General features: G+C 39.7%; 5 protein-coding genes across 9 annotated transcripts; all 5 read right to left on the bottom strand.

Moving 5' to 3' along the window:
- Positions 1-11,022: 11,022 nt before the first annotated feature.
- sgk2a (serum/glucocorticoid regulated kinase 2a) lies at positions 11,023-27,308 on the bottom strand. 2 transcript variants are annotated; one of them, XM_056383976.1, is made up of 13 exons: positions 27,171-27,308; positions 25,486-25,523; positions 24,884-24,945; positions 24,445-24,502; positions 23,670-23,753; positions 19,495-19,626; positions 18,127-18,239; positions 17,970-18,006; positions 17,779-17,865; positions 16,322-16,417; positions 15,356-15,511; positions 13,661-13,750; positions 11,033-12,555 (listed from the first exon to the last, which is right to left on the bottom strand). In XM_056383976.1, the coding sequence occupies exons 2-13, from the start codon at positions 25,498-25,500 to the stop codon at positions 12,388-12,390; spliced, it is 1,098 nt and encodes a 365-aa protein (XP_056239951.1). In that variant the 5' UTR covers positions 25,501-25,523; positions 27,171-27,308; the 3' UTR covers positions 11,033-12,387. The 2 variants fall into 2 exon arrangements, with proteins under 2 accessions (XP_056239952.1, XP_056239951.1); XM_056383977.1 differs by lacking the exon at positions 19,495-19,626 and having other exon boundaries at positions 11,023-12,555.
- A 1,106-nt stretch (positions 27,309-28,414) lies between these two features.
- Positions 28,415-49,202, bottom strand: l3mbtl1 (L3MBTL histone methyl-lysine binding protein 1). Of its 3 annotated transcripts, none has more exons than XM_056385079.1 (22): positions 48,919-49,164; positions 47,506-47,693; positions 46,005-46,192; positions 44,337-44,466; positions 43,529-43,691; positions 43,169-43,307; positions 42,889-42,937; positions 42,183-42,292; positions 41,727-41,831; positions 41,439-41,574; positions 40,993-41,084; positions 40,417-40,568; positions 38,902-38,978; positions 38,487-38,572; positions 37,375-37,485; positions 36,958-37,099; positions 35,890-35,992; positions 35,514-35,702; positions 35,321-35,370; positions 34,902-35,059; positions 34,741-34,803; positions 28,415-30,194 (listed from the first exon to the last, which is right to left on the bottom strand). In XM_056385079.1, the coding sequence occupies exons 1-22, from the start codon at positions 48,957-48,959 to the stop codon at positions 30,060-30,062; spliced, it is 2,607 nt and encodes an 868-aa protein (XP_056241054.1). In that variant the 5' UTR covers positions 48,960-49,164; the 3' UTR covers positions 28,415-30,059. The 3 variants fall into 3 exon arrangements, with proteins under 3 accessions (XP_056241054.1, XP_056241055.1, XP_056241056.1); XM_056385080.1 differs by having other exon boundaries at positions 42,183-42,271; positions 48,919-49,163; XM_056385081.1 differs by having other exon boundaries at positions 30,056-30,194; positions 34,902-35,007; positions 48,919-49,202.
- Positions 49,203-49,300: 98 nt separating this feature from the next.
- On the bottom strand, positions 49,301-54,176 carry LOC130174851 (serine/arginine-rich splicing factor 6-like). 2 transcript variants are annotated; one of them, XM_056385082.1, is made up of 6 exons: positions 53,952-54,176; positions 53,397-53,557; positions 51,574-51,692; positions 51,247-51,449; positions 51,037-51,123; positions 49,301-50,884 (listed from the first exon to the last, which is right to left on the bottom strand). In XM_056385082.1, the coding sequence occupies exons 1-6, from the start codon at positions 54,056-54,058 to the stop codon at positions 50,437-50,439; spliced, it is 1,125 nt and encodes a 374-aa protein (XP_056241057.1). In that variant the 5' UTR covers positions 54,059-54,176; the 3' UTR covers positions 49,301-50,436. The 2 variants fall into 2 exon arrangements, with proteins under 2 accessions (XP_056241057.1, XP_056241058.1); XM_056385083.1 differs by having other exon boundaries at positions 53,424-53,557.
- Positions 54,177-54,684: 508 nt separating this feature from the next.
- Positions 54,685-61,163, bottom strand: eif2s2 (eukaryotic translation initiation factor 2, subunit 2 beta). The gene is made up of 9 exons (XM_056385084.1): positions 61,019-61,163; positions 59,174-59,357; positions 58,931-59,031; positions 58,591-58,720; positions 58,408-58,508; positions 57,925-58,073; positions 56,651-56,707; positions 56,456-56,541; positions 54,685-56,001 (listed from the first exon to the last, which is right to left on the bottom strand). Exons 1-9 carry the CDS (start codon positions 61,031-61,033, stop codon positions 55,826-55,828), a joined length of 999 nt encoding a protein of 332 aa, XP_056241059.1. The 5' UTR covers positions 61,034-61,163; the 3' UTR covers positions 54,685-55,825.
- Positions 61,164-61,971: 808 nt separating this feature from the next.
- Positions 61,972-67,321, bottom strand: LOC130174854 (charged multivesicular body protein 4b-like). The gene is made up of 5 exons (XM_056385085.1): positions 66,982-67,321; positions 65,048-65,225; positions 64,453-64,567; positions 63,663-63,789; positions 61,972-63,368 (listed from the first exon to the last, which is right to left on the bottom strand). The coding sequence occupies exons 1-5, from the start codon at positions 67,163-67,165 to the stop codon at positions 63,304-63,306; spliced, it is 669 nt and encodes a 222-aa protein (XP_056241060.1). The 5' UTR covers positions 67,166-67,321; the 3' UTR covers positions 61,972-63,303.
- Positions 67,322-70,763: the final 3,442 nt, after the last annotated feature.

The following is a 70,763-nucleotide window of genomic DNA, read 5'->3' as shown; positions in this document are numbered from 1 at the left end:
AGGGTGGGCATATCACAGCCATCCATCAGCAATGCTCTCCTGTGAGTTGTGGATGGAATAAATCAACTAGCCACACGATACATAAAATTCCCATATACAGCTGAAGAACAAGTCCCAGTCAAGAGTGAATTTGATTCTATTGCAGGTCTACTTAACACAATCGGTGTAACAGACTGCATGCACATGTGCATTAAGGGACCCTCTCCAGATCCATTCCCATACCTCAACCGCAAGCAATATCACTCCATAATTGTCCAACTCATCTGCGACTCCCAGAACCTACTGAAAGTTGTCTCCCATTTCCCAGGAGGAGCACACAACTCCTTCATCTAACAGAACAGCTCCGTGGGCATACGCCTCGAACATGAGGCTGCTAGTGACACATGGCTCATTGGGACGTATCTTTGAATAATTTAAATTTTCTACAACAGTGGCCTTCTATTCCTATAACGACTTGTCTTTTTTAGGAAATCGAGGATATGCCCTCCCCCCAGTTAATAACCCCACTAACCAACCCACAGGTTTCATTCAATCAAATGCATATGTGTTACGCCCATGAAGTTCTGTACTCCAGGGGTGACACAATTTAAAGAAATAAGTGCCTGTGAGGACAAACAACAAAGGCACTGTGGGTGAGCTGGTCTTCAGTTGCTTTACTAAAACGTTAACTGCCAACTAAATCAATACAATCATCACAATAATCACTATAATTGACTATATCAAAATTACTCTATTTCAAAATACAATGAACCTATTCACCAAATATTTACAATGTTAATTCTATATCATTTTACTTTTGAATTAATCTCTCTCAATGTATCTGAGATTGTGGCAAGTGTTGAGGTAATCTATGTCAGCATTTCGGCAATTCCTTCTTGGTTGTCTAGAACCACTTCGAAGATCAGACGTGGGACAGAACGGGACCTGGGAGCACTGCTGCAGGAAGGTACTGACTGCGAGGTTCTGGGTTGCTCCTCAGAGGGTGGTTGGCTCAGCAGGCATTCATCTGTGAATAAATGATAAATTAAACCTTTGTTGTGACCTTTATTTGTGCGTGCTGGCCCAAATGTCTAAATTTCAAATACAAGCACATGGGTTCATCTTTTTAAAGATGATGTTGTGGACCTGCCTTTAGGACACACTCGTTATAAATGATATTATTCCAGAAAAAATGGCTCACCCTCTGATTCCCTGGGATAGGAGATGGACTAGGAGGACATGAACACGCTTGACTTGGAAGCCCAGGTCTGTGTCCAGATGTTCAGCTGATGGCACACCTGACAGTGCCATCTCTCCAATGATGGCCTTGATGCACTGGTTCAGCTCAGACAATTCTTTGGCTGCTGTCCCCCCTCCAGTGCTCTGCATCTCTTGTCTGAATTTTGCAATATTTTTTTTGGTGTCAGATTTTAAATCAAACCACTTCTTTTTAACCTCATCTGAAGTGCACCCTTCTCCAGATACTGCATTCACTGAATGTGTGATTGCAACCCATGCATCTTTCTTGTATGTGAATTTATATCCAGAGTTAACGCTACTAAATATTACAGCACATTTGCAGCTCACTTTCTGCAGCAGTACCCCCACTTCAGAACAAAATTCCTTTTGCACTTTGATTCCGGTGCTCCGTCTTTAGATTTTCGTTTTGGCATTTTCTCAACTTTGGTCTCTCTTTGTGACTTCATTGTGCACACAACCCTTCAGTCTCATGCCCTTTTAAGGGCATTTCAGGCATTTCCCTATGTTAATTAGGGCCAACTGGCACACGCTTTCAATTTACGAGGAGATTGGCATTTATCAATCGAAGAACACAGGTGCGCACAATTCTGCAGTTTAAGAACATTTTCATGAACCTGATGTACAGTTTTCCTAAAACAATTCTTCTTTCGTCTTCTTCTTTCTTCCCTGACCAATTTGGTGCCCTATGCATTGCAGTCAATTTCATTATCAATGGTCATACACTCACACAGAAACTGCATAGCTTTATCTTCAAGATTGTTTTCTTTTAAATATAAAATAACCCACAAAATAAAAAACGTATTAGAAACAAGTGACATAAATTCAATTATAAATACAATATAAATAAGGCTTTACACAAAATAAGATATTAAAGAAACCAATGAAGACATAAAATCATTGCACAAACTACAAATATTGACTGCAAATGCAATATGCATAATGTAGCTGCATAATGTGTTCCACAGCGCACATGGGCAAGTTTTGTCTGGTGCTGACAATCCAGTGCCTCGCTTTCATATTGAGTCAATCCAGCCGTCTGTGCTCATGTCTGCCAAGGGGGAAGGTCTGCATGGTGTCCCTACCAAAGCGATTAGGTAATTACATGTTTTTTGTCTCCATTTGGTAGGTGAATCTAGTACTCACACAGATTTACTAAACTCAGTGAAACAGCTGTATTCACAGCATATCTATTTGTATTTCATATATCAGAAATGTTTGAATTTTATTATTATGTGTGTGTTTAGAACTTTTTATTCAGGGTTGGGGTTGACAATTTGGAGATTTCACTTAGAAATGCCTCTAATAAAATCTCTCTAGTTTTGCTTACTATATCAATATCAATTTGAGACATGTAATGTTCAGATGTTGTAGTATGGTATAGTAAAGGTTTTGGGCTGGCCCTGCATAATTACAAATTCACTCTGAAAGTGTAATTTTTGTAAGGTGAAAATAAAAGTGTTGTGTGTGCCATCCTCATTTACTCATAGCCAGTAACAATCTAGGCTGATGCTTACACCTCTTGATGAATCTCATCTTTCTTTTGACAGATTAAGAAGATTGATATTAGCTTAGATTTTACTGGCTAGGAGTAAATGAAGATGGTACACAGCATAAATGAACAATTTCATTTCAGTTTAGTAACTTTTTGTGACTATTACACATTGGTTTTATTACAATAGATAAATAAAATTTCCATAAAATATAGGGATGAGGCAATAAGAAACGAACAATTCCGCTGATGGTTCAGTCAATTAGTTCTCTTCACAATAAGGGCGGGTCGGCTCTACACAGCAACAATAGTGGGAGACAGAAAAGGGAGACAACAGACCTACCACCACACAGATGCACTACACATTAAATAGCATTACACACTTAAACTCTATAGATTTATCGCAATGGAATACATGCAGTGTCACGACAACTATACACACCACTACAGAGTGTCACCCGTGCGGTCCCACCACAGGAAGGGGGCTGTGTGTTGATGCAGACCCGGCCTTTCACAAAGTCAAACTGTAGATACGAAGAGAACAAACATTAGCTTTCATCACCATCCAAAATGACTACCATACAATACAGCAATCATGCTAGAAAATACTAAATGCCTCAAGCCTACAAATCAAAATAAACAACAAAAAAAAGCAAATTAACAGTAGAAAACAGTGACTGGCCTGGTCCTTTAAAGAAAACACAGAAATGCATTAGTTGCCAGGCCAAGGTTCAATATATTGCTTATAAGTAAGACACTAAAAAAGTAATAAAAATATAAGCCTACTTTGCAAAGATACACAAACTCCCATAATTAAATAATGCAGGAGTGAGGAGAAATCCAGTGCATCACTATTAAAAAAGGGATAACACACTTATGAATACTACAATCTAAAAAATACATTACAATAAACACATGTATATTTGTTTACCAGTCTCTGTGCACCTCTGCCACAGTGGGCATCAATGGCCACGTCAATCCTGAACTGAAACATAAATAAAATATATTTAACATAACTCTCAGGTGACGTTACCATGTCCACACAGGTTAAAATACAACACAAAGAGCGCCGGAGCACACGGACATGTGGCCACACAGGTGAGACAGACAAAAGGCCAGCACAAGCCCGAGCCACAAATGATCAAAAATGCTAAAACTACTGAGCATTATCGTCAGCTTCGCTGCCTCACCCTGACGGACAGGACCCTCGTGTCTGCCTGTCACCCCGTATGAGAGGGAGAGCCAAGTCGGGAGGAAACGGGCTTTCCACTGAGGCAACCAGCGTTTTATCACTTCCTGATTGACACCCAGTCACATGACCAGTCATGTGACCAAGTGTCAATGACAAGTGTCACATTTTCCCACAAATACATAATCTTAAAACAAATATAAACACCAGCCATCCTATAAAAGGCCTTAACCAGGACCTGTCACTTATCTTACAACCGTTAACGTAGTGCACGTTACTTGTGGCCTATTATTGGGGAAAATAAAACAGCTGATAAAAGACTGTGTGCTCTTACTGTGAAAAGCTGAAATGGTGTCTACAGCAGGCGATCACAAGTTTTCTGAAAGTGGCTGAGCAATACAAAACGATTTTTCGTTCAGACTGGTGGAAAGTTTTGTTTCAAAATTCTGTGTGTGTAAAATGCAAATCCACAAGTGTAAAATTGAGATCCACAAATGTTTTTTCGCTTCGCACATAGAAAATTGGAATAGGGTTAGTGTTAGGGTTAGGTTTGAACATTTAGCACCTGAATTTCACATTAAAGCTGTTATCTTCATCCAAACTATAGATAGATAGATAGATAGATAGATACTTTATTTATCCCCTAGGGGAAATTCATGTCTATTAGCTCGTTGTTGACAATAATAATAATAATGATAACAGTTGAAAATAAATAAACAATAATAATTAGATTAGTCCACTTTTCTTTGGCTGAGGTGTTGTATAGCCTGATGGCAGTGGGAACAAAGGATCTCCTGAACCTCTCTTTTCTGCATTGCAGTGAGATGAGATGTTTTGCTGTACCTGTCCTACCAGAATGTTGTGAGGAGGGTGGTTGGTATTGTCCAAGATGGCCTCTATACGTCTCTTCACAAAAGTCCTGAGTGAGTCTAGACTCCTGCCAAGCACAGACCCAGTCTTCTTTACTAGCTTGTCCAGTCTCTTTGTGCTCGTGTCTGACATGCTGCTGCCCCAGCAGACTGCAGCATAAAAGAGTACACTGGCCACCACTGACTGATAAAACATGTGCAGCATTTCACTGCAGACGTCAAAGGACCTGAGCTTCCTGAGGAAAAAGAGCCAGCTCTGCCACTTCCTGTAGATGGGATCTGTGTTCAGGGACCAGTCCAGTTTACTGTCCAGGTGCACACCTAGGTATTTATAAGTGTGCACCACCTCAATGTCCTTCCCTTGAATGTTGACTGGCTGAAGGGTGGGCCTAGACCTCTGAAAGTCCATGACCATCTCCTTGGTCTTGGAGGTGTTCAGAAGGAGGCAGTTCTTGTTGCTTCATTCACCATCACCAGATCCTCAGTTTCCTGATACGCGCCACAATAGCTGTGTCATCTGAGTTACTGGATGTGGCAGGACTCAAAGTTGTATTTAAAGTCCACCGTATACAGGGTGAACAGGAACGGAGCCAGAACAGTCTGTGAAGCCCCAGTAATGCTCATCACTGTCCCTGAGACACAGTTACCCAGCCTGACATACTGTGGTGGTCTTGTCAGGTAATTAACAATCTACAACCTTTTACTTACCTTCTATCAACATTTACTTGCATAAGTAATTTTTTTGAACTTCAATTGTTTTTATTTTCTTTATCAAGTCTGTGGCAAATGTGCTGTACAGCGATTGATTGTTGATGCCTGTTCCGTGTTGAGCGGGAAGCAGCATGGCTGACTAAAGAGAATACACACTAAATGCTAACGTGTCGTGCTCGTGTAGTTTTTCCACCTTTTTACTTTATCATTTTCCCCGGCAATGGGGTGTAACACACTGTGTTACAGATCTGCCAAGTGTTGGTAGAGCTGATGCACTGTAGGCCTCCTTGACATTTGCATACAACAGATCCAGTGTCTTATTTTCCCTTGTGGGACAGCCAACATACTGAATGAAGCCAGTCAGGTGAGAGGTGAGAGTGACATGGTTAAAATCCCTCGATATTGCAATGAATGCATCAGGGTGCTGGGTCTGTACTCTCTCAACAGTCTCGTGAATGATGTCACAAGCAACAGTCTCTGCTCGTGGTTGAATGTCAACAACAATGGCGACGATGTGTGAGAGCTCCCTCAGTACTTAGTGCAGTCTAAGACCAACTGCCAACAGTTCAATATCCCGACAGCAGATCTTCTTAACTGTGGTGTGACTGGGGATGAACCATCTATTCAGTCAGAATACCTTACCTATACCTTTTATTCTTTTCACTTGCTCTGGTGTCTCTGTCTGCTCGTACTGCAGTGAAGCTGGTTAAATCCACACAACTGTCGGGAGTGTTGTCATTTAACCAGGTCTCTGTGAAACACATGATACTACATTCACAATATGCTCGCTGGTTCTTCACAAGTGCCTCCAGTTCATCACACTTGTTAGCCAGGGAGTTGACATTTCCCATGAGGATCGATGGTAGAAAAGGCTTATATCTCCATCTCCTAGCCTTTAGCTTAGCCCCGGCTCTGCATCCACAGAATGGCATCTTCAGCTCAGCTGATTTGGGATGTTTAAATCCATATCTGGTAAACTTTAAAGCCAGGAGTTCTTCTTTTGTGTACATTAATTTCTCCATCAGATGAAATGACGAAATATATACAAATATATATTGCAAAAAAATACGAGCTATGCGGACTTGCTGCCACTTGTTGCCAGCGCATCATTTGAATTACTGAATACTGTACTATAGTATAATGATGTTACCCAGATGGTAGTGGTGTAACTGAAAATGTGAGAAATTATGTTACACACAGTTCTGCATGTATGTATCACACAGCCTTGACTTCTGTCCAATCATATGTTGCATTTCATTTTTTTACCACAAAGTGGGGCAGTTCTACAGCAATGCAGATGGTGAGAAGATGGTAAGGTGTTTTTTTATTCATACAGGGGAACAAAAGAGACAATTGACCTGTTCATCACACCTGGAACATAAAAAATACCTCGATAATAAAAATAATGAGTCTGCTTGTAGTGCTGCACGGTGGTACAGTGGTTGGCGCTGTTGCCTCGCAGCAAGAAGGTTCCGGGTTCAAGTCCCGGCTCGGACGTGGGATCTTTCTGTGTGGAGTTTGCATGTTCTCCCCTGTGTGGGTTCTCTCCGGGTACTCCGGCTTCCTCCCCGCAGTCCAAAGACATGCAAATGGGGACTAGATACTCTAAAATTGACCATAGGTGTGGCTGTGAGTGTGAATGGTTGTTTGTCTCTATGTGTTTGCCCTGCGATGGACTGGCGACCTGTCCGGGGCGTACCCCGCCTCTTGCCCGAAAAGATGCTGGGATAGGCTCCAGCCCCCCTGTGACCCTACTAGAGGATAAGCGAAAGAAAATGGATGGATGGAGTCTGCTTGTTAAGGTGACCACCGTTTGAAACTGCATCTCAAATATATGTAATAATAATAAAATGTAATTTGAAAATCTAATTACCATCTCTTTTGGTTTTGTATCAGGTTAGACTTATTTTACATTGACTGTTAATTATGTAAATTTTGTTTGTATTCTATAATCCTCTTGTGACCTTTTTTTCTGTAATAACATTTTGATTCATGCATAGTGTAACGAAGACCTCGTCACTGATTATGGATGGCACATGGTAGGGGGACCCTTAGTACACTCAAATGGTAATCCAGACACATAATTCCCCTCTGTCCTTGTGGTTAGTGCCACATTAAAACCACAATCAAAATTTTACACACATCCCCTACAGTAAAATATATGACCCAAGAAACACACTACATAACAGTTTAGTCATTTCAGGTCAGTTTATTTATACTCATCTCATTCAACCAGTGTCACCATAATCAGATGCTCTTCTCTTAGCAGTTAGTCTGTGCAAGTTCTCATTCGTCCAGGTCATAGTTATCTCTTTCTCAGATTAAATCGAAGGCAACTGGACTTGTATTTGTCTGTGGAAGACGTTTCGCCTCTTATCCAAGCGGCTTCATCAGTTACAAGCCTCTGGCCAACAGCTCTCCAGTAGTAGTAGTGCAAAACTCTGAGGGGGGCTGTGAACCAGACAGGCAACTTTTTGCAAGTTGTATATAATTTTGGCTGTTTTGTTTTGCTGTGGAAAAACAGTGATAATAACTGAAGTGAGAAAAAACAGCTATAACAAAAAGATGGTGACAAACCAACAATATCATCTTTTATGCATTTCTTGAAAATCTGTTTTACATTAAATCTTTTCCAGGAATTATGCCTTTTGCTCTTCTACCTATTCACTGTTATCTCTGTTTTACCCAAGCTTTTATTGCTTTATTGTCACAGCCCCTCTGTGACCCCTAGTGTTTCCAGTGTTTATTTTCCCTGTCGCTTTCCCTGTGTCTCCTCCTCCTCTTTGTGTGAGTGTATGCGTGTGCTTCACAGCATGGTAGTGGCACAGCACTGACTACCTGACACACATGTTACTCATCAAGCTCTGTGTTAGAAGCCCAGCTCTTCACTCACTCATTGCCAGATTGTTCCGCTCTCAATGTAGTAACTCTTCAGGCTGCCTTTTTCTCCAGTGAAAGAAATCTTATTTGATTGCTTCTTTGGGAAAATACTCACCAGTGTCTCTCCTCACTTCAGTTGCTGCCAGAACCAGTGCTGTGCCTGCTCCTGCTGAAGATCCACCGCCATTACCTGCCACTATACTCACCTGCCATCTCCACACCAATTACCCACCTGCATGCTTTCCACCCAGATGCCAATAGTCTCCACCTGGCTCCCTTTTCATTCTGCACTTTCTTATACTTTTCACTTTCTGTTCCATTAGCCTTTTCACTGAAACACACGTGTAAATAATGAAGTCGACTGATTTTTATTAGTGTTCAGATGTTAAAATGGTTTTTTTTGTTGCTGAACCAGCACATGCTTGCATTACTCAGTGATATCAGGCATTATTAACATATGTACAGAGCAGAACAATGAAATGTCAGTGTGTTTGTGTAATGAAACAAGTTTGTTGCCAAAAGTCTAGTCTGCATGTTGCCTCCCACAAGTTGCCTGTTCAGTTGCATTATTCAAATCTCTCTAGAGTTAATGTTGCATTGAGTAGTGCTCAGACATTGTTTACTAGAAATGAGAGGCGTGTGTGCTTTTAAATTAAGGTGTGGGGAAAATATATCTGAAATGATGCAGTACTGATTTCACAAAGACCAGAAAAACATACAAATGATGTGCAACATGTTAAACTGTTGGTTTTTTCTACATGAAATAAACAACACTGTTACCTGCTGAGTGTTTCAATTGTTTCATATGCTATCAATTATCCAACCCGAGGCCTGTACTACGAAGCAGGATTAGACATTATCGAGGTAACTTCAGGTTTAACTCTGGTTTTTCAGTCCTATGACAGTGGTTCACTTGTTAACAAGGTAAATCACCGTGGTAACTTACACTGAACTCCTAAACTGCTCTGGCACAGGTTAACTTAGAGGATCAGATCAAAACTTGTCAACAGCCAATCTAGTGACCAATCAAATCACTGGAAAAACAGAGTCATCATTCCTACAGGATCCTGACAGGGTCAAAAGAGTTTACAATAAAGTGATCGATAATAAAGAGCAGCAGATATAAAATAGAAAAAATCACTGGAATAGTTTTCCTGTTTCAGTCTTTCCATTTGTCCACTCTGGTTTTAAAAAAAGGTTTCGAAAAATGCACAGAGAGTTTATCACGCTAAATAGCCTATATAATAACTATTATAGCTTCATTTTAATTGAACAAATATTCTTTAATCTGTCAGGATTCCTGACAGTGATGAAGTTTTAACTCTCTTCTTCATCCCTGCAGCTCAGAATAACACTCTGTGACCACAACTGGAAATAAAAACTAAACCTCTGATGTCATTGATTAGAAAAATTAGCCACACACTGTTATTATTTCCATGATTATCATCAGACATCAACTACTTCTCTCCTCTTTTATTTCTCTCCTCTCTGCAGCAGAAACAGTCTTACATTAACCTTAACTGTTTTATCTGCATCACATGTTCATAACAGTTTGTTTATCATCAGAATTAGGAGCAAAAATACTCAAACATAATGATAATTCATGCACTTATTTATCTTTATATAATATATATCTTTAGTCTGACTTTAATAGAAATTATATTTAGACATGGAAATAATATTGTCTATTCCAGTCATGTGATTATATTGTTTACATTTCACCTTGTTGAATATCACTTTTGGACATTGCTATAACCGAATTTACCAGCAAGTATCAGCATTTGTACTCCTATCGTATAAAGTACTTCATTCATGGTTCTGACGATGTTGCTTATAATTAACAACTCATAAATGGATAGGTGAACCCAGGGTTAACTGAGCCAGTTGATTTATGACATGTAAGTACAGGTTATCAGGACAGTTAATATCAGGTTCAGTCAAGCCAGATAACTAAAAGTTATCCTGAGTATGTTGAACTTGCCTCATAGTACAGGCCTGTTCTGTTGGCACCATTCATGGATGAATGCAGTTTGTTGACACCCTTGGTAACACACTCATCCAAGCATGCAAACACACTGTATATCAAACCATCAGTATGTCATGGCTGTGAAACTGCTGAGCGCCAATGGGATTGGCCATGATTGCCGCCAACAGAGTTGCAATAATATGATCAGGTTTTAGTCAAGTCCAGAATAATCAGTCTTTGAACACCTACTTGGAAGTGAAAAAGGAGGAAGTCGTTTTAATAAAACAATGGAGGAAGTATTCAGATCTACAACAATGTAAATATACTCCGTTATAAGTAAAAGTCCTGCATTCAGAATCATATGCAAAGTACAAAAGAAGCCTATTATCACCAGAATAAAAGCAAAGTAACTTTACATGATCGTTATCACTAATGCTATAATGTGTGAGCACAATTTTTGTTGGACTTGGTGGAGGTGGAACTGACTCGGCAAAAGACATTTTTGGTTATAACTGAGACCTAAAAATCCTTATTTTGTAATATAATAAGAATATTCAAACCTGTTTTGATTCAAAATTTGACAAATGTCCGTGTGTCTGTGTGTGTGCGTGTGCCTGTGTGTATATATATATATATACACATTTATATGCATCCTGTTTGAAAGCTGATTGTCTTTTATATACAAAATAATTAAAACACTGTGCTTATAGCTGGAAGAAGGAGGTAAAACAGAAGAAAATGGAAATACTCAAGTAAAGTCAAAGTACCTCACAACTGTACTTGTAAAATGCAAAACTACAAGCCTCACACTACTTAATTATCAAAAACATTGTTTCTGTTATGTACACATCATATTTAATGGTTCATTCAAAAGAACATGAAAATGTTTTGACAGCTGTTAGATTTATTAACAAGTTTTCTATGTACATACACACACACACACACACACACACACATGGATTTTTGCATCGCTATCATCAACCCACAATGATGCTGCTGCTGGCAGCGTGACCCGACAGTGTGTAACGTCAGTCTCTCTGTTTACATGATCAATCAGGGAATAACAAGTTTGCATGCAGGATTACAGTTTTAGTGCAGAGAGGCACTTCATGATTTACACTGATAAAATCACATTACTACAGTACATAATCTGATTGCAAAGCTGCTACTGTATATTTACAGATGTAAGACACAGTATTTTCATGATAACATGAACTGTTTTAGCCTGTTACATATCATAAAATAAAACTAATTAATGACAAATTAATGGCTGCTATCTATAAACTGAAATAATCTATCCTTTCTTCAATTACAATACAGACAACAAAACAATGATCCACATAATAAACCATGTTATCCACATCATGTGCACACTGAGGTGCAGTTAGCTGACGTTTAGGCATAAAGGTCTGCAACATGGAGTGTTTTTTTATCAGCAGTGCATCATCATGGTATATTAACAAATAGGTTAATTGTTGTGAGGACTAGTAGCCATTGTTTCACACCTTCTGCATGACTCACAGTGTTATATATCTGTTAGTAAGAATATTTTTTGATGTTTTTTCACCTCCATTGATATTTGGTCAAAGATACTTTAAGGAAGGGTTAGGGTTAGAAAACCATACTGGAATTGGTAAAAGTGTTGGAGAACTCACAGATTAGAATTAGTGTTCACATAGTGTCTGGATGTACACAGGAAGAGGATGTTGTGATTTTTTTCTCTCTTTTTAAACAGAGTATAAAAGAATTATAAAACATCTTTTGTGTAAATTCTGCTTCACTTCCTCTTCATCCATTTGCAAATGAATGGAATAAAAATAATTTGCACTGCATCTTAAAGATGCTCCCACTTCTTATGAGCCCTGTATATTTGGTAAGATTTCCTGCACCTCGAGGAACAATTTGGAAATCCCTGTAGTCAAACATGATAGATGCACTGTGGGACTTCTGCAATGGTTACCATAGTACATGAGGAGCTTTTATTCTCATGAGATCTAAACTCAAAAGAAGTGTGATCACTCTATTTGATCTGTTTGTCAGGATCTCACAGAAAACTGTCCTCACTGGCGACAAAGGAAAACCCATTGAAGGCGTTGTTGGAGCTGGAGCTGGAGCTGGTGCTGGCGTTGAGCTCCGGGGTCCGACTCACAGAGTTAGGAACCATTTCTCTGGTGAACTCTGGATCGATATGCTGAGTGTCGGATGGGCCTCTCTGAAAGAGGAAAAAATTAGGTCATGAGGTGAAGTTTCTTCTGGCAGGTCACTTACTCTATGAAGTAGGCTGCTGTTAAATGTTTAAATCATTATTAATGTTGCTGTGGTTTCTTGGAGGTACACATACTGTGTACACTCATTTAGGACAGTGGCTAAACTGTAACCTGCACAACGTTTCAAGTGTTCATTTGTACCTGTCAGGCCATCATAACAATACATTTCAGACAAATAAAAGTTACTATGCCTATAACCAGTTGCTTCCAAAGGAAGGCATTGGTGAAGGTTACCCTCAAGAAAAACCCTCTGGATGCACAATAAATGATGTTTCTAACATTTAAAGAAGAAGAAATAGGCTACATACATACAGTTTGTACACTCAATGATGATTTGAAGCCACTATGACTGAACTGACAAAAATAGATTTTTAGCTATAAAACTTAGAACATCGAACTGTAAATGTGCCTCTATTCGGCCTATTAGACAAATGTGAAGGATGAGTTGAGTTAAAAATAATATAATAAAAATTACATTAATCAAAGAAATTAGCTTGGATTGCAATCCAAGTAAAGAATATGAAGCCTCAGAGGATAAGGGATTTAAGAAAATATGGAAAATAACTTAGGTTTAGAGAAGAATAAAAGGGCGGGTTATGTTGGCTGATCCTACTGGAAAATGTGTTGTGGGTGAGAAAAACCCTGGAGGTAGGGTAAATGATTGTGATATTTGAGAAGGCACCAGTATGTCTAGACAGACACACACAGCTGACAGAGAGCAGAGTGCAGTGTGACGGCCTTCCCACTGTTTCGGAGGTTGTCCTGGCCGACCTCAGCAGGCAATGTGTTTGACATGGGACAGTCTTCATCTGATGAAGTTTTTGGGCCTTCCAGACTATAAAAGCTGGCCTATGTGCTCACTTGCTCTCTCATGTGATGCTTTCATGGCTAAACTTGCTGGTCTCCACACCCCATTGTTTATTTGTGTAACCTTTACATGTAATCATTTTTTGTATAACCTTTTTTTAATGTGGACTCCCTTCTTGTCACATTCCCTGAGCCCGTCTGTGACAGTTAAAGTTCACAAAGAAGAAGCCACACATAACTCACCACATTAGGGTTGTAAGGAGGAGTGATTCTCTTGTGGTAAAGGTCATCCCAGTTGATTGGAGAGAAGAATGTGTGGTTCTTTATTTCTAACTGTAAGTAAAAGAAAGAAAAGTTACACATGTACTGTGTAAATATACTTGCATTCTTCCCATTAGGAATTCAGACACATTCCCACACTCCCACAGAATAAGTATGAGAAATAAATAATGAACAAATCTTCAAAGCCAGGGATCAGCATGTCCAGGCCTCTGGCCTGGCCTGCACTGCCCCACCAAATCATCCCAGCTCATCCCAAAAATCCCAAAATAACTGAAAAGTATTTTATGTTGCTCTTGTTATATCTGATTAGTTGGTCTGGCCATAAAAAAACTGGATATAGCAGGTTGCGCAGTTACTTCGCTATCATTTTGATCGCAACCCCCAACCCAGTTGCACAAGCAGTGCACACCCAGTTTTAAAATTCAAAACAACAGAAAATACATTCCGGGGCTATTGGGTCCCTGTATAACCAAAGTGAGAGGGGTCTCTCCGTGAAAGTCAAACACGTTCCTGGTGTTAGCCTCAGCCGAAGTTGTCCCTTATCACTAATCCTCTTTGTGATTTTCATGGACAGGATTTCAAGGTGCAGCTGGGGGGGGCTAGTGTTTCCGGCTTGGGGGCCTCAGAATTCTAAATCTGCAAATTTTATTTGCAGATGATGTGGCTCTGGCCTTGTTGGACCAGGACCTTCAGCAAGCACTGGGGCAAGTTTGTATGAAGTGGGTGGGATGTGGGTTAGCACCTAAAAGTCTGAAGTCATGTTCTGTGCCAGGAAATGGTAGTGTCTTCAGGTTGGAATGGAGTTTCTCTCATCTCATCTTGGGGTCTTGTTCACAGTGAGGGTAGGATGGAGTGGGAGACTGACAGGCATTTCAGTGCAGCGTCAGCAGTGAAGCAGGTGTTGTACCAAAGTGTTGAGGTAAAGAGGGAGCTCAGCCAGCAGACAATGTCCTAGATTTACCAGTGGATCTTCAGTCTGACCTTCACCTGTGGTCATGAGCTCTGATAGAGACTGAAAGAATGAGATTTCAGATACAAGAGGCTGAAATGAGTTTCCTTCGCAGGATGGCTGGGCTCAGCCTTAGAGACAGGCTGAAGAGTTCTGACATCTGGAGGGAGCTCGGTTGAGTTGGTCTCAGCATTTGGTTAGGGTGCCTACTGGGTGCTTTCCATTGGAAGCTGGGTTCTGCCTGGAAGGCATGTCCAACCCAGAATATGCTGGAGAGATTATAAAACTGGGAACGCGTTGGGATCCCCAGGAAGGGTTGGAAAACGTTCACAGGGAGAGGGACATCTGGACTACTTTGCTTGACCTGCTGCCACCACGACCTGACCCCAGATAAGAGGCAGAAAATGGATGCATGGATGGAAGAAACTGTGAGGTCATTTTGGGTGTCTGATTATCTTTCAAATTTTGTCGGAGGGTGTGTCCTTTAGAAAAAGTTCAAACCACTTAAATAATGTTTTATATTTTTGAAAGAACTAAGCCTTGTTCAGTGAGGGTAGGATGGAGTGGGAGACTAACAGGCAGTCTTTAAAGCAAAATGTAATGCATTTCCTTTGAAAATATTCTCTGTCTAAGACTAGGCTTATGTCTTGTCTGGGAAACCATTTGTTTCAATCTACAGCTAAAGTTGAAAGACATAACACACTCACAAAGTCAGCAATGGCCCCGATGCGCCTGTGCTGGTCCTTCTGCAGGAGACCCAGTAGCAGGGAGCAGACAGCCTCAGACTTCCCTGGAGGCAGAGGTAGTGGCATGTGGAGGATCCCATCATACATTTCACCGACATCACGACTGTAAAAAGGAGGCTGAAGCAAAGGGACGAGTACAGATGTCATTTGTATGAAATGCAATTTAGCACACCTTTCCATAGAAAGTTTCCATAGATATGTAGACTTGTAAGGAAACAGAAAATTCATGTAAACTTTTCTTAGTACCACTATTTCCCTGTGTCATGCTTCACTTCATTACTCGTAGTTACTTGTAGGGATATACAGGTTTTAGCCTATGTCTTAATCACATGACTGAAAGGGAGATAAAGATTTCATGTACACATAAATGCAATATAGAGACATTTTTCAGAACTTTATCTTGTGCATCTCTTGTTGAGCTAACTTATGTTGTGATTTGGCGCTATATAAATAAAAATTAACTTGACCTGCATATGGTGTTGGCACAGGCATATACGTTTATTTGCTTTCTTGTCCAGAGTTTGATGAGAAGATCGATATCACTCTCATGTCTGGGAAATATTAAGTTACTGACAGCAGCTAGCTAACTTAGCTTAGCATAAAGACTGGAAACAGGATAGTTATGATTACACTTCAGTTTTTGTATTGAATGAATTAAATTTGTGAGGTTCAGAGATTCTGGTAGCTTCATATTTAGTGTATAGACACGAGAAAGGTATCGATTTTCTCATCGACTTCTCTTCAACTCTAGACAAAAAAGTGAATTAGCACATTTCCCAAAATACCATTACATTTTAAATGCCAACCAAAGATAAACTGTACCTGTATATTTCCAAAAGGCATAACCCATAAATCAACCACGCACGCACGCACACACGCACACACGCACACACGCACACCACACACACCACACACACGAACACGTACCAGGCTGTAGATCATCTCATAGAGTACTGCTCCCAGACACCACCAGTCCACTGTCCTGTCATATGGTTCTTTACGAAGAACCTCTGGAGCCAAGTACTGCCGACAGAGAGACGGACAGAAAAGAGGAAAAGAGAAAGAGTTAATATGATTTAGGAGGAGATAGACAAGACTTACTAAACCTGACCTTTATAATCTGACTGCAAGTTAGTAGGTTTGAGTCGATAAAAGATTTAGATTCTACTCATCAATTAGAGTAAGCTCACCTCACCTCCAATGATCTGTTCAAACCATTTCAATCTGGTTTTCACTCACAACACAGCACAGAAACCTCCTCTCCTCAGATTTTGGTCACCTCAACATCCTCATCCTCCTTGACTTCACTGCAGCTTTCGACATCATCAACCGCACCATTCTCCTCTCCTGCCTTGAATCCTCCCTCAACATCACTGGTACAGCCCTCTCCTAGCTAATGTCATATCTCACAAACAGATAACAGTTCATCAATATAACAATTGCACCTCCTCCACCGCTCCTCTGTCCCAAGGCATCCCCCAGGGTTCGGTGCTTGGTCCTCTCCTTTTCATCCTCTACATGCTCCCCCTTGGTAAGCTGATGACGTCCAACTCTACATCTCCACAAAATCCATCACGACTGCAATTTATTCCACTCTGACCAACTGCCTCACTGAAAAAAACTGAAAATAAACATGGATGCAAGCAGACTTCCTCAAACTAAACTGTGATAAATCAGACATGGTTATCACTGGTCCCAAATCGGTCACCAAAACCACTCACAACTTCTGCCTTTCTACAGACAACTCCCCCCTGTCTTCCTCCCCACACACCTCGGAGTCAGAATATCCATCCAGAATGGACTACTGCAACAGCATTCTCTATGGCTCATCATCCAAAGTCCTGAACAAACTCCAGTATATCCAGAACTCTGCTGCTCGCCTGCTTACCCACTCTCACTCCTATGATACCTTCTTCTCATTTACAAAGCCCTCCATTACCAGGTCCCCTCCAACCTCACTGGCCTTCTCCACCATCACACTCCCTAACCCTAACCCTGGGGTGAGAGAGCCTTTTCCATAGCTGCCCCCTCCCTCTGGAACTCTCTTCCCAAACACATCAGAGACTGCACCGATCTGTCCATGTTCAAATACCTAATCAAAACTCACTTCTTCAGAACTGCTTTTAATATGTAATAAGGTTGTATGCTGCATATTTTTAGTATGTTTCTGTGTTCATTTTAACTCATGTAAAGCGTCTTTGTGTACTGAAAAGGGCTATATAAATTAAATGTACTATTATTATTTATTATTAATATATATAAAATATTCTGACACTTGTAGGTGTCAGTCAAGTTTAAACATGAGTGATGTATGTTATATGACTTGATTTTTAGTATGTCTTTCTGATGTCCTTTTCCTAATTATATGTGTACTTTTTACTAACTTCTGGAGTCCCACAGAAAGTGGAGGTGGTTCCCTCTGGCTCTACACCCTCTTTGCACAGCCCAAAATCTGTTAGCACCACATGGCCCTGTACACAGAGAACACAAGCAGCCATTCTTCACACAATAGTGACAAATACAAATTAAGGAGTTAAAATTTACAATTTCAAAACACCTGACAAATCTGACTCACCTGAGAGTCTAAAAGAATATTCTCTGGTTTCAGATCTCTACAGTGAACACAAATGAGCATATTATCAGTGTAGATAGCAAAAATGAATCACTTGTGAATTTATCTCATATTTTAAGAAATACGTGAGCCTGTATGTGTGAGTCTGTCAGTCTGAGACCTGTAAACGATGTTGAGAGAGTGAAGGTAGCCTATAGCACTCGCTACCTCAGCGGTGTAGAACCTCGCTCTGGGCTCAGAGAAACATCTCTCTCTCTGCAGGTGGAAGAACAACTGCAGAGAGACAGAAAGAGATGGATGGATGGATGGATGGATGGATGGATGGATGGATGGATGGATGGATGGATAAAAAAGACATTTAAAAAGAGTTGATAGAAGAGGACAGAGAAATTACAGATAAGGAGACAGCCAAAATGACAGGGGAAGGGAGAGCAATGATTACACACATCATGCAAAACTAAATATTAATATAAACAAATAATAAATACTTTCAACTATTGTCTGGGCCAAAACACCTGACCAACAGCATAGCAGCACAAAGAAAAATTTGAGTGTTTGATAACAGTTCTGGTGGCTGCACGCCATTGAATTGTGTCTGCTTTTATTTGTTATTAGTGAATAAAGGATTACTTATTAAAACACTGTCATGGTGCAGCCTGGTGTGTCCCAGCTGAACACAGCAATAACATGATATGATGTTAAACCAGTTTTAGCTCCAGTTCATTCTAGGTTTGGACATTAACAGCTTTATAAACCTACACAGCAATGAATAATGTTATAGTTTTAATACAGTTGGCCCAGGAATTTATTTAAGAGGCTAGTTTAAGATGATAGCCTCAGTCATTTGTTTTGTTGTTTCTTTCTTATGGAGAATTCCATAAGGTAATGATACCATCTGCTGCTGGTAGCAGCTGTTTAGCCTAGCTTAGCAGAAAGACTGAAAGAAGGGGGAATCAACTAGCCTGCCTATGACCAAAGGTATTTTTTGGTTTTTGTACAATTTAACAAACAAAATAGAGGTGGTTCATTTGTCAGCGGATATATGGACAGATGCAGGTAACTGTTTGATGTGAGAGTTGTATTAATTTTCTACAACAAATCAAATAGGCATATTTCCCAAAGTTTTGAACTTTTCGGACTATATTGTCAAATAATTAGTGACAGTTTGGTAGTTTGGTACAATTATACAGACTGAGAAAATCATATATGTATATCTCACAATAAAGAAATCAATCCTGTTGCTTCCCGTCCAACTTGTTGTTACTGTGACATGGTAATCTGATGTTACTAGATGTCACAGGTAATCTGACTAACACACTATTAAGTCTACAAAGTGCTAATCTTACCGATAATTGCCTTGTTTATTATAGGAAACATTTAATGTCTGAAAGTGAGCATGATTGTGATTTATCTATATTGTACAAAGTGCTTTATATTCACAAAATACATGTGATGTAAAAACAAAGTCGATTGATGTTATTAATTTATTCATGTTCATGTATATACTTTTGCAGTTTAAGACATGTACCTCTCCCCCATTCACATAGTCGAGGACAAAGTAGAGTTTCTCTGGGGTTTGGAAGGAGTAGTGGAGCCGAACCAAAAACGGGTGTTTCAAACTCTTGAGCAGCACATTTCTCTCAGCCATAATGTTTTTTTGCTAAAGAGAGACAAGAGAAAAAGGAGAAACAGAATAAAGGTAGAGAAGGGAACAAACACACCTTTGCTAGCTTGCATTTTTTTGTGTTATGTGTAAGTTGCGTATGTTGTTAATACATATGAATCAGGGACCACGAGAGGAGCAGCTAATAGTGATTGAATGATTTCTTCCTTATCTGTGTGAAATCACTGGAGTTATATACCACGGTTGCTGTAATGCCTTTTTCAGTCAATGGTTTCACAACATCACCAGCTTGGCATCTGGGATGGCACACAACATTATAGATTAAAAATTCCAAGTCTATTTATGAAATAAGATGAATGCACAATCAGAAATATCAACAGTGTACCCAAGAGAAAGCTAACAAGATGAAGCTGCTAACTACAAGATTACAGTATTTGTGCCTGCAGAGAGAAGAAACTGAATGTGGAGAAGCAAAGAAGCTGAGGAAGAGGATGAGCAGGAGAGAAGGTAGTGAGGAGGAGGTGTGAAGATGTGTGAGAGGATAGAGTGGAGGCGTCAAAGAGAGGAGTTACAAGGGAAATGTGAGGAGAGGAGTAGGATCACAAGCATGAAGAGATGAGGAGGAGACAAAGCAATATTTAACTAGACGAACCAATAGGAAACTGTGTCTCTTCATGTTGGCATCACCTCCAGGCTGTGTGAGAAAAACTACAAAACTCTGATGTGCCAGTGAGATGGAGATGAGTATACGCCACAAATATCCCAGCCATAGAGAAAATACATATTTCCAAACAAATTGAAGTGTATTTGCTGTGGTGGTTTGTGGGACATAGTTCAATTTGAGAGCAACATGTATTGGTTTCTTGTCAGCAGCAGGTGGAAGCTACTGTCACTTGACAAGAGCTTCAGCCCTCTTTGTCTGTACAATACAAGAGGTTATAATATGTCCTGTGAGCAGTGCTATGTCTTCAGGACAGATTGGAGGCTAGTCAGTCACTATTGGAGAGGGTGAGACAGGCTGGAGTGGGCCAGGGCTAGCTAATTAGCATGCTAACTTCAGTAGAAGAAAAGAAGTTGAAGAAACAAGAAGAAACATGAGTTAACATTGGAGTAGCTTTCCACTGCTGGAAACAGCTGTTGGAGAGTAAAGGAATGAAGTTTGATGCTGAACTCATAATCTTTTCTCTAGAGTAGGTAAACAGCTGCTAATGCTAATGTTGGCTATGTAGCAATAGCAAAACATAGCCCCATTAAGCACTTTCCTACAGTGTTTTAGGTGACAAAATGCAATAGATACTCTCATTTGTTAAATCTTTGCATACTCTGCGTTCTAATATCTGTAGTTTGGATTTGTTTTTTCTATTTTTAAAAATTATTATTATGATTTAATATGTTTGAAACATACATTTTGATTTGAATTGTTTTTTATCATTTTCAGTACAAGCAAGGACATTTTGAGTTTCTTTTAAAAATGTCACATTTTCTATTTCAATATCTTAATATATATATACAGTATATATATATATATATATATATATATATATATATATTCCACACTATTTTAACACTGTCCTAAAAATAAACTGGATTTATCAAGTCGAGTTTTTTAATAATTCTTCATTTAAAGGCAGAAATGAATCACAAAAGCTTTCTAACCACTGAGGAGAAATGTCTGGGTTTTACAGGAGCTCTTTACTGTGTACGAGAAATGCTGAATCTATGTAATTATTTGGATAAAAACTGGAATTAAAATTAAGTAAATGACAGTTAATCAGCCTGTGAGTGACAAACAAATGCGCCATGCAGCTCAGTTAGGAGTCAGGACACATTAATGAGGGAAATGTCATTTAGATTTAGAGGACTGACGTTGTAATTTAAGTTTCAGAAAATTACAGGAGGAATGAAATGGATTAACCATCTCTGTTCATAAAGCCACATAACGCTTCAACTTGAGCAAGAAGTAAATGCTCCAAATGAAAGGACAACAAGCGTCTGGACAGAATCTCTTTCAGTTGTTGGATGAACACACAAGTGGCTCAGTTTGTTTTCCCAGAGTCATAAAATATGTCCTTTGTACAGAACAAGCTGTAGATAAGATAAGATTCAGATCATGTTGCTGGGTCAAAACACTGTTTACTAATAACACTCAAAGATACTTACACACACTACACATACTACACACATTTTCTTTTGGTTCAAGTTGGGAAATTTTCCACCATCATCTACTTTACCCTGGCACATCAGAGCACTGTGTAGTTCAAAATACATTCATTTATTCTCAAGGATTTCCTGGTTATGAACCCAATAAAAAATCATGTCTTAATCACTTGACGGTTTAGTTCATATGTTTAGAGGCAGCAGTATATTTATAATTTTCACATTATTTTGATCTGATGGGATTCAAATGAAAAGTTAATTTTTTAAGCCACAACAGTGCGTTTCTGAAAATCATATTCACGAAGCATCTTAAGGCTAAAAGTAGCTCCTAAGCCTAGGAGAAGTTAGAAATAGTGGAAAGGACTCCTAACCCACTGAGACCAAATCACAAAGAATCATAAAGGGCTGCTGTCATTCCACGTTGCAGTGTTTTGGAAACCTTAAACGATGCTGAATTACTTAAAAGATACAAACTCAATCACAAGGGAATAATGATCATTGAGGAGTTTGTGAGGGATTAAGTAACATCTCCAACTAACTGAAACTACCCGATAAATGCAGAAATTAAGTATTTGGCAATGTTGTGCTAGTTGGCAACCAAGCTTCAACCTCTGAGGTTGTTCTCTGAATGGCCGCTTGAAAGCTCCAAAAGCAAGTTAATCCCCCCAACTTTAATGCAGAAAGAAACATGTTTATAGTCTGGTACAAAAATCAGTTTTGGTCTCCATAGCTAATTTCCTCCTTCATGACAACTGTACACAGGGTGAATTTTTATATAACTCACTCATTTTAATTTTATTAAGGCTTAAAGTTCTGCACAATTAAGGGCATGCCACTTTGAGTGATAGGCGGGTGAGCATATGCCTGCCCCAAGCCAGCATGAACCCGAAGTCTCAGTTTGACACGCGTCTTCTTCCTTTCCTATTTTTGGATTAGCCAGGAGTTCGGCGGAGTCACGTAATGGCAAGATGGCGACGGCGGTACGGCCCCTCTGAGCTTCAAAACCACTCTTCAGAAACCTATGGGTGACATCATGGAGGCTACACCCATCTTTATTTACAGTCTATGTTGGCAACAGAAAAAAACCAATCTATTCACCTAACAATAAATGCGCTCTGACCTGACATCATAGGACAATTTCTTTTAGATGTTCAACAATTACAGAGAAATAAAGCAGCTTCATGGTCAGTCTACCCACTGTGATCGGTGCCAGAGATAGAACGCATGTAAAATTATTGCACCATCGCAAGACAAGGAGGGATTTGTAAACAGGAAAACAAAATCAAACCATCAACACACAAGGATGTGTGTCCAGGATCTACACGCGAGTCATGGATCTTAATGAAGAGTGACCTGAGGCAGCTGTTTGAAAGGATTATATTCCACCTGGATGTCACCTGGTGGGAGACAGGGGAAATCTTCACACACCTCAACCCACAGCCGGGACTACAACTACATTACAGTGAATATATAGTAAAATTAAATTCTCCTGGGTTGACACAAACCTCATCATACGGATGCATTTTGGACAACGCACTACTAAATAGCACCTAATTCGTCATTATTTAATTTGTATTTGTTTATTTCTCAGTGGTCTTTTTATTATCACTGCAGGATGTTGCACATTCATTTTCACTGGTACAGACGGTCTTTCATCAACCAATCGCTATGGTTCCTGCAAGCAGAATAGCAATGGAGTCGCACTCTGAGCTTGGGAGTTTTTGCTTTTTCTTAGTAAAAGTTGGTCTCAGCAGCTTTGTGAATAGGACTTAGAGAAAACTTTTAGGTAAAAACTTTTAGCATGACTAATGCTTTGTGAATATGGGCCCTGAGCATTTGTGTTGTTTGGTTGGTGTTCATAAAGAAATAATAAATTCAGAAAGGAACAGCTGAGTTGAGATTGGAAATGTCCAAAAGCCCACCTCTTTCTTCTTCAGGATGACTTTCTTCTGCAGCACTTTGATAGCGTAGAATTTGTTGTCGGCTTTGAGCTTGGCGAGCAGGACCTGCATGAAGGTTTGTTTGTGAGTGATTTGTTTGGTAAACAGTCTCTGCCACCATCTCCACACACGCATCAAACCTCTGAGAACAGCACATACAACACAGATATGTGATCTGTGCAAACAGATGATACTGAGAAATCTGAGAAGTGTTTAAAACAAAGACTTCACCCTAAACAGGATTAACATAATTTTCATGTTTAAATACAAACCTGCCAACAAAGCAAAGAATTCATATTAAGAGTTTATTGTATTCTTTATGTGAAACACTCCTTTGGTGCCATTTTACTGGCATTGTATTAGTAATTTGCTGTTCCATTGACTGGGTGATGTTCAGGTAACCTTAAAAGGCCTAAATGGATTGTAAAGTTAATAATTCATGAAGCAGACAGTACATTTTGATCAGACAGAAGTCAGCACGTAGACTCTCTTTGACCCTGTCACCAATCTCTCTCCCTCTTTCTACTACAATAAAATCGCTGCTGCAAACTGGATCCACAGAGAGGAACTCTTAATCTATATGGCCCACCATTAATACCTGTTAAAGGGTTTATCATTTTATGTAACGTAACCCCATGCCAGATTGAGAAGTTTCTCTGGCGCATATGTGAAGTGAATCAGTTACAATAAGGAAGCCTCTGAGAGAAAAATATTTTCAGTGGAGAGACAGATGAATAAGTAATTGTTTCAGTGTTACCTTTCCAAAGGTCCCTTTGCCAATGACAGCCAAGAAGTCAAAGTCAGTGGGCCTGGCACTGACACAAGAGAGAGAGAGTAATCTATGAAATGCATTATACAATATTAGCACTGTATTTGCAGTAACTTACAAATGCTGGAAAAGTCACCAGCAAGTCATTTGTTAAAACTGGCCCTTCTCACAAAAGTGGTGTTTTCTTCAAGAATGTTCTGATGCATAAAACACAGAATATAAACACAGAATATAAACAGTCATTAATGATGGTGTTTGTTGGAGTTTTACTAAATTGAGTCACAGAATTTTCTCAGAAGGATCAATAGCAAAGAAACGCCACCAGCAAAGACAGTAACATTCTGTTTTTGCTGGACTGGTATCTGTATAGTTGTGTGTTACAATAAAAACAGTTACATGCTGGTGCCATGAGAGCAGAGCTACTGACTGTGGGTTTGCTGAAGGTCCCAGATTGATGTCATCATGAGGAGAGGAGGACGGTGAGCGCAACTGGAAGAAGATAAAACACAAGTCAACAAAATTAAAGAAATCTGCACTTTGCATTGATTTGTCTAATTAAAGATACATAACCAATAAATAAGTGGTATTTAAAGACAACCACTTCTATTCACATGCACCATTGAGCAGCAGCAGTGACAGTGACAATGTTGATATAAATATTGAGCCTAAAGATAAAACATGAAAATCTGAGTCACATCACAGCATACGACTGTGCAGCTACAGACCCCCTGATGAAAACCTCTCACTGCTGGAGATCATCTGTTTGATATATTTCATGCATTCCACACAGTTGTCACCCAATTCAATTATAACAGTGTTGGTTTAGAGAATAACCCAAAACCGGATACCGGGGATGTAGTTTGTTAACATTCGGACATTTGTTAAACAAACAACCTCTTTGAAATCTGGAGTTAGGCATCAGACGTTTCCTCTGTCACATGGTTAAACCGCCCAGAGTCAAACAAAGTCAAATCTAGGAACAAGTAACATAAAAGAGACAGTGTCAAAACTCAGCTCAAAGATACTCACATTACTGTGTGCCATAGCTATTATCCATTCCACTGTCACTGAGAGAACAGAGAGGAGAGGAGATGAAGAGAGAGGAGAGGAGGTCAGCAACTGTTGAAGTTTGTTATTCTAACCTACAACCCTCTTCTCACGAGAGTCATAAAAAGCTTGGCGTGTGTGTGTGTGTGTGTGTGTGTGTGTGTGTGTGTGTGTGTGTGTGTGTGTGTGTGTGTGTGTGTGTGTGTGTGTGTGTGTGTGTTTCTGAGTCATCAGCTGCTGACCTCAGTGTGACAACCTGAGGATCTAGAGGAGCTGGTAGTTCTGGTTTGTAAAGAACAAGATGCTGGAACAACAGAAGCACAATGAAGGATATTGTGTGTGTGTGTGTGTGTGTGTGTGTGTGTGTGTGTGTGTGTGTGTGTGTGTGTGTGTGTGTGTGTGTGTGTGTAAAAATGAAATAAAGGTCCTGATTACTTGAGCTGAAGCTCCATACTTTGGATCTACAGTATATTAGTCAATCCTGGTGCAGCCACAAAAATATGATGAAAATAAGATTTTATCCTGAATATTCAAAATCCCTGACACTCATGGAGATCACTATATGGAGAACTTGCATCATTAGTTTTAATGTCTGTGCAACATCTGGGCATTATCTAAATCTATTTGGTATATGTTCCTGTCACTAAGACTTTTTTGAATTACAGTGCTGTTTAAATCGTTTGAAATGGTCCAAATTGTTCTCATGTTTATGGCAGTCTGTCCACATTTACCTTTATACATCTACCTAAAGAAAACATCTTACTGACATGTAATCCAAAAAGGTGAATACATAAGATATATTCTGAAGTAAAAGCATGTTCATTGTTGACTTTGGAGTTTTGATAAAGACACTGCAAGTCAAAAATAAAATGCAACTCCTGAATAGGCTTTCAAGTCATAGTGAATTAATCTGAGACCTCAAAGCAAAGGTTTCTTAATAAATAAGGGGGAATGCCAGCAAGTTAAAACCATCACCCACTCCACAGTAATAAATTATGATAACATAACAATGATCTTCCACAGGCAAGTAAAGCTGCTTATCATTTGCCAGTAACATTAAGGTAAAACCTCCTGAGGCAAACAGCTGTTCTCTGTCCAAAGGTTTATTCCTCAGAGTGAGCACGAGACTCTGAATCACAAAATCACGCCAAACTCCAAAAACCAGCTGCAGTGCAATCAGACAAGAAAAGCTTTCTTTCACAGCCTTGAACCCCAAACAGAAAAGATCCATAATCTGCACATTTTTTTCAGGAATAATCTGTATAAAAGTATCAGTGCCACAAGTCAAATTTAAATATTTATTTACTACAGCGCCTTTTTAATAATATTAAGACTTTTCATTAAAAAAGAATTCATGTGGTTTCTCAGTACAGATTGGATAACCTACAAAAATATGACTATGAATCCAATATAAACCTATATCAGCCTAAAAGTGATATCACAGGGAGCTCAATATCCTGAGGTCATTATAAACACTATAAGTATCTCAGATGTCTTTCCTGGATTGCACTGTAATGCAGCAGCACAATAAGGCTCTTAGCATGCTGCTTTAACAGAACCCTTTCAAAAAGACCTTACCAACACAAGCAGAACATGCAGAAAACAGTCTCTGTAATTTAGGAATAAACAAGCACCGCACAGATAATCCAGGTGACCACTTTGCTCACCTGTGTGCAGAGAATGAGGAGGTCAGTGTGCAGGCAGTGTGCTCAGTTCAGGAACCTGAAGGGATTCAAAACAGACTGAGAGAGTGCAGGAGGCTGAGGTCAGTTCAGGAAGGTCAACTTCCTGAGAGTGAATCATTGATGAAGAGTTCCAGAGTTTAAAAGTGAGGTGGAGCAAGCAAGGCTGTCAGTGAGGGGTGGTGTATGTGTGCCTAAACTACTCTGCTCGGCTCTTTCAAAATAAGGCAAGTAGCAAGTAATTTTTTTGTCTTTGTTTATCTATGTACTGTATATTTCTGTTGCACAAATACAGAGAGCTTTCTAAAATATAGAAATACAAATACAATACACACAACGGACTCTGCTCTCACACTTATTTCAAATGAGCAACTTCACAGGTGTACTTTAGTAATTAGTAATTTACTCTTTAATTGTACTAAAATAATTTAAAGTACTTTTTTAAGTATATACATATATATATATATATATATATGTGTGTGTGTGTGTGTGTCTGTATGTGTATGTATACATGTATATCAAAGGTTTAACTGCTAAACACAAGATGTCTCTATGAGGTGCACTTAAGGTTCACTGTATTCACTGGCTTTTAAAGTAGTTGTCATGTCACAAAACACTCTTGTAATTACTCCTCTTAAACTTGCTTTGTGTTGAGCACAGACACACTTTCCTCTGTCAGCAAGTGAATGGAGAAAAGCCTTAGTGTCAAACTCTGCACATACATGATTCTGCACAGTGAAGCTCAAAAATCCAAGTGAAGTAACAATAAGCAGAACACACTATTAACAGAGGCTGACTTGGAACTTTTCCACTTCTGCAAATAAGCATACTTTTATTTTGAAAGCCAGTCTTCTTAGCATCCTCCTTCCAAAGAATAAGAAACAAGTCATGCACAACTGTTGTACCTTCTTGTATGAAACATTTACCACCCGACAGTCAATTGAGTACTCTCATTTTGCTGCATCAGGCTGCAGCAGCAGGTTATCAGCCACACTTGTTTTTCTGGCCTCTGCAGTGGAACATGAAGATAAGCAGTGAGAGTAAAAAGGGCGTGAAAGGAGTTGCCACCACCACCACAGCCAACTGTTGACAACAATATGGTCGATAGGGGGATGTGATACAAGCAAAGTTCGTTTATAGTCAATAGCACAGCACACAGAAGACACCTGTGCAAGCACAGGAAATGCAGTGTGTGATCCCTCAAATTAGACAAGAATCAGAGACATGAATCAGACAAGACAGCTTTGGACGTTTATTAATTCATGTGGATTGAATGACATTTGTGACCGAAAATTATCTTGACACGCACACACACGCGCATACACAAATCCCACCAGAGAGACACACAGAGAAGTCAAATTCGAGATTCCAGGAGCCCTTAAAACTTTCCAGTAAAATTGCTTTCATCTCACAATACCAAATCTAAACATTATTTTTTAACCTATTCTGGCATAAAATGTAAACATTTCAAAGAACACACTGTAAATGGAGTTTCCATCACATGTAAACTGCAGAGAACTCCATTAACTAGATATCAAGTCCATGTTTATAGTGCTAAAATGTGTTTTTTTGCACTCTCTAGTGACCAAGTGTGGGAATATCATAGTGTGAAATCCATTTGGGTTTCATAGTTGTGCTAAAATGCCAATGCAAAATGTACTTTTCATATATTAAGAATTGCTAAAAAATAATTTATAATCTTTTGCATATAGAGATAAAAACTAAAACACTGTTACTTCTGTTCTCTGACTCACATTATTTATCAGAGGGTAACATTTTAAATTACAGCTCCCGTGTTTTTACAATAATGGTGCATTTTTAGAAAGAACAATGTGGAAAATTTCAAGGCAGTGAACACAAGTGAGTAATACTTAAGAACAATCAGACAACCCAGGCTGCAGTCAATGTTTTCTCTCATCTGTCAAAACCCTCAACCCTTTTCCAACAGCCAGAACAAAGCAAGTGTATTCATTTAATTTCCACTGTATTGTGTTATAGTAATAGAATTAGTCTGATAAATAAAGGAGCTGTAATATTAAGTGTTACTGAATACAGTACTCAACGTTTTTTATTGCACAAAATTTGAAGCTTGTAGGAGCCTCCCTGACCAGCCTCAGCCACTGCATTTCACTCTTCTCAGTTTTCGGTCACATAGCCATCTGCCCACAGTCCTCACGTCTCTTTAGTCAACATTTATATTTTCCTCAGTTCCTATTAGTAAATCTGTTTTAGTATTTTTAACTGATGGTTTTGTCCAAATGTTTGTAGAGTACTTGTGAAAATTTGGTCATATGTAAAATGGGTCCACCTGTGAAAGGTGATTACAGTTCCAGCTGACTGTGTAAACAGCTTGCATTAACAGGAATGAAACTTATTCAGGAAGTAAATGTACTAATAGTATTGGTTTCCGAGTATCTCCAGTGCGGGTGTGAGTGGCAGCAGGATACCGCATCTACAGAAGCCGGTAACACAACAGTTGTGTAGTCAAAACAATGACGATGTTCAGTGGTTTGGTAATAATCAAATCCCAATACTGAACCAAATGCATCAGCTGGAAAACTCCTGATGTTCCTCCTCACGTGCTTCAGGCTGCGCATATCCACCTTCCAGTTTGTCCATCATCTTCATGACATTCCTCCATTACTCCCTACAAATATCTGTTTCTCCTAATTTCCCTTCTTCTTCTAACCTCTCCTTTTTTCCCCCTTTACCCTGACTGGACATCACCCCCAACCCACCCCCCACCCCTCCCTCTCTCTGATGGGTACAGGACACCAAACACATGAAAAGGGGGTCAGGGCCTTTTCCCTGCAAGAGAATGAATTTGGCACATGATGATTGGCGGCTTGATGACCCCTGTGAAAGAGGGCAAGATCACTTGAGTCCCTCGTCTGTGCTCTTGAACATGAGAATGGCGTTAGAGATTTTGAGGGCGGGGCCAAGTTTGATGCTCATGATCTTCACAATGTCGGTCTGAGTGAGCAGCAGGAAGGCCTCCCCATCAATCATCTGAGGAGACATAGACAACAGTGGTGATGTGACTGGTCATTCTCACGAAGGGGTGGACAAAATAACAGAAATGTATTTATTATTATTATTATATTTATACAACAAAGTAGCATTGAAAGAGTCCTGAGTCAGTCTGGTGAAGATGATCATGGTCCGTTGTCTTTGAGATCGCAGGTGTATCTGACACCATAGCTTCTAGTGTTAAATCAATGTTATTATATTAATGGATCACATGACTATTTGTATTGAAAAGGCGTCCCTCGTAGTGACAAATCCAGAGAGAAATGTAGCTGCAAGTAGCAATGTGGTGGCCAGGGAGTCCCGCAAGCCAGAGTTGTCATAGCAACATGGTTGATTAAAGATTGGCTGAGATATGACTTAATTTCTTGTTATTTCAACTGAAATAGTAATGTTTGAATTCTTTCAAAAATTAAAAATCCCTGTCATCATTTTTGTGAGTCTTAAAGTTCTTTGGTAAAGACTTTGGAGGAAACTTTGGAGGAGACTTTGAACAAGAATTGTATTTTTAAGGCAAACACGTCAATGCATAGTTGCCATAATGTATTTTTACAAACTGCAGTGCCCCTTAGAGGGCAATTGATGCCGGTGATTTTGGCCTTTCTCAAAGTGGGCTTCCAAAACCATGTATCAAGTTTGGTCTACATACATAGAAGCTGTTGCTGACATATGACCTCACTTCCTGTTTGGTGGCTTTGCTGCAGTTTTTATGACGGACGAACGCTTTTGAAAATCAAAAATCCTTGTGATAACTTTTGTGAAACTTGTCTTGAAGATCATTAGTGGAGAATGGACAAAGTTTGTCTGGGAAGCAGCGTTTAACTAGGCTTGATCCATGGAATCCAATGATACCTCATTTTTGAAAATTGAGCATATGAAAAAGGGATTGGGTTGACAGATGGGACAGATTTTTTTTTACAGTACATTCTCCTCCAGCAAATGTGGGGTTATCATTTTGATATGCAAAAATGTAGTCACCAAGGTGTATGAGCTGAAAACAGACTCAGAGGGACGATGGGTAGCTCTGGACATAGACATAATGGGGAGAAGATGTGATACTTGCTGGTCATTTAATATATCACAGCTACAAAATGAACCATCATATGTTTTTATTAGACAACAAATATTAGAATACTATGAAATTAATGAACAGTAAATAATCCAGAAGTGGCCTGGGATGCATTTAAGGCATATCTGAGGGATAGATTAATACAGCATTCCTCTTACTTACTAAAAAAGCAGGCATCTCAGTGACTTTCTAAATTGGAAATTAAAATAAAGGACCATGAGAATAAATTTGCAGATAGTGAGGATCTGAATGCATTCACCAGATTAAGCAGGGCAAAGGTTGAGTTAAACACCATCAGAAAAGAGCAGAGTTTTCATTGTTCAGATGCAGGCAAAAATATTATGAGCAAGGAGAAGGGGCAGGAAGGCTATGGCTCAGAGGGTGAAACAATGACACGCCCAAACTGGGGGGGGTGGGGGGTGGATTTCTAAAAGATTTCTATGAGGCGTTTTAAGATTTGTTGGCCCTGAAGCTTCTCACTGTTTTTCAGGATGCGTTCTACAGGGGAAACTTACCTAAGAGTATGCGGGATGCAATAATAACATTGATTCATAAGAAAGGTAAAGACCCGCTGCTGTGTGACAGCTACAGACCAGTGTCCAGTTAATGTGGATGCAAAAATTTTAGCTAAGATTCTAGCAACAAGATTTGAGGGGTACCTGCCCACACTGATTCATCCAGATCAGGTTAGCTTCATTAAGGGCTGAACATTAGCAGATCATTTACGTAGGCACTTGCATCTTGCATGGCAAGCAAGGAACAGTGCTGAATCGTGGTGGCTTTCTCTCTGGATGTAGAAAAGGCATTCGACAGAGTTTCGTGGGAGTATTGTTTGCAATACTTGAACAGCTTGGGATGGGTTGGTCATATATTAAATGGGTAAAGCTGCTTTATGAATGCCCCAGGGCATCTGTCATCACAAACGGGAATATTTCTGCCCCCTTTAAACTTTTACACAGGGCCAGACAGGGTTGCCCCCTCTCTCCACTGATGTTTACTCTAAAGAGAAAAGACTGTTGAAACCCTTCTCAATACAGGCTTTTCTTACTCAGGCAGGAGGGGATATACCATATAGGAACCGTGTTCTGGCATTTGCTAGAGATAGCTGGAGAAAGGCCAGTCTGGTATGTAACATCAATCCCTATGATACTAAAGGATCATAAATATGGTACAATAAGTCATTGAAAATTGATAAAAATCTATTTTCTGAGAAATTTGGGTAAGAGCGGGAATAATGCTGATCTGTTTGACGAGAATCATTTGCCAAATACCATATACCCAGGAAAGATTTTTGGAAGTTTATTTAATTGAGTAGTTATATTATGACTGTAGATAGAAAGAAAAGACTTACTCCTGTTGTTTAAATCCAGGTGTTTTGACGTTTAAATTGGAAACTTTGAGGGGGACATCTAGGTTTTATAGTCTGCTTAGAAAACACCAATTCCCAAACAACAATGGTGTCAAGAACACTTGGGAAAAAGATCTTGGAATATCCATTCACAGTGAGGCTTAGAGCAAGGTGGTAAAATCGTGGTTTTCCATAGCCCAGGACATGCAGACACGCCTAATCTTTTTTAGAATACTGAATAGGAATTATTGGACCCCATCAAAAATGTTATGTGGCTTAGGAATGATGATACATGTTGGAGATACAACAAAGGCAGGGACACACTGTTTCATATGCTATATGAATGTGAAATGGTGCATAACATAATAAACATAATAATTGTTAGAAATAGTCAACTGCATTAATAACAGAGGTAAATCTCAGTGTGAATCCAGCATTATGCATATTCGGTATTTTGCCTGTGGAAGTTAATTTCTCATCAAAGTAGTGTTGCTGGGTGAAACTGGCCATGATAACAGGGAGCAGAATAGATTTAAGGCATTGGAAATCAAAAGAGCATATCAGTTTTAATGAATGGAGGGACAAACTGGCTAAGATGGCTTCCTATAAGCAGCTTATCCACAGGGCTAATAACAGTCTTGATGTATTTAGGAAGGTATGGGGCTCGTATTTGAGTGCCATAAGTAGAGGTAATTGCCAGTATGTTCAGGTATGCCATCTCTACTCTTTTTGAATCATATAAGTGTCTATGCTCAATGGACTGAAATGAAGTGCAATATGGAGGCGTAATAGCCTGCATCACACACTGAAGTATGTGCATGTTGTGTTCTTATTTTATTTTGTTTATTTATTTATTTATTTTTTTAATTTCAGTATTTTGTTACCTTATATTCTATATGCGTGGATTTCTTTTTGTCTTTAATGTATGTCTGTAAACTGAAAAAAGCAATAAAGAGGTTCAATCATAAAAAAAAGAAAATCGAGCATATGGTTCAAAAGGAGGAAGAGGAAGTTTAAAGAAAAAGATGAAGAAATCACCTGCAGTTCCGCTCATATCTACAGCTTTTTTTTTAAACTTTTTTCGGCTCATTGTTTTTGTCTTACAACCCACAGCTTAACTGTTTTGGTTCATTGTTATCACTCTCATTAGCATTGGTTTTGGTTTCAGCAGGCAGCTGTTCCCAGCTGTACCCACTGTACACTAACTGCCCAGCACCAAACTGCAGACAGAAACAGTTTGCAAGTAGCTGGTGAACATAGTGGAGCATTTAGCAAGTGAGACTGAGATTTCCCTTAGAAATAGCTGGAGAACAAAACAGAGCTAAATGACAGAATTTTGGACTTACATTCACCTGATATACACTAACACAACTCATAGATCTGTATCCAGTTTGTTTTTGCTCTCTCTATTTGGCCAGATGTGATGCACTTACATGGTAAATGTGTCAATAATCATGATCACATGTGCCATGACAGCAGAGCATCATCAGCAAAGAAGAACCATGATGACAAGTAGATGTTCAGCAACACTGATTGAATGACACCTAAGGGTGTTTTCGCCCATGTGATTTTTAGTCCGGTTTAACTGAACCCCAGTTTGTTTTCCCCCTCAGTTCGATTAATTTGAGCAGGTGTCAAAACAGTAATTGCACCCGGGTGTGGACCAAAACAATCGTGCCGAGGAGGTGGTCTCCGTCCGGTCCCAGACAAACTCTGGAGCAGTTCATTTTTGGTGTGAAAGAGTTCTGAACTGGATTGGACCTCACTAGCAGGTGAACTCACAAGTTTGAACTCAACAATTCTTGTAACCTTCTTCCCGTGTTTACTTTCCTGCTCCAGACTATTGGACCAATCAGAGGAATAAACATTCTCACATGGTTTGTAATGATGCATTTTGGCTCAATTGAATTTTTCTCTGTGTGAAATCAAGATTATAAACAATCAACTGAATTGGACCTGAGCAAACAAACTTTAGGTGTGAAAACACACTAACTGACTGTTGTTTAGAACTGTAAAATGTTTTCACTACACTCTGTGCTACAGTGCAACATGTCATGTGAACTTTGTGTGAATAAACCTTATATTAATTGGGACACATTTAGTGATCTCACCTCTTCTTTGAAGAGACGAGCCTGTTCTTCACAACCAATTAGATTCTGGACAAACCTGAAGACCTGCAGTGCAGAATTCAGAACTTGAACTATCAAAACAACCCCAAACATTATAGAAAGAAAATAAATAAATATGAAGGTAAGGGATAATATTTGCTGACCTCTTCAACACTCCATGCTGCCACCTGGCTGGCGTGTATGCCTTGAACGCCGGGCAGCAGCTTACAGTGCTGCTCCCAGCACAGAGACAGAGTCCTGTCCGCCTGACTGCTCAGAGCCGACATGAACAGTGACGGATACACGCCCTCTGAGGACATGTCTCAGGGCAAACACACACGAAAATATGATTGGTTGACACACAAAAACATGTTTTTTTCACAACAGACATTTTGATACATCATAGCAGGGAAAGCACAGGTGTAAGAAAGCCTGGCTTAAATGAAACAGTATCAGTATTAGTTCCACCTCTGCTTTTCCTACTATGACAAGTCAAAACATCTGCAGAATTTTCCAATTTGACTATTATGTACCAAAAAAATCTACAACTGTAGGATATGCACAGTGCATTTAGAAAACTTACTCTGGTAGTCTCTCTGCTGGTTCTTCCTGTATTTGGGAGGACGACCAATCCTGAAACCAGAGGAAAAGATTAGTGTGAAACTAATTAAAACCTGGACACATACAAAGACACACACACACGCACACAGGCACACACACACACACACACACACACACACACACACACACACACACACTTACATACACACCCTTACCTGCCACGGTAATGGTTCTTCTTGGTCCTCTGGCCAAAAAAGAGGTTCCTCTTACACTCTGAGTCTGACAGGTCAGCCTTCAGCCTGCCCTGGTTACGCTCAGCCAGTGGGCAGCCGGATATGCAGTGATGGGCAGTGAAACGACCGGTCACGTGGCCTGAACCATCACAACCAGGAGTTGGACACTTCCTGTTTCAAAGACAGATGCCCACAGTCTAATTGGCCTTAGTGCATTTTAAGATCTACAATCACATATAATTTCAGAAATGTTTTTCAGGTTTTTTATGGCCCAAAATTGGTATCGGGTAATGATGTGTATCATTTAAATCAATGATCAATCAAATGACCTGACAATAGAACTGAGTTGAGTGCTGACCTGTTGTGGAAGCTGTACTTGTTGGTTCTGGGGTGGCTGATGGGTTTGCAAGGAACAGAGGAGGGGTAGGTGGACTGGCCCATAGCAGGAGGCTCCCTCACTCCTATGTACATACAAATACAGACAGATGAATACACACACACACACACACACACACACACACACACACACACACACACACACACACACACACACACACACACACACACACACACACACACACACACACACACACACACACACACACAGCAACATGGTCACAAACCCTCTTCAAGCACTGCACTGTATCAGATAATGCCTGTAAGAAGTTATGCAGATCTTTTTGACAGCAGATATTTTGACTTGAGGAACAGCACAGTTGTTAATAATAACTTTAATGATGGCTGTTCAGTTCAAGTGTTACATCCAGCCATGACACAATATGTGGATTGTGCTACATGGAATTCAGCCATGATTGATTTTTATTATTTACATTTGTGCTTTCTCTAAATCTAAAGTCTAATCAGTTCGTCCTTGAGTCCAAGTGAAAGTTTGTGCCAAATTTGAAGAAATTCCATCACGGCGTTACTGAGATATCGTGTCCACGAGAATGGGACATATGGACGGACAACTTGAGAACAATATGGCTCCAGCTCTGACTGTTGCTGACACAGAGGAATAAAAATAAGAATGAATAATCATTGTAATAAAATTAATAAATTAATCCATCGGTACATCGATCAAAGGATAGATCAGGAAGGATTACAAATAACAACATCGGTGAAACAATAAAAAAGTCAATAGCAATAGAGTAAATGGTGGAATTTATCATTTATGGCAGGATAGTAAGAAATATATTGGTGTATTAACAAAATTCAACTGCAAACAATGAAAGTTGCATAAATACAGAAAAGTATATAAAATAGGTTTTACAAAAGTCATTTCATTTAGCATTTCAATCAATAGAGCACAAAATATTTTTGTTACAATTTTTCATGCTATCAAGAATAATTTTGATTTGTGTTTTGCAGAAAAGTGACTTCCAGCTTTCAATGAAGTACAAACAGAGTGCAGTTTTGTAGTTGCTACCGTGTGGCTGTTGTGTTTTGGGGTCCCGTGGGGGAACTTTCAGTGGGTGACTGGTCGCTTCACACCAGCCTGCTGGATGTATGTCTGGGTGATCTGAGTCCATCCATTCATCATAGACATGACTCCAGCCATCATAATGGACCTGAAGGAGCAACAGAGATGGACAGAGCTGTAACACATAGAAATACTGCACATGCACCCACACAGCCCATCTGTAGAATGGTTACATGGTTGGTTTACAAAGATGTAGATTATAATATTAGCACATTTAAGCACACTCGAGGAGCTGTAAAAACATTTTACACACTATCACACACATACAAGATAATAAAATTCAAAACGTCAGACATTAGTACTTAAATGTCCAGGACACACACACACACACACACACACACACACACAATCACTGAGTATTACCTTAATGCGGTGAGTCTCGACCTCCTCCACTGTGGCCACCCTGATCAGGCCGGGACTTCTCTTGTCCACGGCCTCCAGTTTCATCTGAGTTTGGAAGCTGTGGGCCACACGCTGCAGACAGAGCAGAGAATGAGAGGAACACACCTTCAGTCATTCTTTCAATAAAGCATTGGTTTAACCTGCAACATTCTTAATTGATAATATTTAAAGTTATAATCTGTAACTTTTCCACATTAAAATGTAATCTAAAGTCTAATAATGAGTATGAGCATATGGTAATGCACTGTGTCATGTGGCCTCCTGTCAATGACATCATATCCTCTATGATCATGTGTCAGTGTAGTGGTTTCCTGCCAGAAGCTCAACATTGACTTACATCTACTTTTTTATACCTTGGTGTTTTTCAACTCTATATTTGAACCAGATGATTTTAGTCATCAGACGACTGGATCTGAAGTTATCAGAGAAACAAGCTGAGTAAGCTCAGCTCAGCTCCCAGCCGCTGGAGACGTCTGTCCTGTCTTCACTGAAGAGCGTCAGTGAATCTCTGATTTTGAGTGAAACTGTTTTCTGGGTATTTCTACTGGTTTTAATCCCCTGGTCTGTTTGTTATGGAGAGGAGGACACCTCTGTTGATAATTCAGCTGATGGAAAAAAGCCTGCTGAACGTCTGGTTCATAAGTTATAAGAGAAACAAGCAAAAGAAAGGTTAGCATCAATCTCAGCTCCAGCTCTTCCTTGTTAAAGTAGAGAGATGACAGGAAATGGGGAGAGGGCTGCAACACTCAAACCAGGGATGTTGCTGTTCATGGTCAGAATCTTAAGGTGTTTTATTACCACTTCAAAGTTGTTTTGTAATCAATTCACGTGCATTAGCATCCGCTATGAAAAAGTCACACCTAAACTGTGTCTAATGTACAGTACCTTCGGCTACAGTTGTGATTTTCATGATATTGTGTAAGTAACTGTTATTTGTTGTGACAAACCATGTATCTCATTATTTCAAATTACTCAGACTCCCACACTGTTGCTGCCAGCCCATACCACAGAACCAAACTGCAGTTCAACTGGATTCATGCTGTGAATTAAACACATTTTTTCTTTGTTCTCACCACTTTAAAGGCATCAGCAGCCACCGCCTTAGAACCAGTCTCCTCTAGGTAGTGAGACCAGGAGAACCGGCCCTGGTCTGGGTAATCTGGTGCAGCAAACAAATTCACATCACACAGAGAATACAAACATAAATATTCCTCCACATTGTCCTTCACAGGTTGCGCAGTATGCTCCTTATCTGTAATTTGTGCAAATGTTTGCAATTTATAGTATCAGCTATAAAACCCATTCAGAAAAAATTCCTTTACATGTACAGTGTAGTTCAGGCATTCACTTGCCACAATCACATCTCTACACTTGGTGTGTACTCTATAGACATGAAAGGAACAAAATGACAGGAAGGATAACTGGATCACCCCTGGTATGACTATGAACGTGATTAAATTAATGATCAACAGAGGACACACTGGTCACCTTGGGGTGGTGTTAGGGGCAGGTTCCTCTCCTGGCACCAACCAATAGGATGAATGTATGGACTGCTGGCATCACACCTGCAAATTTTGACATATAACAACAACAACAGCCAGGGTGAGTTTACAGCAATGTTGGTATTGGCATAAATTACATGACAGATAGTAAATCAATAGTCAAATGGCTACATGTGATGTGAAAGACCTTACAAACCCAGTCTCAGCACTCTTACTCCCCCTGCATCCTGCCACAGAGAGCTGAACACAGATAAAATAAGCCACCTGTATGTCATATGTGGGATTCAGTCATTTGTTTGACAATATGGTAAAATACACTGCTGCATAACACAAGCTCCTCATGTGTTTATTTATCTATTTATTTATTCATAACTAATTTTTATTTCATTGTTGAGCCATTTATTTTAAGGGATAGGAATTTAGGCAGAAACTAATGTTATATTGTTATAGACATAAGAATTGTTAAAAAGGAGTTACATGGATGTCACATGCTGACAGGTAAGAGCAACCTGAGGACATCAGAGGTCTTGATGTGGTTGACTGAGAGCTGCTAATGAGTAGATGTGATTATCCTGGTGTGTGTTTATGCTTTACAGAACTGGGTGAAAATAAACATAGAGATTATGCACTTTAAATGTCAGGTTTATCCACCCCAGTGTGCTCCATATATAATCAAAGGAACTGTGTAAGACAAAGTTAGCAATTAGTGAAGACGGGGGAGCATTTAACAGTGAAGGAGCTAGATATTTTTATAAGGAGTTAAGAGACCATATCAGAACTAAAAGGGGATTAAATGTTGGCCATTGTTTCATCAGGTGAACACAAACACATCTTCAAAACTAGAATTACCTCCTCGTGGTTGTCTGCCTCCACCACTCAGACTAGTTTCAGGTTACTTAGATTTCAGGTTTGTTTATCCAGAGTCATATAAAATATGAACCATTTGTGTGAAATTTTGTCATAATTGCTGTGAAGTCTTGAGTAATTGCTAAAAAGTGTTTTGTGAGGTCACACTGACCTTTATCTTTGATCTTTGACCACCATCCTTGAGTCAAAGTGAATGTTTGTGCCAAATTTGAAGAACTTTTGTCAAGGCATTACTGCGATATCGTGTCCACGAGAATAGGACGGACATACAGACGGACAACCCGAAAACAATATGGCTCCAGTTCTGACTGTTGCCGGAGGCAAAATGAATGTTAATGTTTCTCTGTGTCTGTTGAATGTGTAAGTAGGCTATTTTCTGCTTTAGCTATAGCAACTTTATATAGTGATAATGTGTCAGGGGTGTCAGTCACTTTCTTTGTTTTAATGCTTGTGACTTTTCTCTTGATGGCAGGAAATATTAGAAGAGATCCATGGTTCTGTTCTCAGTATTCTCACTCTACATTTAGCAACTTCTCAGAATATCACAAACCTCAGTTTCTGCATCGTTGCTGTTTATCATATTCATTCAATCATTTCCAAAAGCCCACGCATCCAGAACTTCTTTGAGACTCACCAGTAGTCATATGTGTCATCCCAGTTGTCAAAATGAACCAGGAAGCGGTCGTCCACCATGTCTGTGACAGTTGCTACACAGATGAGGGAGGGGTTCATACGGTCAACAGCCTCCAGCTTCATTCCTATCTCGAAACCGCACTTCACATCAATCTAAACAGAAGGTGAAAATATTAGAAATGACATGACAGGAGCACATAAGCAAACAGAGACAGAGAGACTAGTGGACTACAGCTGATAAAGTAAAAAATATTTACAAACTGAGCACTGCTCAAACATGAATTTTGTGGTTTGACTGGTTCAAAGCTTTTGTTTATGATTTCACCAACATATAGCTTTATGATGTTTTCATATTAAACATTATTATTAAAACAAATATCAGTCAGGTCTTTAAGGTTGTATTAGCATCTACTTAATGTAAAACATACTTTCTGAGACAGAAAGAAAATAAAATGGTTTAAAATCAACTTTTTTTATCATGGGATTTGAGTTTTTCCAACCTTAAATCTTTCACCTCATCCATTCATGCTTGTAGATAATACAACTACCGTATATTATACTGTATAGCAGCAGTTACCCTCCCAGGACTGGCAAACAGTTCTTTGGGAGCCACTTGTGCTTTAGTCATTCTCAGGTAGTTGGTCCAGGTAAACTCCTCTTCTTTGCAGCCTGCAGGACAGACACAGATACAGATGATTAACAAGATGCATATTTTGGGATGCCACTCTCATATCTGTATGGTGAATATACCAGGCTTATCTTGGCATAAAGACTGAAAACAGGGTGAAACTGCTAGCATGATTCTGTCCTAAGGTAACAAACCCCACCTACTAGCACCTCACAAAGGCATTAATTAACACAGAATATCTTGTTCCTTTAATATATACAACAACTGAGCAGAGCCTTTTAAATTGACTATTTCCCAGCTAAGAAATAAAAAAAGTAGTCTTAAGCAGAACGTATTTCACAATTTAAATTTTGTCTTTTCTTTGGTTTTTCGTGGTGCACAGTGTTGTCTCTGACCTTTGGGAGTGTGCAGTTTGTGTCCTGTGCTTTCACACCAGCCTGCAGGGTGGATGTCAGGGGAGTTGGCATTCACCCAGAAGTCATGGCAGTCAGAGTAGCCGTCAAAATGGAGCCGCAGCCGGTAACCACAGACCTGGACGATCACATGATACATTAGAGAGAAAAAAGCAGGCTGGAGAGGAACACACTGGGCTGTACTCTTGTGAGGAAAGGGTGATTTTTAATCCTAAAAAATCCTCCTGGCCATTAAGATCCATTGACCATGTTAATGTATGCCTGGCTCACCTCAGCCACAGTGAGGACGAAGTACATGGATGGATGCTGCGGGTCGATGCCTTCCAGCTTCATCCCCTGTTTAAAGCCGTTCTTCACTGTTGGCACCCTCTGAGACTGGACACACAGCATGAAAGAGCAAATGTTTCAGTACAGGACACAGAGATTAAAATAAAATGAACTGAAAAGAATTCATCCTTGTGGGGAAATTGGTTCAGGGTCGGGCTGGGTTTGAAAAATAAGATTAATATTATAAGAGAATTACTAGGGCTGCATGCAGCATTTTCTCAAGGGTTAATATACATTTCTCATTTCCTCACTTGTCAATGTTGTACTATTCTTTAAAACTGAGGCCAACAGAACCCTTCCTGTCCTACAAGGAGAGTAAAGCGTGTATAAAGAGAGTGCTAGTGTATGTAGCACTCACTCAGGCTGACACAACAGTCTGGAAATTAAATTCTAACATACCTCTTGGAAAAGCTTGTTGGAAGCAGCAACGGCTTTTGTTTCCTCCAGATATTGAGCCCATGTCCACTGCTCTGTCTTACTGTCTCCAGCTCCAGCAAAAAATCCAGTTACTTGAATCATTTATACAATGTGCATTACAGCAAGATATTAATGGAAGACAAACTTGAACTAAAGAAAACTTAATGGAGGAGCAGATGAGAGAAAAGATATTAGGAAGAGAGTGAAACAGATTCCCTGAGCAACATGTGTTGAGAGATTGCTGCTCCTGTAATATTATATATATAAATAAATACATATGTTCATCTTAAAGTAAAATAAGGTTCAGTCTGTGGGAAAGATACAGAGAAATGGGTAGAAAAGTAATCAAAGATCAGGAAAGGACGAGGTAAAAGTTACTATGGATGTACAGGTAACTGGCTCACAACAAAATTCAATGCAGCAGACCTGTAATAAATGAAACCCACAGTTTTTAATAGTGTCAGAGAGACAGTGATTGAACTTCGAGGTAATTCTAAAGTCATGATATATCAGGGATATATTGTTATGACTTCACTTGATATTGTTAAAGTGTCCCCCTCTATACGTAAAGGAAAGGAAAAAAGAGGAAAAATAGGCACAGCAAACAAATGAACAAAGAAGCAACACAAAAAATGAAAGATGAAATGAGACCAACAAAACGACACATATAATAAATGATTAGTCCAACCTCCTCTGATGTGTCTGCTGTCTGCTTTAGAGTCATCCATTTTTTCATCCTAAAAAAAATATACATGAGCGTAGAGAACAAAAAGGCAATACAGTCACTGAGTCAGAGCAGATTTTAGATTTTTGACCTCAGTCTGCTTTTTCTACCATGTCACTTACAATATTTTAAGTCATGAAATGCCATAATCATGCTCATCTAACTAAACTGATAAGATATAAGAACATCTGCTTATCTCTTTGTTATCTCCAGATGTTAAGTGGAAACAACAATGCTGTCTCACCGTGCCCTCGATGTCAGAGTCTTCCTCAGAGGGACTCAGGTACTCCTTCCTCTTCCTCTTCCTCATGGGTTTCAGGTGATCAGGGTTGAGGGAAGAGACCCTCCCGCCTGCTGGCACCTTCTCCACCCCGACACTCCTCCTGAGGTGCAGAGAGGACAAACTTCTATCATGATTGTGTTTAATTCCACCTTCAACACTCAGTCATAGATAGATAGATAGATAGATAGATAGATAGATAGATAGATAGACACACAGGTGACTGATATACTGAGACTTTAAAATGAATGCTTGTACTTGTGCACACGTGTATGTAGAGATGCATAAATGAGCATAAATGACAAGCAGCTTTTGTGAACACACCTGTCAGTGATGTGCTCTCTGCGTAGGTCCTCTGTGTAGGGCCTCTGGGCTCTGGGATCATGGTTATGTTGTCCTGGTCCGACCTGGACTTCAGGTTTGACTGTCACCAGCCTGCCCGGCTCCACAGTGGCACCTCTCACAGAGCTGATAGGAACCGACACGTCTGACACACAAGGACCAGGTATGTCAGGTAAAAGGCTCCAGGTGAAAACTGATGATAAACATTTAAAGTTTAAATCTAAATTAAAAATCCTGCTGTTGGTCTTCTGCTGTAAATTACTGCACTGTGATTGTACTTCTGGTCTATTCATATTTTTTGACTATTTCCAAAACTTATTGATGACATGAACCTACAGCTTTTGCTTCATAAAGAGAAGCTCTGCTGTAGCTAATGTAATTATTACGAATTTCTACTTGACACAAACACAAATGATCATTGAAGAGCATACTTGTGCTCCTATGTTTAGTAACAGTCACTAACTAGCATGACATCTGCAACAGGAGCAGACATACTCTGATTTTTATTGCTGTAATATATGTAATGTATATGTTTATATGTAATAATAACACAAAAGCTTTAATGATCAAATGTGTGCTGTGATATGGGAGATGTGGTTCATCTGAAAACAAAAAAGTACTATTTCCAGATCTCTATTTTTGTGTCAGGCATGATGATGGTGAAATCACCAACTACTGCTTCTGAAATGTTTTCAGTGCTGTGTGCAAAAAGAAGAAAATGTTTCACTAAACTGTAGTATTTTGTGTTTGGTCACTGACGCAACGCAACCTTATGTAACCATGAGTCTACCTGGCTTGTCTGCTGGAGCACCTTCTACGTCAGCGGATCTCCCAGAAGTCCCTGCTGCTGGTTCAGTGGTGCTGCTGGTGGTCCCTGGGGTGATCAGTGTGCTCAGCGTTCCCACGTCACTCACACAGAACTACAACACACACCACACACCCACCCACACCCACACACGCACACACACACACACACACACACACACACACACACACACACACACACACACACACATCAATGGATCCATCTGTCAAAATGCATCCTGATCTTTTACAAGTCTATTCAAGCCCTTTTATCCTCAGAACACTACCAGACATTTACAAAATGTGCAGTTGTTTCCAGATACATCTCCTGTTTCAATAAATAGAAATAAATGTGATCATGATGAGTCAGGAGCTTAATGAGATATAATTCTGACTCCCTTGTTTGGCTTTGTTACTGTGGTCCCCTTCATACTAACCCAGTGGAATGACAGCAGAAATTTACTCCAGTTATAGTATTAATTTGCTTGTTGTTGTATGAGCAACTAAAAATGGGAATGAGTGGGTGATGAGGTTATAACCTGTCTTTAGGGAATCTTGGGTGTGTTTTTTATAAGTTAAAAGCTGTCTGATTAGAATCCAATCACCCACAATGACTGTATTAAATGCATGGTGTAATCAGCAATAAAGCTCTAGTTGTTTACGTTGCTGTTGCTATTTTTGCCTATATATCACAGTTGCCAGTTGAGATAAACAAGAAAAATATTGTCCTTGCCTGCATTCAAAGCCAAGACATAAAACAGGCCTTTTCCCTTGTCCTGGTTAGTACATCATTATGTGCAACATTAGTCTCTTATTAAGGGTAAAGTGATGACCAGTTAGGTTCTGTGTGAGCACAACAGTATATCAACTTGGGTATTGGTGACAAAAACTAACATTGAATTATGGGCACATGGGACCTGGTACACAATAATTTCACAGTGTCCAGTTCAAATTCCTATCAAATCAACATTGACACTTAGTATTTAATGCATGGTTTTAACTCCAAGGCTAAATTCTTGTAGTGAGCCAAAGACATTAATGACCCCAAATTATAATGTACATACACATATATACAGAGTCTTGATCTCAGTTTAACAGTTGTAATGCATTATAAATTTTGTGATTTTATTTAAATGTATAGATATTCTTTAATTTATTTTTTATTTTTTGAATGAGTGATGTTGAATTTCTCTGACCAAAAGTCTAAAAATCAAAACTAAGAAAGTCTCATTTGAGTTTCATATTTGGCAATTTTAGATAATAAATGACTTTTTATTAATCAATTATCATGAATTAGTTTCCTGTTAATGCACTAATAAATTGCTCAACCCATTTCAGTAAATTTTGTAATTGGGGAATTTTTGAAATTATAAATATTTGTCTGTCTCCTTACATTTTATTGATGCGCACCATGGACACAGTGTTGAGCTTTCCAACCTGAGTGTGACTTGAGCTCATCTACTTTCTCTGTGAATAAGATTAATGAAACTTTACCAAGAGAGCCACGATCTATAAAGCTCTTTAAGCAAATGAAAAATAGCTTAAAAACTTCACTAAACTAGATGCTGTGAGGAGATGTAGGCTGATACACCTACAGCCGATGTAGCAGAATAAAACACTGGATAATTTTCACAACACCAGAAAGATTATTTACCTTGAGGTTGCTGCTGGGTAGTATGGCCATCCCTTCCTTCCACTCCAGGACATGGACAATGCTACAAGCCCCACCCACCTGTGCTGTCAGGGTGGGTGTGGCCGTCTGATTTGCTCTGCCTCCTTTCCCTGGGTCTCCCACGGCAACAGCTGGAGTCACATCCACCTTCTGGTGGCTGGGAGCAGGAGCTGAGGAGAAATGCATTCAGATTTATCAACTTTTTCCCTGAGCCCCACCGAAAAAGCACAATTCATGAAAAAGAAAAAGAAAAAACAGATATTATCATCAATAAATCTCATAATAATAAAATAACCTGTATCAATGCAAAAATTTCAATTTAATCATTTAAGTTTCCATTGCACATACCTCATTTTTTATTATGAGTAACTAGTATTTACTTATAGTCATTAACTCTATCTACATTTTTATGAACTCAGGCCTTGCTGTACCATGTTGACATGTTTGCCCAAGACAATAATCTTGTGCAAGCATCACATTTGAAAAAAAGTGATACATATATGTTGCACTTTCACATTAGTAAATGGAGGCATTCTGAGACACGTGGTAGTTATAAACTAATTCAACAAACACCAAGCTGACAGGCAGGTGATAGGAAACACCCTCTACACTGAATTTTACATTGTGTGCCATGCAGGCGGGATGAGGTGTATTGGAAATCCTGTATTCAGTACTAATGTACACTGCGTTATGCAATATGAAAGAACTGACTGCTCTAACCATGGTCTCTGTGGTCTTATATAAAGTAATTTTTATTATCGATTAATGTGATTATTATTTTTTCAATCAATCAATAAATCCTTTAGTTTATGGAATGTCAAAACAAAATGACGTCTTGATTTGTCTGTCCAAAAGTCCCAAACCCAAAGATATTCAGTTTAATACTCCCCTACGAGGCAGAGAGAAGCAGCTGTTCCTAAAGCTTGAAACTGAGAAGATAGAGCATTTTTGCATGAGAAATGACTGAAATGATTGATTAGCAAAATATTTGCTGGTTATTTTTCTGTCTCTTGACTAATCGATTAATCCAATAATCTCTTCAGCTGAAATGACAAAGAATTTTACTGCCACATGTGCAAAAATATCTTTACTTTGTTTATCCATTGGCCTCTCATTAACCCACATCTGGGTTTCTATGAGTTACGTCATGTGATTGCATTAAATGAGTCATTATAAGGATTCTTGGTTTAGGAAATAATCCCAGTGAATGAGATGAAACACTGTGGTTGCGATTTTTTAAGGAAAAAAGTTTGGCTACGAATTTACATTTCCACCCACTTAATTGTTTGTGTATCTAAATAGTGTTAAAGGCTTTGTGAATGTGACACAACAGCTTCTGTGTTTTCTCCCTGAAAGGAGATCAGGGTCAGTGTGTTGCTCAACAGCACTTTGGCAGGGGGTATACATACATAGACAGCAGATTGATATAGAATGGTCTGTTAAACCCAAGTGCCCACACTGCCGCACTCAGACCTGTGCTCACCTGGTAGAAGAAGCGCTGTGGTGGTGTGGGGCTGGGGCCGGACTTTCTTAGCCACACCATCACTCCCACAGATGAGGACGGCCTCACTGGGGGTTGAGGTGGTTGGGTCCATAGATCTGCGATCTTCTTTGGGTGGAGCCTCCATGTTCACTTTGGCACTCTGCGTCCCTGTCGCTTTCTCCGGAGTGCTGGAAAATGAAGAGTATGAGGAACAATATAAAGAAATGCTCTCTGGGGCAAAAGAGGAACTTGGTAAAAGTTTACAGCTTTAATAAAATGTGTTTTTGTCATAGTGGGGTGCAGGTACTCTCTAAAACTGTCATCGCTGTTCCTAAGGTTTAATTTTTTTCCATGAAAGTTTTTTGTCGTGTTTTTATGTCTAGATCAAGAGTAAGCAGGCAATTTGATTGTGATTTTGTGTTATTGGTTAGATTTATCTCAATGGTTTTGTATTTTCATCATATATAATTATATCATTATAAGGGTATTACTGTGGTATTAATACAATGCACAGGGGGCATCCATAAGAAAGTGAGCATAACAGATATTATGAGATCTACTGTAAGCCCACTGTGGTGCTATATGTTTCTGAACAAATACATTTATTATTTCTTATAAGCATAGAGCCTCTGTTGATACACTTTTTTTCCATTTATGTTTACTTCCTCCCATTTTTACCCAAATGGCTCCTAGACACAGGGATTATCATAAAATAAAAAAAGACTAAAATGATACATTTATCCTTGAGATTTCTCCCGACTTGTAGAAAATAAAATAAGTAATTTGTGGCATTTTAAACTAAATTGCCTTCCTCCATCAACAGTCATGACCCCGTGTGACTTTTTAACAGACATCCATTACCTGGAATTAAAAGAGCCAATAATGACACACCAATATTTACGCACAAGCTTCCAAGTCCACGCACACACATTAAAATACAGCATTTCAGTTAAAATGGCGGAGGATCTGAAATCCTTGAGCCAATAACAAAAATGTGTAAAAGCAGCGTCTCAAATCCAGTGAAAAACCCATTTAGTGAAAAATGAACCCTGTCACCCATTCCGCCAACATCTCAAATGAAACAGAAACATCTCCACCTCAAAAAAACATTAGGCATGTCACATATTTCAGTAACCTCGGCGCAGTTTCCCCTATTATTTAAAACTATTAAACTCGATTAGGTTGATTGAACGCGTGCCATTATGACATATTTTTAAGATGAAAAGCTTTGTGGTTGATTTTATCCATAACGCCAAAACGCTTTACCTCAAGAAAAAAAACACATACTGACACTTGTCCCTTTAAACCGTATGTGTTTAATGTATGCAACGTGTCTGCTACACCTGGAAGAAAATTAGAAATGTGAAATAAATTCGTGGTTGCAGATCAATTCGGAACTGAATTTTGGCTTACCAGCTCTGATCTCCTGCGGCTCCGGAGCTCCAAATGCGCATGCGCAGGCCCACAGTACAGTCACCGCTCGCTGACTACAATCTAACGCTGAGGACTTCAGTGCAAACGCTCCACTTTCTGTAATGGTCGATATGTGAAAAATAAATCTAGTGCACTATCGATTACACTGACGACCGCTCAGGAACAGCTGCTCCATCACTTTTCACTTCAAATATTAACAATCGGCTTCTGCATAAATCTGCCAACCACAGAGCACGCTCGTTTTTCCCCAGAGTACCATCCCTTAATGAAAGAGCATTTATTATATAATTAGCAGGATATAGGTCATGTCGATACTGCAGTCAAGGCTTTTACAATCCTGACACAAAACATACCACGCCAATATTTTTCATTAAGATCTTTAATTGAACATACAATAAAAAAAATGACATTTTCTTTTAGATCTCATTGCATGGAGAAAAAAAAATACTAATCTGTTCCACAAGATGGAGAAAAGGGCTGCATTCAGTAAAGTCTGATGATGTTCTTGTTATAAACCCAGAAGCAGACCCTCCAAAGATTTGAATGAATGTACCATTCAAGTACAAAATAACTCCAGTACAACCGCACACTTTAAACAAGCAAAGGCTTGACAAAATCCTTAACCCTTAAGATTTAACAAATCAAAAAAGGACTCAAGGCTGCAATCAGAACAAAGCAGGAAATTCAAGGAAAACAGGACACTGCATTTGAGGCTTTGAAGGTTTAGCCTAACTAAAAATAACCAAATATAAAAAAGGGGGTCTTACACAGACAACCTGCTCAAAGTTACAGAAAAAAAAAGCAATAAATCAGTTTTAGATGCTGATCACTGGTTCTATGTACAAGAGGTCAAAAAGGGATCATAGTAGTCTGCCTACAATACAAGTTGTTCAAACATGAAATACAAACCCTTATTTTCTTGTAAATATGCCGTTCTGCAGAGCAAGGTCTTTCATCCTGTTGTGCATTTCAGAGGTTCGCAATGCAAAACCAAGACAGCCGATTCCTTGAAAAGCAAGTATTGAGACCGCAGATCAAAAAAGAAACCACTCCAATTCTGCATCCATATGCTACTTTTCTCCCACAACCATGCAGTAACAAATCATAACAGTTGTATCAAACAATGCTAATGAATGATGCAGACATTAGTGGTAGTGAACTGAATCAAACCAATAAGATCTGTGGCAAACTGGGATAATTAAATTAAAATAATTGACTTAATTTGCACTGAGCTACTAACAGCATTTCATTTTAACAGACTGGTGTAACAAGTAGAATTTTTGGAAGGCAGATTCAGGGGCCGAAGTGATTCCAAAAAATAGTCCTGCCACTGTGGTGCATCCTCAAATAAAACTGCATCTAAAATGTTTAAGACTAGTGCACTCTTGAAGGAGAAAAGTAGACAAATCAGGAAGCGCAAGTCAGTATGACAACACTGCTCATTATGTACAGCACAGGGCTCAGGCTCAACAAAGAGAACGCCTTTCTCTAATTCCACTAATCCCGCGAAGCTGATCTAGACCGTGAGCCAGATCTTGAGCGGGACTTTGAGCAGGAGCGTTTCTCCCTTGACTTGGACCGGCGGTCATCATCCTGTGGGGAAGGGGAGCGGGAGGCAGATTTGGCAGCACGCTCCTCCTTCCCGTTCTCTACTGGGGAAGCTGAACGACTGTGGGACTTCTTATCGCCGGACATCTCCTTGGAACGACTGCGAGAATCCCGTTCTGACTTTACCTTAGAGCGGCTCTCTGAACGGGACTTGGATTTTCGGTCGGCCGAACGGGATCGGGACTTGTGGGAGCGCGAATGAGATTTGGATTTGCGGGATCGAGAACGTGATTTGCGATTGCGAGACCGTGATTTGCTTTCTCCTGACTTGGAGCGAGACTTCCTTTCAGATCTGGAGCGGGAATGATGATGTCTCTTGTTGCTGCGGGAACGAGACCTGTAAGGAAAAAATGCTTATCAACTCAACGCCCATCACAGGATCCAATATACAGCTTGAAACATTTATTATTTATGCCAGTATTTTATTATCTATGTCAGTATTTTAAAATCATCTTATTCTTAATTTCTATAGATCATGCACATCCTCACCTGGAGTGGGATCTGGAGCGACTACGGGAGCTCCTGCTCCTGTGGCTTCTGCGGCTTCTGCTGCGGGAGCGGTGGCGACTACGAGACCTGAGGATGACAGGACAAAGCTTAAAAACAAACCTATAGCTAATTTTTCTGTGTTGTGATTTTGCCAGCAACAGCGGCAAATCTGAAGCTTGAAGAATTTCTTTAGTGCTGTAGTGTTCTTACCTGGAGCGGCTGCCAGAGTAAGATCTTCGTCTGCGAGGTCGATCCTCCACCAGACGAATCTTCCGCCCATTGATGTCTGTACCATCCAGCTTGTCCAGAGCCCTCTTCATGTCCGAGTGAGTACGGAACTCGATCACTCCCTCGTTGGTGCGTTCCTTATGGGCGTCTGCGTAGGTCACCTCCCCTGCCTGACGCATGAAGTCCTGGTGGATGCAGAAAAATGCAGAGCGAAATATAATAAACTAACCTGACAGTCTAGGTGGTGTTTATCATTGTGATGACCACAGTAAACCAAACTGAGGAAACTGCTCATGTTCAAACATGTACCTTGAGGTCCTGCCAACTGCAGCGGCTGGACAAGTTCTCCACTATGAGACGGTACTCAGTACGGACTGGAGGTCCATACTTATCCCTGCCAGAGCGGCTTCGGCTGCTGTAACCACTACCTTTAAAAACAACAGCACATGAAAAAAGTTAGAAACAACTAAAATGGCCAAGACACAAAGAACTACTGGCCTGGCTTATGAAATGAACACAAGGCAGTGACTTGCCAGATAAAAGTCCAAGGGGGTAAAAATTTGAACTTAATGTAAGGAGTCCCTCTGATCCCATTTTCAAACAAAGCTTCAGATAAGTGATCTACAAGCCACTGCATGGGCTCTTTAAAGTTTGTATTGTTCTGTATTTCGAAGTTGTTCTCTGCTGCAAAGAACACCACTGCATCTGTTTCCGGCAATACAAAGCCTATCTTACTTTTGTACATCACACTGTGATGCTTTGGCTGCATAAACAAATGGACAGTGATGTTCTTTCAAGACCTCTGAACCCTGTAACACAAACAGAAAGGAAGCATCCACAAAGGTTGCGGTCAAGGACACTGTTCAATCAAATTGAGAAAGAACGGTGTAGAGAAACACATACACCAGTCTTTTGATATTTTTTATTTGACCAGATGTCAGTCTGAAATTTTGTTGTTTACCAGTTTTTCCACTTACAACATTTCTTTTGATTGTAAGTTCTTTACTAGAGCCGATCCACTTATGTTTGCTGTCAACATAAAAACCAATGGCAATCCTCACCATCGCCCCTGGTCTATTGGCAAAAGGCTGCTGTCATCATGGCTTCCGGTTAGGTCAGCCAAGGATCAAGGGGGGGGCAAAGGTCACACACACATTGTAAGGTGAAAGCCAAGGCCAAACGGAACAGGCAGTCATCTTAGCCAGTCATCTTTAGCCTCAATGGACTCTCAGCCTCAGCCCGCAACTGGACTCTTTCAAATTGAAACATCAAGGACTTTTGTTAATGTTGAATATAAAAATATATATACCAAAGTTAAAAATACACATTTCACAAGAAAATGTTAGGCTAGTCTTAATGATTAAGCTAAAACTACACTAGCTAGGTTTGTGGTGATTAGCTTTCTTCTATGGTGCAAACATCAAATTTGGAAATTCACACCTTCAAAAACATCACTCACCAAATAACATAATTATCATCCAAGAGCACTTTGCAAACCGTGATAAGAAATCCCTGCTTTCAAGTTACCTTAGCTAATGCCAACTCTATAACCTAGACAGAGTTCTGCTGTTTGAGGGCTCTGACTTGCATTTTTTTGTTCATTCCCATTAATGAACCACAGACCAGTCAAGTGCGGCTCACAGGGGAGGAGCAAAAACCTGCAGGTCACCAACCCTTGATGGTTGAAATTCAGAACTGTTCAGCAGGATGAGACTGAGGGGAAAAAAGTTAAACTGGATTCCCTGAACAAGAAGAAGGTAGATAAGTCCTGGTTACATAGGAACTTCTCCATTTAGTTGTGCTAATACATACAGTAACAACTATAAATATACTATGAGTACAGTATCACTACTTATATTATTCTAACTGTACATGTCTGCATGCAATCTGAGACATAAACGTGCAGTCACATAACGTATTAACATGGCATTTAAGGATTGGTTGGTTATGGACCGTGAAAGTGTACCTGACAAATAAGTCAATGTAAAAAGTCAAATATGTGTAAACTAAAGCTGTAAGCCTATCAACAGCGACCGTATGAATCAACAAAACAGTTCTCTGTGCAGTCCACATCGACACCTCACCCCAAGGGGATGGGGAAGAGAGGGTATCTTGTAATAGACTGCACTTACTGCGCCCACCACCCCAGTAACCCCCACCGTAGCCATCTCGGTCTCGCCGCGGACCCCTGGCATGTTCGACGATCACACGCTCCCCGCACAGCTCTTTCCCGTTCAGCTCATATACGGCATCATCGGCATCCCGGTTATCCTCGAACTCCACGAATCCATACCTAAAGGGGAAATATTTAAGTTAAGTTTAAATATAAATCAATAACAACAAAAAAGTTTCAGTCATATTCAGTCAACATAATGTTCATTCGCTCTGAGCTAGCTGTAGGCTTAGCAGGGCCCGCTAGCTCCGCGCTATAACAAACACAAAGACGCCATGTTGGCCACGCGACATTGGCCACACGGGCAAGACCAAAGTTCAACAAACAAATAAAAATGTTATCTGTAATGGTAACCGTCCAGCAAAACAGCGAAAACTTTGCAAGTTGACGCGACGGTGGATATAAAAATACATTTGCTTTAAAACGTGAAATGTTCATATATCGGCACTGACGTCGTTAACACGAGAGGTTAACACCAGCGCTAAGACACGTTAGCAATCCAGCGAAAACTCACCCATTTTTTAAATCGATTTCCATGAGTTTCCCGTATCCGCTGAAAAATCTCTGAATGTCTTTTTCGCGGACATGGTAGCTCAGTCGTCCAATATAAACCCGAGGCATGTTTTTCACCAATCAATGTTGTTAACTTTAAGGACTGTTCTTCGACGAAAACAGCTATGGAGTAGGACGCTGCTGCAGTAGGAAATGGCCCTACTACTGAGATACTGACAGCGACTGCGCCAAAACCAGCCAATCACTGTGAAGTTAACGGTGGGAGATTTCCGCTACGGAACTTCAATTTAAAAGCTCCTGTCAGTTTTACCCGTTTTAACAAGCAATTTTTCTGCGAACGTGTTGTTTTAACTATTTTCCGATATTTTTATAAACTGAACAATCAATCTACTATGAATTTGACCAACAAATATAAACTAAAACAATTGAGGTGTTAAAACTAGACTTCCGCTCCAAGAACAAAACCATAAGGTGGAGAATGGAGCGCCCATCCAGCCGGTTCTATTTCTGTGGCGTTAACAAATTTGTGACAATCAATAAGGGTAATCAGTCACAGATATCAAGAGCAAACTGTCTCAAGTCGTTTTAGCTATGTTTTCACATACATTTTTGAAACTAAATATTCAGCAAGTCATGAGGTACACATATTTACAAGTTGTACTAGATCCAGAGATTCACCAGTTATTTTCTGTACAAAACAAACTGTGACAATATAAGTACAGAGAAAGCAGTAATGGAGAGAGAGAGAATATTTTATTTTTGTAAAAACCAGGTTTTAAAATGATTCCAGTCAGACTTTGTTATTCACTTTCTTTTCAAACCAGAACAGAACCAATATCATGTATCCAGTATCATTGGACTGAAACTCTTCATATCCTGGCTAGCTTGTGTTGCGAAGTTCTTGATTCACATTTGAAAATAATGACCTGTAAGAGGAGACCGACGCACCAGCTTAGAGGTCATTTTTGTATTGATCTGAACTTTTGAAGTCAAAGAAATAATTAAGTACACAACTGCTCATAAATGCCTCAATAGCACTCACACTTTACAATTTCAGTTTGTCTCAAACACAACCTCACTATTAAATTTGCCAGTGAGAAGGTGGTTTCCCCCTATTAATTTGACTTTGTGGTCATCTGCTATAAAACAATCAAAGGAGATCTGTGTTAGGTGCCTGTCACAGACTTGTTAACAGTGACGCATCTTTCTGTATGTATTCCAGCCTGATGACTTTGATTTTCATCCTTGATAAACTAGGGCTATAAATTCAGGACTGGCAGTTCTGTTATTTGGAGCCAGACCAGAAACAGAAACATAACCTTCAGTTTAAGCAAGGTTGAGCTCAAGAATAAAGAAGCGACCATGAGCCACACAGTTACAATTAACAAAGCAACTATGCTCTGTTACTGCAGATCAATTTAGCTTAACTACAATTTGGCTGGTTGCATGGCGAAATGGATTCCTTATTCAAAGAAATATTCATGTCTGGTGTATGGTTAATGGGAGAAAAATGAATGAGAAAGGATTCAAGCCATGTTAAATCAGAATTTTCTTGCAGGAACCAAGAATTACAGCAAATGGGGGAAAAAAACAACCTTGGAGACAGAGGGTTCATCAGCTAGACAACAAATGCATCCTACAGTGTATGTGGTACACATCATCTGCTTACAGTGCCCACAACCCCCTCTGTCAGCTTTAGATACTCTCTCACTCCCTGCCTGGTCAGGCCATGACACAACTAAACTGCCAAACCCTCCCGCAGTTCAATTCAGAGAGTCCTTTTAACAAATCAAGGTGGCGTCCAACCCCAGCTTCAGCCCTCCTTAGGGGAAAGGGGAGGCCGAGAGAGGATGGGGAGCCCAGTTTCGGTGGCCTTTAGTTGGCTTTGGCGCGGAGCTGCGCCCTCTTGCCCGTCACAGCCTGGAAGCCAGTCTTGATACTAGCAACAGAGCAGCGGGAGTGACACGTCTCACACTGCAGGAAATAGAGGCGAGTGTCTTTCTGCAGGATGGTCTCTGGGGAACGGCAGGTGTGACATGTCACATATTCCTCTGCAGGGGAGAAGACAGTTATTAGCAGTGCAGTATACTGAGGTGCTCACTGTATATTCCTTTAGATGTTATTTTGTTCTCAGTAGAGAAGTACAAGGTGACACAAAAGGCTTTGTACAACTTTATGACTTCTGCTTCTTCCAGAGGAGACTGGTGACTTTTAAATGCATTTTAATGTGAAATTTGAAGTGAAAACTTTGTGGGGGCTGTTACTTATGTTGTAATTATAGACTGATTTAGACAAGATGAATTCCACCAACTAAAAATGATTTCATAATATCTCATAGCCATCTCTGCCCCAGTTGCATTGAAGTGTCTATAAAAAGGTAATAAATCATTCTCGGACCAAAACTGAAATCAGACCCTGTGTGTATGGTGGAAAACAGATTGTTCATGCACAAAATTAAAGCATTAATTAAAAAAAATACAAATAATAGGTTTAATTCCCACTTACTGATATATCTTCTCAACACATTTTCTATCTGTTTCTGTTGAAATCTGCCTTTGATCACAAGCTGGTTGTTTCCATCTATGGAACCACTGATAACAGAAAAAAGGCACCAATCAAACTTTCATTAGAGTGTACACAGAGATGTTTCCTTTCAGTGGTGAACTATAAAAGCCGTACACTGCAAATAAAAGGACGTACCTTGTTCCCAGCTCAGCCAAAAGGAAAGCAAGGAGATGTTTAGGTTGACGATGCAACCTGTGATGAAGTATGAGAAGTCAGTTTGTAGATAACACAAGACCATTCATCATCATATATTACAAAAAGAGAACTGGGAGTTTGGCTTGAACCAGCTGAATTGGTTTTAGTCAAACGTTCTAAGTATCAAAGTGAAGTGAGATTAGGGGTGAGTGAACCAACAGTCTTATATCCTGGATGATCTTACTTTGACATGTGATCATATTTTTGTATTATTAAATGCTTTACTTAAAAAAGGTAGTCTCACTAAGATCTGAATCTTTTCCAAGAGAGGCCTTTGTACAAAAATAACCAGTTGTATGCAGCATAGTATTTGAAACCAGTTTTTCCGAGTTCAGTGTGAACAAGAGATACAGCTTCAGTTAAAATGTCCTGTGACCTGACATTGTATGTGCTGTACTTTAATCTAGCAGACAGCAGAGGTAACAAGGCAGTTATGCAGTAGAGCCTAATGAATAAACAACATACAATACTGCTGCATTCCATTTGTGAAGGAGGGCCATCCCACCTTTTCATATAAAATATTGAGTCAAGAGGATTTGGGGTGGTTGGAAAAGCATGCATATATACAGTATCACCATAATCAAGAGCAGATGAAATTGAAGATTGTAAAATGGGCTTTCGTCTAGCAGAAGAGAAACATGATATTAAAATTTAAAAGCTCAGACACTTCTTACCAGCCTATTGTTAGCAGTTAAACAGCTAGCTTGATAACTGCAGCTGGAGACAGCAGTCTGTTCTGCAGCCTCCATGATCTTGGCATAGTGCCACCTATATCAGTACTACACCTGAGCAGAACAAGAACCATACCACCAGTTGCAGTCGAAGACGGTGGAGTTACAGTCTGTCTGCAGGACAAGAGACAGGCAGGCCAAAGAATAGTGGCGAGCAGACAGACATTCGAAAGAATAAGCGTGCATCAAAGATATGAATCACAACTTCCAATCAGGACTATCATAATAAAATCAGAGCAGAAACAGGATTTGTGAGTTGTGCCTTTGAGTTGAAGTGACAGGCTTTGAGTTCAGGCTACCATAAGCACAACTAGTCGTATGATCGCAAGTTCAACTAAATCTGTGGCCAGACTCGCAATTCAGATTGTGGATCGTGTTTCCACCTAAAAAGATTGTGACATAATCTTTTGGCCAGATCGACCAACCCTAACTGAGATTGACAAGAACCGTTTGGGAGGTCAGTGTGGAAGTTGGGAGGCTCACAGTTTGCAGATGTCTGTGAAGTTGACAAAAGAGGTTTTCTTGGTTCCCACTCGGACCACCTGAGGAGGCTTCATCACAAACTTCCTCTTCTCTCCAGCCACCATGTCTGGGTTCTTCTCCCTCATGATGTTGAAGACTCGGTTCAGGAGCTGAAAAAGAGATGCCAGAGTGTTACGCCAACCGAAGCTGATACCAGCAGCGTTTACATCAAGATAAGATCTTAAAGATGCTTTAATTCTTGACTTTTTTGTCTGTATGACCACAGGTTTTCATTCTCAAACATGGCAGATATCTGCATATGAAAGGGTAGAGGAAAGCATCAGGATTCCAGGAATATAAGAACCATGCTGATGAGCTGATGATTTCTAAGCTAATCTATTCACGATGAAAAGTGTATGTCACAGTCAGTCTTAAAATCATGTAATGTGAAAACTTCATAATGACATAACTTAGTGTGTGTGTGTGTGTTTACAGGTTGCCTACCTCGTCATAAGTGTAGTCTCTTTCTGAGCCAGCCCAGGCTGGTCCTGTGGAGGAGCTGAATGAGATTCCATCATTGTTCTTCCCCTCATCATCCTCCAGAGCTGGAAACACATCACACAAACATTATCACACGTACGTCTTTCTTTAGTTTGCTACATTAAAGAGGAGGTGACTTATTCTCACCGTCGTCCTTCTCCAATAGTTCTCCCTCATCAAAATCTACTTTCTTTGATTTTTTCTTTTTGGTAGGAAGCATCAAGTCCAGGTTGTCCTCCTCCAGTGCCTCTGTCTGTTCGCCTTCAATTTTTAGTTCCTGGTTTGGACCAATTAAAAGAAATTCAGCAAGGAGATAATGAGCACTAACTGCGTTTGAGGTTAAGACAAGAAAGGAAAGTGATGGGAAAGCAACAGTAAAAGTGGAATAGGCTGATGTAAGATGATTAGAAGGACAGAAATATGCAGACTACAAGTGACGAGACTAGAAAAAAAAAGAAAAAATGGTAGTCATTTAGCAGTCACTGACCTTTAATCCCTCCTCGATATCATTATCAAATACTTTCTTGGGTTTCTTCTTCTTTTTCTTCTGGTTGAAGAAGTTCAGATCGTTCAAGTCATCAGACGGCTCTAGAGAAGATTAAACAAACCCAGATTAGCTCTACCTTAATGCATATTGGCAGAAGAGTAACATCCCTCAAGAAGAATATGCCCCGATACCGAGGCTTAAATGTGCACTTTCAGTGAGAACCATCTTTATTTTCACTCGAACCTTTCTTCCTGCCTTCATCGTCATCCAGATCTATCTCTTTGTCATCTCCAGCCTCTGGTTCTGCCTCCTTTGCCTCCACCTCTTTAGCCTCTTCTCCTCCCACCCCCTCTCCTCCGTCCTCATCCAGCATGAAGGGCTTCTTCTTCTTCTTCTTCTTCTTGGTCATGTTGGGATCAAAAATCATCTGCAGGAGGAAAAAACACTAAAGAAATTAAGTTTTATGATTGTTGACAAGATTACAAAATTATGGCCAGGATAGTTCAGCTGAGACGTGTTTGTTTTTCCCACGTGAAAAATACTTTATGATTCAATAACCTTGCAGACAATCGGATAACTCTTTACAGTTCCAGATGGCCGTCCACTTTTCTTCTAAGTTACCAGTGTTAACCTTAAACTGATATCTCTGGCTACTGTAGAAACACGGTCTCAGTGTCAATCAGTGGCTGAAATTTTTATCACTTGTTTAAATAGTGGTATAATTTTTAAGCTTCGCCTGTGTCACTGTATGTCATTTTCAGTGTGTTTCACAGTGGTCATTATGAGTCACAGGACATAAGATCTGACATACAACATCACCAGATGAGGCACAGGGAGAAGGACATCTGATTCTGTTATTTTCGTACATCAGGTCACCTCAGAGTCTATTATCACTCTTACACCATGGTCATCTGCCAGTGACATTATTATAAGTTTAGCTCATGGTTACTTTCACCAAATAAAGTCAACTTGTAAGATTAAATGAAACTGGTGTACTGTCACTATACCTTGTAGTATAATATATTTTATGCCCAACCAACCAAGTATCTAAAGCTGCAGCAACCACTTTACTTACTGAGTTGCAGAAAAGGTATCTGCAAAAATATTTTGCAGATCAGATTATTTCATGTTTACCACAAATGCCAAAAAAAAAAAAAAATTAATATTGTGTGATCATTAATTGAATATCTTATTGTTTTGGACTGCTTATCAGACAAGGATGGTAATCTGAACATGTCTACCTGGAACCATGAACACTAAATTAATCGATAATGAATGTGATCACACAGACACCAGCCAAACAATCAGAAACGAAAGTTTTAACGGTATGAATAGATAATGCAGAAGAGGTGATATGAGTAATATTATAATATTGTGATTCTCTTCCCGGGCTTACCGACTGCTGATATGTCAGGAAATAAACTAATTATTGCAACTGAATGACAAGTACATCCCTTTCCTCGTTTGTCGTCGTATCCATATGAACCAATATTAGTTTGCGTTTGTTTAAAATTAGTTGCGCATATCGCTACATTGCAAATACAACGTTGAACTGATCTAAAACTGAAAGAAAACTAAATATCGCCACATTTACTCATAACAACGACAACCAGCAGTTAATTGTTTCTGTCAACACTCTGTTTCAGAGTAATGCCAGTAATATAGAATGAAAACGCTTAATTAAACCTTTGTCTTTTCGGTTTCTGGTTGAGAAAAATCAACCATAAGCGCAGCAGCTTATTTAACGGCCAGCTAACGTTAGCTCGCTAACTTCGGTTCTTCAATTTCAGTCACCCAGCGGCTGTGATAGAGCGGATTGGCGAACCACTACAAATATTAATGATTTACACGACGTGATAGATCGTGATACAGTGGTGTATTGGGAATTTTCTTGTTATTTTTGCTCGGTCGGGCGGTTGTTAGCTCGCCTGTAGCCATGTGAGAGGTGCTGCGGACAGGGAGGGGAGAAACAGCGCCCAGGCCCAAAGTCATCTTCAACATCCATCTGATCCAATCATTTACCGAAATTCACCCAAGAACTCTAAACACCGAAACGGACTACCCGTCAGACAAATCACAGCGACTCACCTCGTCTCCTGACATATTTGCAGGTTGAAAAGTGTCTGAAATCTGGCTACTTTTTGTCTCCCGATCAGTCCCACACCGCTGCGCCGAAAATTTCTTGCATCAGCGGTGGAGCTGCAGTACGCATGCGTGAAGTCGACAAATCCAGACGTGAAATTTCTGCGACGGCTTGCTCCAGTCGAGCACTGTTCAAGAGCAACGTTGCAGAACCAAAACCGTTACTAATTACTATCCATTGAGAGTCTGTAGATGTGTAATAGAACTGTTCCAGCAGTAATGTGTACGTGTTATATGTTTATTCTGGATAATCACAGTTATGCTGCTTCTTTCTGGTGATTTTACAGTATGTCCCTCCAAAAAGCAAAATTTAAAGCCCAATTTAAACCCTTCAGAGCAAGCCTGAACAGGGTCACCTGTTAGCATGTACAATATTACACAACTGGTTAGAGTTAAAAGTCTCATTGCGGTTTGAGAATTTACCAGTTAACATTGTCCTGAAATATGAAGATTAGTAATTGTCAAACACTATGAGTATCAAAAGGCAACACAAAAAAACTAAAAAAGCAGGACAAATATAGTTAGTTGTTTGATACAGGGCCTTAATATGAGTGGTTATGGTCTCATTACTTACGTTATAATTGTAGTGTATTTACAGGTTATTTACTCATGTTGCTTGAGACCTCTAAAAAATTTTTGGGCCTAAAATGTTTGAGTTTTGAATTTTGACTTTTCCTAGGGCTATGGAAAACTATAATGAGATTTTTATACTATATTCTGACACTTTATAAATGACAAAAGGTTTAACTGAATATAATCAAGAAAATAATTGCCATAAATCAATAATGAAATGGATTGTGTGAGCCTATAAAACTACACCTACAGGTGAAAAACTGACACACTGTATGCACTGCTATCACACAATGACAAAGTGAAAAGATAAAGCTTCCACTACAATAAAAGAATTGAAAACCTTTAATGATTTTGCAAATAATATTCTCATCTGGATAAATAAAACATAGAAATGCAAACATGTTTCTCCATTCGTCCTTGTGTTATGTTTTTCTATTTTTTTAATGTAAAAAAATGTACATCATGACTTTGAAAAACTAAAGGAATTAACTCTTTAAACTCCAAATCGCTGATGTTGTAGATTGACTATAATCTTTTTTAAACCACCATCTCCTTCTGGATGCAGTTAATAAGGTGTGACAATAGTTTATTATTATATATTTTTTTAAACATTATACAATTTAAAACAAAAACCCTCATGAGGACTTAGACAGACAGAGCAGGATGAAAGTATTAGGCTAAACATCTCTCTTTCTAGCTGTGCATTATCTGTTTTAGTGATTTCCCATTGTTGCATGCTTCACACAACCTCAACAGAACCTCTCTGTGACAGCAGAAATACAGTATTTTATAAAAAGAGACATATTTGGGATATTTACACCAAATAACAAGTACCACTGGGGATAATGCATTTGCGGGAGTTTTTGTTTTTGTTTTTTTTTTTTGGGGGGGGGCCTCGCAGAATAGCGACAAGAGTAGGGAGGGAGGGGGGACAAAGCACACAGCCTGAAACAAAAGATGAGGTTCTGATTCTGGCAAACACACAGCTCATAGCCTCTTCATCCAGCACATGCTCAGTACTCTCCTATTTTCAAGAGCAATAACTAAAGAAAAAAAAAAGGGAGCAATTGATTATTACTTTTCTCAAAAATGAAAAAGAAAAAAAAAATCCAGCGAGTTTAACGCCACAAATACAGGTAAATATGAGTCAGAAACAGATATTTGGAGGATTAAGCTCCCATGAATATTCCCCTGTCATCCAGTGACATTAACCATGTCACAGAGCCCATAACACTAATCTGAAAACAACTCCTTTATCGCACCACAGAGCTCATAATATTGCATTCAATATAAGCTCAGTGGGCACTGAAATAGCCCAGACCAGTACAAGGACCATGAAGTGCTAGTATTGTATTAAAATCGAGGGTAAAAATATTAGGTAACTTTGCCAAGGTACAGTGATAGAGCTTCAATATAAAAGCCCCCGACTCACTCATTTTCATTGAGCGACGGGGGGTTTCTGGGTTTAGGTGGTGAAGGGGACGGAAAAAGAGAGACTACAGCATTTTTGCTTTTTTGTAGTGTTACATAAAGTAGACAGTCAGCTCTCCTCAGACACACAGAAACACTCACACACAACATAATATCAGTCCATTCATTCCCTCCTCGCTCCTTCCTCTTCCCTCTCTGAAGCAGGTATGATGTGGCAGTTGCTGCATTTACATGGCTTCCATTGCCCAGCGCTGCAGGTCCTCCATGTCGTCCTCATCCTCCTCTTTCTTGGCTTTAAGAGTGAAAAGACAGAAATAAAAGATGTGAGACAAATTAAACAAATTGGTCATGTTATGTTTTGCTGATATCCACTGGCTTCCAGACCTCATCCTGACCCAGGGATCTCCATAGTGACAAACCCTTTATTTTTCCAGTTGAGTTTAAATCCTAGTATTTAATGGTCTTGAGCTTCTCAACAAATCTAAACAGGATATTTCCCAAAATGTAAAACTATTCTTTTCACTAATAGAAACCAGTGATGTAGTCAGCTCATAGTCATAGTATAGGCTTGTCAAAAATGTCTTACCAGGTCTGGAAGGTAATGAAGAAGAAGGCACATTGGGCAAGGGGACATTCTCTGGTCCCCCAATCTCCAGCAGGTTTTTGTCCAGCTCTTCCTGTTCCAGCTCATCCAGCTCCGCCAGCAGTTCATCCTGAGAAAGACACAAACACAGCAATCAGCATTGTAGATGAGCATAAACACAAACTAATTCACGCAACACCAAAAACATAAAGTTGTTGTTCCTAACAAAAACACAGATAAAATATGAAATGTAATTTTCATTTTCAAAATTGGTTTCAGGCTGTGTAATCTTGTATGTCTGTGCACTTGGTGAGTAAAACATCTCAGTTACAGTTAAATTTAAATACTTCCAAGTCAGTTGACCAAGACATTGAGAAAGAACTTATTTATTCTTTCTGCCATATCATCCAGGATACGATCAACTGCATGGATGTCGATCTATGAGTAAGACCATTCAAAATTAAGGTTGATTCAATAGCCTTAATGCCACTTGAGAAAAAACTCAAGAAACACAGAGGTCAATAAGCAATGTTTAGCCTGGTAGGGCAGCATGAAGGGTGAGGCCTAACAGATCCATTATTCACTATGTTGAACAGGATACAAGAAAAATCATGTGCTCGGCTGCTGACCAATAATATTTGTGGGTCAGGTGTGTGAAAGGTCTGTAATGTCAGATTAACCTGGATTAACAGTTAGAGTCCATCTCAAAATAAATCAGCAAGAACCAGTTCAGAATCACACAGTGCATTTAGAAAATAGAAATCTCACAGCTGTGAAATCAGATCTCACGAACCTCATCAAACTCTTCTCCAAAACCAACAGGTTTAGAGATGGCGTCTGAGATTTCCTGGGCCAGCTCCTGCTGCTCTGTAATGTCCTGCATCAAGTCATCCACTTTGTCAATGTCCCTGAAATGACAGCGAGAGGAACCAACTCTGAGTAAAACAGTGTGCACTACAGCATCCTTTAACCAAGCGTCATTGACCTACATGATGGTAAATTCACAGAGTGATGTATAAGGCATGCAGCAATGCACAAGTAGCCAGCATGTGCAACTACTGATGTTATCCATTTAATCTATAAATTATATGTCAACACTTTAGCAGGGGACTGTTTGTAACTTAGGTTTCATTTTGTCATTCAAGCCGTATTACAGATTCAAATGATATCCAATGCTGATGGGTTTGGATTAGCGAGGTATTACTGTGTATATTCACCATAATCTTTCTATTGATTTAAAACAGACTGAATATTTTTTACTGTCCCTGTGGTCCTATGAAGGCAATTAAGAAGCGATGAGGTTTTTATAAACATGCTTCACTTCAGTCCAATTGATCGATCAGTCAAATTCTGAGGAACGTAATCAGTGAGTAGATGCCCGCTCTCACATGTTTTCATGGGCAGATTTCATGGCTTTGGCAGCAAAGCCCATGTTCTTGAGCACTTCAGTGTTGGTGTTGGCGTTCTCCAGAGCCTCCCTCTGGAACTCAATGGTTGACAGCGTGCCATCAATCTGAGCGAGCTGCTTCTCGTAACGCTTCTTTCTTTTCAAAGCTTGCAGAGCCGCTGAGGAGAGAAAGGCAGAGAGAAGATGAGCTGAGAACAAGTCAGGATGATCGGATTGTCACAAAAACAGATTGACAGTGTACAGATGTAATTCAATGAGTGAGTGAAGTAAAGCAGTGTATCACAGGGATTGATTGAACAGTAATGTCACTGGAGCTTGAACCTGCAGTGTTAGTTAGCACCATATCTTATGCTCTGTGAAATTGAGTGATCCACCAGTGACATACATGTTTATCGAAAATGTTAGTGACAATTCAAACAACAAGGAGGAGAATTAGATAAAGCTTGTTGGCAGATGCAATGGAAAGATGGGAAAGTAGAAATGACTTAGCTGAAGTCGTCACATGACCACAACCACTAACTCAAACACCTGATAGGCTGAAGACACTATCAGAAAGCACCATGCTGAGCTGACCAATTCTGTCACCCTTTGTGGAGCTGGAGGAGGAAATGATTAGAGTAAAGGCAATGTAGTATTCTAGCCAAGTAGAGGGACAATCCTTTCACATTTAATGAAATATAACTCCTGCCAACCTCCACTGATTCTTCACTGAATGGAAAACTTAAAAAATATTCATTATTTTCTTTCATTGTAATAACAACAATATTTTGTGTTGCACTTGTGATGATATTTATCAATCCACTGGTCAGCCTGTCCATCACTTTTTCACTTTGTCCAACACTTTGGTGGAGAGTAACATATCTCAACAACCAGTGACCAGGTTGGCATGAAATTTAGTTTGGGTATTAGTTTCTCTAACACCACCCTTACAACAAATTATCAAACATTGTCAACAACATTCCAGTTCGATCTCAAATGAGCTTGACATCAACTAGAGCATTTATCATGTAACACACCTACTAAAATCTTTACATAAAGAATAAGCGAGGACATTGTTGTTGAAAGGAAGAAAACATCATGGCCAGTGATCATGTCACTTCTGGCTTTAGTATGCAGTCTGTAATGCAATGTGATTTCATGTTATCATAATCTGATCGACTGCTTAAGGTGGTTTTGTATCAATTGCCAGCATTGTCCATGTCATACTTTTCATGATGCAGCTTTTTCACCTGTTCAGCTACATTATGTTTTCACCTGCTTTTTTTCATTCTATATATGTATAAACATAAATAAAGTTTGTATTATGTTGTACCAGATTATGGTCTGATGGTCACTGTAATAACTTGTTTCCATATTGCCCATCATAATACTGCAGGCATCTGTGCAACCTGCTAGAAGTCCATAGGTTTCAGTACAGACCTATGACCAAGGTGCAAACACGTGCCCCTCTCATTGCTACCACGTCCTTTTAAGATTCCAGTACTCAACCCTTGTCCTGACACACTGAGCCAATATATTTATGGGCAGTTTGTGTGCGGTAGGAGACTTGACTAAAACTGTAGTGCCACACCTTCAACTGAGTCTTTCGATTATGTTTAATGGCCTTGGTCAATCACACGAAAAGAGGACCACCAGAGACATGTTAGCAGAAGACAATGCTCGCTGAGAGAAAATAAGTTCCCGATAATCAACATTAAGATAACCAAATCTGTCCTGCAGTCAGTGAAACTCTTCTCTACCTAGGCTGTTTACCACAGTCGTGATAACGACGCTCGGCGGGGCTGCCAACAGTTACGACAGCTCGGCAAACTTAGCCAACTTAGCTAACGGACTAATACTTAGCTTCGGGTTGTTGGCCAGGCAGTTTGGGGTAAAAAGCAGAAACTATAAGGAAATCGCACCCTAAAATCTCACCTCGTTTGTTTTTTGTGCCATTTTTCTTGGCGATCTGCAGCTCCTGTTCGATCTTTTTCTCCAGAAATTCCTGTTTCTTCGTTAGCATCTCCTCCGTCTCTCGGAGTTTCTGGATCGCCTCCTGTGGGCTCGGTCCCTTACCTCCTTTTCCTCCTCCTCCAAATATCTTACCAAACAGCGACATATTTGGAAAACTACAACACACTATTTATCAAAAAATAAACAAATCCCCGTAATACCAGAGTAAATGAGGCTCGGCTACCTCGCTGTTGGACTACACTGACACTTCGCTCCAGCCTGAACCTGGAAGGATTGTTGATGTTTCTCTACTTCCTGGAGGCCCGATGACGTCATTTTTGCGTCGCTTGTTGCTTCTCTGTCGCCACCTGCTGGGCAACTGCAGCACCAAAAATTACTGCAGTGCTTTAAATCTGTTTTTTAATCATCTTTACTTTGATCTTTTATTATTGTTCTATTCTATGGTCTATTTGTTTTTCCTTCTTATTTTAACATTCTCTCTGTTTTCTCTGTACGGCGATTGCTTAATTGAATACATATATATAGCACATATATTTGACAGACTTAGTTATTCTACAAATTCAGATTTTTATATACAAAACATGTTAGAAGCTTATAAAAGGTGATGCTTTGTTATACATTTAACTACTCAACAGTATGTACTGCATGATCGATTAACTGATTGACAGTTGAGAAAATTAATATAAATTAATATAAATAAGAAAATGTTGAGAACTTTGGAAAACATTGTTGGTTTTGGTCTTTTAATGGTAGCCTGTTTGTTGATTCAACAGCCTTATCTTTTAAGTAATTTTTCATAACAACATGAAAAAGGTTTCATTGTTCCCACTTCTCAAAATGTAAGGATGTGCTGCTTTTAATGATTTTAATTCATGTGAATTGATTTTTTATAACTTTTTTTAACCATTTTTGGAAATTTCGTTTAACACAATGTCACTGATAACATAACTTAACAAGACAACTTGATTTGTTATGTTATGTTGGGTCCTTGGCTGTGACTGTGTTACAGTTGGACACACCAAAGAATATTCAGTTATATCTCAGAGCTGTTACCTTTGAATAATTGACATGCTTCTTACTAATAACTTCCATGCTGCTGAGATCAGTAACCGCACAAAATACTTCTTGGGGGTGGGTGGGTGGGGTTCTCAGCTGTTTATCAAATCACTTTATTGTACTTATTTCATAACTAGTTAAGGAAAACCACATTAGAGATGAAGATAGTACCCATGATCAGAGCAGTATGTTACTGTGGGGGAGCTGGCAAGCATCCCCCTCACTAAGGTGAAAAACAACACACATTGACTAATACAGGAAGTTCATTTTTGTTATGTTGTGCTTTTATTTTGGGAACCTCTACTAATCACTCTCTCTTTGAGGTCTACTTCCAGGGGGGCGTGTTTTCATGGAGTGCACACATGGAAATGCAGCCACTGGACTCAGCAGGTGTAAATTACCCTGTTAGGATGTACCAATTGGGCAGGAAAGAGAGAGGGGAGTGGGTAGAGGGGTTTTTGTTAAGTTTGGCTTTTGTTTGGTATTTCTTTAGTTTATTATGCATTTTATTTAATCTGGGTTAGGCCAAAAGTCAGGTGTATCTTGTGTATGTAAATATGAGTAAGGTTAAATTGTAAATATGTATTCTAAATTTATGGCGGTAGTGCTCAGGGGTCCTTCACTATGTAATGTTTTGGTAGAGACTGTGGGTAGTTATACCAGGTGGGAAAGCAGAGTAGTGTGTCGGGGGGGGGTCACCTTTGCTGCTGCCATCCATTGCGACCTGCTACATCAGCCAGACTGCTATTGTTGTCAGGCCATTCTGCTACATATATGTAAGAGCTGTAGGACTTCTTTTGTAGTTTGCCTATGGTCACCAGTAAACAAAAATCAGAGCTCTGAAACCAATCCTTATGTGACTGATGCTGTTAATTTCTCCATCACGCTTGCACCTCAATCCTACTGGCCTTCATCTTGGTTGTAAGGGTTCACCACCATCCAAACCTTACAGCTACTTATTAGGATAAAAAAAGAAAGGCAAATAGTGTGAATGAGCTGTATATAATATGTACTGTATATAAGCACATAGAACTAAACATAAACTTGATATTTTTGTAAGATATAAATCCGCTTAACTTCTCTTAGGTGACCAAACAGATTCCGTCCGACCTTTCCTAGTATTCAAATAAGAATTTGGCAGATATAAAATAATCCAGGTAACAGACGACCAAGTAGCAGTGCGGAGTGCCAACACCCAGCAGCAGCACTCCCACTCAATACATATTTTCAAATTATACCTGAGAGGTGCGCACAGTTGTCATTGGCCAGATGCCTTGATGACAGTCAGATCAACCAATCATGCTCAAATGCTCACGATGAGACAGCCAATAGCATTTGTTTCAGCGTGGTAACATAGCAACAATAGAAAAATATGATTTTTTTTTTAAATACAGAAATGTGTGTATTTAGTTTTATTTGTAGGCTATTTCATTTTGACCAATTAGGTCAAATATTGTTTTTGTAGGGTATGAATAAAAATCTAATAATGTATGGTAAAGTTTTATTAATTATGTGTGCGCGTGTGCCTGTGTGTGTGATTGTGTGTTGTTGATGTGATAAACAATTTTTCTGCTTACCTTCCATTACATGCTGGGATACATTCCGGTACTTCAAACTTTTTTTTGTTTGAAGTTTGAATGTTTGATGTAATGAAAAAAAGTTGTTACATTAGCATCCAGAATTACAAGTGCACATAAATGTAAAACTAATAAGATTTACCACATTTACCACATTAAATTACCTTACCCTTAATTACAGATAAATACTGTAATTTTACAATAAAACATTTACTCTACTATTTTTTCATGATGTTGTTTGAGTTCATGCTGTTTATTTCAGATTAAATAATTCTATAGATGGATAAACAAATGTCATTAAGTGTGTATGTTTATACTGCTTAAAGTGAAAAGCTAACCGTGATTAGCGCACTAGCCATGATAGCATTTTGCTAGCATTTTTTTCCAATGTAGAAGTAGCTAATTTTACTGTGTGTTACTAGTATGCTCCTCCTTGAACCGTCACCTTACCGTGGTGGAGGAGTTTGAGAGCCCTAATGACCCTAGGAGCTATGTTGTCGGGGGCATTTTGCTCCTGGTAGGGTCTCCCAAGGCAGATTGGTCCCAGGTGAAGGGCCAGACGAAGAACGGTTCAGAAGATACTAATGATAAGAAATATCAAGAGCCCGAAGAGTCAGCGGGATCTGGTGTAGTGTGGATTGGGCAGCAGACCAAGGCGGGGGCCTTGGCGGTCCGATCCTCGGTTATGGAAACTGGTTTTTGGAACATGGAATGTCATCTCTTTGGCGCGGAAAGAGCGGGAGCTTGTGGAAGAGGTTGAGCGATACCGGCTAGATATAGTCGGCCTCACCTCGACACATAGCGTCGGCTCCGGAACCCAAGTCCTTGAGAGGGGCTGGTCTCTCCTCTTTGCTCCGGGTGAGAGGCGGAGGGCCGGGGTGGGCTTTTTGGTGTCCCCCAGGCTCTCTGCCTGTATGTTGGAGTTTACCCCAGTGGACGAAATTGTTGCGTCCCTGCGCCTTTGGCTTGGGGATCGGGTTCTCCCGCTTTTTTGGAGTCCTTGGGACGGGTGCTGGCAAGTGCCCCGAAAGGGGACTCCATTGTCCTATTGGGAGACTTCAACGCTCACGTGGGCAATAACAGCGTGACCTGGAAGGGTGTGGTGGGGAG

The sequence above is a fragment of the Seriola aureovittata genome, chromosome 9, assembly GCF_021018895.1.
Source record: "Seriola aureovittata isolate HTS-2021-v1 ecotype China chromosome 9, ASM2101889v1, whole genome shotgun sequence".
Lineage (NCBI taxonomy): Eukaryota > Metazoa > Chordata > Actinopteri > Carangiformes > Carangidae > Seriola > Seriola aureovittata.
The sequence above is the reverse complement of the archived record's forward strand: the minus strand, read 5'-3'. Positions and strand labels throughout refer to the sequence as shown.

Bases quoted from the DNA above. Each gene is read 5' to 3' on its own strand.
- l3mbtl1 (XM_056385079.1), bottom strand. From the start codon at position 48,959: ATGCGCATTTGGAGCTCCGGAGCCGCAGGAGATCAGAGCTG. The intron at 43,692-44,336 runs GTAGACTCATGG...CTTGTGTGTCAG, and splicing joins TGCTCCAGCAGACAAGCCAG to ACGTGTCGGTTCCTATCAGC. The intron at 41,575-41,726 runs GTGAGCCAGGCA...GTGATCGTCCAG, and splicing joins TCGTCCTCACTGTGGCTGAG to GTCTGTGGTTACCGGCTGCG.
- sgk2a (XM_056383976.1), bottom strand. The intron at 24,503-24,883 runs GTCAGTAGCTCT...CTCTTGTGTCAG, and splicing joins GGACCTTCAGCAAACCCACA to TGCCAGGCCCACTGACTTTG. The intron at 15,512-16,321 runs GTACGTGTTCGT...CCTTTGCTTCAG, and splicing joins ATGAGATGATCTACAGCCTG to CCTCCTTTTTACAGTCGTGA.
- LOC130174851 (XM_056385082.1), bottom strand. From the start codon at position 54,058: ATGCCTCGGGTTTATATTGGACGACTGAGCTACCATGTCCGCGAAAAA. The intron at 51,124-51,246 runs GTAAGAACACTA...TGTCATCCTCAG, and splicing joins TACTCTGGCAGCCGCTCCAG to GTCTCGTAGTCGCCACCGCT. The intron at 50,885-51,036 runs GTGAGGATGTGC...TTTTCCTTACAG, and splicing joins CGCTCCAGATCCCACTCCAG to GTCTCGTTCCCGCAGCAACA.
- eif2s2 (XM_056385084.1), bottom strand. The intron at 58,509-58,590 runs GTGAGAATAAGT...ATGTGTTTCCAG, and splicing joins ACTATTGGAGAAGGACGACG to CTCTGGAGGATGATGAGGGG. The intron at 58,074-58,407 runs GTAGGCAACCTG...TCTCTTTTTCAG, and splicing joins GAGACTACACTTATGACGAG to CTCCTGAACCGAGTCTTCAA.
- LOC130174854 (XM_056385085.1), bottom strand. From the start codon at position 67,165: ATGTCGCTGTTTGGTAAGATATTTGGAGGAGGAGGAAAAGGAGGTAAG. The intron at 65,226-66,981 runs GTGAGATTTTAG...TTCTCTCCTCAG, and splicing joins TGGCACAAAAAACAAACGAG to CGGCTCTGCAAGCTTTGAAA. The intron at 63,790-64,452 runs GTTCGTGAGATC...TGTCTTTCTCAG, and splicing joins TTGGAGAAGAGTTTGATGAG to GATGAACTGCTGGCGGAGCT.